The sequence below is a fragment of the Coregonus clupeaformis genome, unplaced genomic scaffold (assembly GCF_020615455.1).
Source record: "Coregonus clupeaformis isolate EN_2021a unplaced genomic scaffold, ASM2061545v1 scaf1546, whole genome shotgun sequence".
In the NCBI taxonomy this organism is placed as follows: Eukaryota; Metazoa; Chordata; class Actinopteri; order Salmoniformes; family Salmonidae; genus Coregonus; species Coregonus clupeaformis.
In genome coordinates, this window is record NW_025535000.1 from 70543 (window position 1) to 129697 (window position 59155).

Consider the following 59155-nt stretch of genomic DNA (forward strand, 5'->3'; position numbering starts at 1 on the left):
CCATAAGGCAGGGTTCTTCAATTCCGGTCCTGGAGGGCCGAAACACCTCTGTTTTTCATCCTCTCCTTCTAATCAGGGGCTAATTCAGACCTGGGACACCAGGTGAGTGCAATTAACTACCAGGTAGAAATAAAAAACAGAAGTGTTTCGGCCCTCCAGGACCGGAATTGAAGAACCCTGCCATAAGGCAAAAGTGATAACTAAGTGGCTCGGGGAACAAAACATCGACATTTTGGGTCCATGGCCAGGAAACTCCCCAGACCTTAATCCCATTGAGAACTTGTGGTCAATCCTCAAGAGGCGGGTGGACAAACAAAAACCCACAAATTCTGACAAACTCCAAGCATTGATTATGCAAGAATGGGATGCCATCAGTCAGGATGGGGCCCAGAAGTTAATTGACAGCATGCCAGGGCGGATTGCAGAGGTCTTGAAAAAGAAGGGTCAACACTGCAAATATTGACTCTTAATATATTGACGCATAAACTTAATGTAATTGTCAATAACAGCCTTTGACACTTATGGAATGCTTGTAATTATACTTCAGTATACCATAGTAACATCTGACAAAAATATCTAAAAACACTGAAGCAGCAAACTTTGTGAAGACCAATAGTTGTGTCATTCTCAAAACTTTTGACCACGACTGTACATGTGATGTTAAAGCTATTGGCCGATAGCTTGTTGGCCTCGTTGGATCCTTCCCGGGCTTCCGGATTGGTACCACTACTGCCTCCTTCCAACTGCCTGGTAGTTTCCCCTCCTCCCACACTCGGTTGTACAACACCAATACCTTATCCAGTGCCTCATCACTAAAATGGGCCAACATAACATAGCACACCTCATCTTTCCCAGGTGAAGTTAACCCAGCCTTACCTACTGCTCTTTTCACCTCTGCCATGGTAAATGGTGCATTCTGGCTTTCGCTTGATGTTCCTTTGATAACTTTGTTCTAAGATCAGTTGTATTTTGGAGTTTGACAGTAGAATATCCCGCTATGCTTGAAGACTAATCTAGTTAGCTAGCTTCTCCTTTGCTTGCTTCCAACTTCGCCTGTCTGCACCTTGATCACACACAGACCAGACCAATCGAGTATTGCTATATCAATGATTATTTATTTTTTTTATCTATGGCTGATGCTTCGTGTAATCTCTCACGCCAGGAAACATTTGCTGCATTTAATTTGTTCTTAGCCAAAAGTGAAGTGTGAAAAAAGCTTTTTATGTGATTTTATTAACATTACGAGGCTTACTTATAAATATATAATATATATAATATAATAATATAATAATATATATAATATATAAATAATAATATATAAATGCCATTTAGCAGACGCTTTTATCCAAAGCGACTTACAGTCATGCGTGCATACATTTTTTTGTGTACGTGTGGTCCCGGGGATCGAACCCACTACCTTGGCGTTACAAGCGCCGTGCTCTACCAGCTGAGCTACAGAGGACCCTACTTGTCAAAAGGCTTACTTAATTCTAAACAGATTTATACAGAGCGTGCATAGGTTAAAAAATATAAATATATACACTGAACAAAAATATAAACGCAACATGTAAAGTGTTGGTCCCATGTTTCATGAGCTGAAATAAAAGATCCCAGAAATGATCCATATGCACAAAAAGCGTATTTCTCTCAAATTTTGTGCACAAATTTGTTTACATCCCTGTTAGTGAGAATTTCTCATTTGCCAAGATAATCCATCCACCTGACAGGTGTGGCATATCAAGAAGCTGATTAAACAGCATGATCATTACGCAGGTGCACCTTGTGCTGGGGACAATAAAAGGCCACTCTAAAATGTAGATTTGTCACACATCACAATGCCACAGATATTTTTGAGGGAATGTTCATTTCTCTACCATAAACCGCCTCCAACGTCGTTTAAGAGAATTTGGCAGTATGTCCAACCGGCCTCACAACAGCAGACCACGTGTAACCACGCCAGCCCCTCCACATCCGGCTTCTTCACCTGCGGGATCGTCTGAGAACAGCCACCCGGACAGCTGATGAAACTGAGGAGTATTTCTGTCTGTAATAAAGCTCTTTTGTGGGGGAAAACTCATTCTGATTGGTTGGGCCTGGCTCCACAATGTGTGAGCCTGGCTCCCAAGTGGGTGGGCCTATGCCCTCCCAGTCCCACCCATGGCTGCGCCCCTAGATTAGGTCCTAATGAATTTATTTCAATTGACTGATTTCCTTACATGAACTGTAACTCAGTAAAATAGTTGAAATTGTTGCATGTTGAGTTTACATTTTTGTTAAGTATACTTGGAACACAAAGTTCTCTTTGAGAGTCCAGATGTTTTAATTGGGTGAAGATTCAACATGCATAGAGCTTGACCTTATGTACAGTTGAAGTCAGAAGTTTACATACACTTAGGTTGGAGTCATTAAAACTATTTTTAACCACTCCACAAATTTCTTGTTAACAAACTATAGTTTTGGCAAGTTGGTTAGGACATCTACATTGTGCATGACACAAGTAATTTTTCCAACAATTGTTTACAGACAGATTATTTCACTTATAATTCACTGTATCACAATTCCAGTGGGTCAGAAGTTTACATACACTAAGTTGACTGTGCCTTTAAACAGCTTGGAAAATTCCAGAAAATTATGTCATGGCTTTAGAAGCTTCTGATAGGCTAATTGATATCATTTGAGTCAATTGGAGGTGTACCTGTGGATGTATTTCAAGGCCTACCTTCAAACTCAGTGCCTCTTTGCTTGACATCATGGGAAAATCAAAAGAAATAAGCCAAGACCTCAGGAAAAAAATTGTAGACCTCCACAAATCTGGTTCATCCTTGGGAGCAATTTCCAAACGCCTGAAGGTACCACGTTCATCTGTACAAACAATAGTATGCAAGTAAACACCAAGGGACCACGCAGCCGTCATACCGCTCAGGAAGGAGACGCGTTCTGTCTCCTAGAGATGAACATACTTTGGTGCGAAAAGTGCAAATCAATCCCAGAACAACAGCAAAGGACCTTGTGAAGATGCTGGAGGAAACAGGTACGAAAGTATCCATATCCACAGTAAAACGAGTCATATATCGACATAACCTGAAAGGCCGCTCAGCAAGGAAGAAGCCACTGCTTCAAAACGCCATAAAAAAGCCAGACTACGGTTTGCAACTGCACATGGGGACAAAGATAGTACTTTTTGGAGAAATGTCCTCTGGTCTGATGAAACAATAATAGAACTGTTTGGCCATAATGACCATTGTTATGCTTGGAGGAAAAAGGGGGTTGCTTGCAAGCCGAAGAACACCATCCCAACCGTGAAGCACGGGGGTGGCAGCATCATGCTGTGGGGGTGCTTTGCTGCAGGAGGGACTGGTGCACTTCACAAAATATATGGCATCGTGAGGAAGGAAAATTACGTGGATATATTGAAGCAACATCTCAAGACATCAGTCAGGAAGTTAAAGCTTGGTCGCAAATGGGTCTTCCAAATGGACAATGACCCCAAGCATACTTCCAAAGTTGTGGCAAAATGGCTTAAGGACAACAAAGTCAAGGTATTGGAGTGGCCATCCTATAGAACATTTGTGGGCAGAACTGAAAAAGCATGTGCGAGCAAGGAGGCCTACAAACCTGACTCAGTTACACCAGCTCTGTCAGGAGGAATGGGCCAAAATTCACCCAACTTATTGTGGGAAGCTTGTTGTAGGCTACCCGAAACTTTGACCCAAGTTAAACAATTTAAAGGCAATGCTACCAAATACTAATTGAGTGTATGTAAACTTCTGACCCACTGGGAATGTGATGAAAGAAATAAACGCTGAAATAAATCACTCTCTACTATTATTCTGACATTTCACATTCTTAAAATAAAGTGGTGATCCTAACTGACCTAAAACAGGGATTTTTACAAGGATTAAATGTCAGGAATTGTGAAAAACTGAGTTTAAATGTATTTGGCTAAGGTGTATGTGAACTTCCGACTTCAACTGTATATTTAATATGTAATGTATGATTTGTCCCCTGTAGCTCAGTTGGTAGAGCATGGCTCTTGCAACGCCAGGGTTGTGGGTTCATTTTTTTCCACCACTGATTCCAATACAAGAATTCTATAGAAAAATGCTATCAGATTTTTAGGATAGAATCCCAAAGGAGTCCAATTGGATAGTTTCAAAATCTGATAGCATTTTTCTATTGAATTCTTGTATTGGAATCAGTTGTGGAAAAAGTACTCAATTGTCATAAAAGTATTTGGTTTTAAATTTACTTAAGTATTAAAAATAAATGGAATTGCTAAAATGCACTTAAGTATCAAAAGTAAAAGTATAAATCATTTCATATACCGTATATTAAGCAAACCAGATGGCACACATTTTTATTTTTATTGAAGGATAGCCAGGGGCACACTCCAACACTCAGACATAATTTTCAAACGAAGCATTTCTGTTTAGTGAGTGCCAGATCAGAGGCAGTAGGGATGACCAGGGATGTTCTCTTGATAAGTGTGTGAATTGGACCATTTTCCTGTCAAAATGTAATGAGTACTTTTGGGTGTCAGGGAAAATGTATGGAGTAAAAAGTACATTATTTTCTTTAGGAATGTAGTGAATTAAAAGTAAAATTGCCAAAAATATAAATAGTAAAGTACAGATACCCCAAAAAACTACTTAAGTAGTAGTACTTTACACTATTTTTACTTAAGTACTTTACACCACTGATTGGAATCCTATAAGATAAAATCCTATATGACAGAATCCCATAGGAGTCCAATGTGTTTCTTTTTCCATTTTGGCAATCCCCAAATCAAAATGCATCACTCCAAAATGTAGCTGATTGTCTTCAGCAGGTTGACCTCTAACGAGTGATGTCACAATATTTCCAGTTTCCATGTGGTTTTTGAGTTGTGTTAGTTTCAACAGCGCATACAACCTGATTTACCCCTAATCAATATGAGTGATTAATTGCCACTTGTCAAAACAACAGGGGTTTGATAAAAAAATTAAAAAAAGTAATATGATTACTATTGTAGCACATGTATATGAAGGTAGTACATTTTATGTTTTCAATATATCACAAACTGTTTATTGATTATTGATTTGGACACATCAAAACTGTGTTATTGTCAATGGGAAGCACAGACAGCGTAATTTTCAACGTATGTTTTAGGAATATAAATGGAACTTAACATTAATTTCCAATAGTATTCTACTTGATTAGGTAAAAACTGCTAAATGAGTCCAGAAACGTGATGTGATTTATTTATTTTGATGATCTATCAGGAATCATGAAAACAGGTTTCATTTACCTATAATAAAAGGCAGATATATTTAGCAATAACAAATAAGATAAACATTTATCATCTGCTATAACAACAGTGACTAAAAAACTAGACAGAAATGGCTACAACTTAGCTAGCTAGCTAGTCAGCTGACAGGCAAAATATGTCTAACAGTAGTTTCTTAGCTAGCATAAAATGGTGTATGTACAATGACGAAAATATGACTAAACATTGATAACTTCGTCAGGAAACATAAGGAAACAAATACTGTACTCATAGTTCTTGCATTCACGCACAGTGAAGGATAAAGCACTTATAAAACCAGAGATTCTCTGTACAGCCACAGGTGGCTAGCTGAACTTGGGCGTTAATTAACACTGCAAGCCTGTGCTAGCTGTGACTCTTAAAAGGGACAGGCTTTTTTTTTTTTTTACAGGTAAATAAAACAAAAATTAATATAGAACTGTTGTTTCCGATCAACAAAAATGTTGTAATTCATGTTGTTGTATTGTACTGGAATTTATGACTAAAATATATAATTGAATGGGTTCAATTAAGAAACAATAGTTATAGGATTCTGATTGGGGTGACAAAATCCTACAAGACTTATCAAAAACCTAGGATCCAATTGAATTACTTTTGATTCCCAATAGGAAAAAAGTAGTCTACTAGGATTCCAAAAGGATTGTGAAAGAGGTGACCAAATCCTATATAGGATTGTGAAAATCCAATAGAATTCAATTGGAAAAATCACTAATCCTATAGGATATTTGGACTAAGGCAATTTAATACATGAATACATACCTGCTATTGTTAAAACATAATATACATTAACCCTATTTTATTAATAATAGGAGTATATGAAAGAAGATAAGACTTGAACTTGCCTAAATTGTTACAGTAATTTTCCATCACGTTGTGTGCCAGACCAGACAATGACCCTCACACGGGAGCGAATATGCAGCTTCTTACACAGGAAACAAGGCAGAGAACATAACAGATTGACCATATAAGGCGGACAACTGAGCTCCTGTAACAAGAAGCTCATGTTTTATGACAGAAAGACTGCTACACCACCCCAGGTCATAGAGATCGAGGAAACTTCACTTTGTACTAGTTTTGCATCCTAATGTGACGGTTTGTACCCACCGTGAACGCACCTTGGATCCTTAACAGCTTCTATCCCCAAGCCGTTAGACTGCTAAACAGTTAATCAAATGGCTACCCGGACTATTTGCATTGACCCCCTTTTTTACGCTGCTGCTACTTGCTGTTTATTATCTATACAGTCACTTTACCCCTACCTACATGTACATATTACCCCAATAACCTTGACTAACCTGTACCCCCGCACATTGACTCGGTACCGGTACCCCCAGTATAGCCTCGTTATTGTTATTTTATTGTGTTCCTTTAGTTTAGTTTATTTGTATAAAAATGTTTTGCAAATATTTTCTTACTTACTTTTTTTTCTGCATTGTTGGTTAAGGGCTTGTAAGTAAGCATTTCACTATAAGATCTACATCTGTTGTATTTAGAGCATGTGACAAATAACATTTGATTGATTCACGTCCCCTCCTTTAGTCAAAGTCAACTGGAAAATTGTGGTCTTCAGGTAAGCTATGCAGTGAAAATTGGTGCTCGATTACTCCGGACTGAAGGACAATACTGTACCCAATCCACAGAAGAGACAAAACTTTAGTACTATTAGGCAACTTCATCTGAACACAGCAGAGCAGTAGCCTCTAACGGAGGAGTGCCATATCTTCTGTCACACGAACACAGCAGAGCAGTAGCCTCTAACGGAGGAGTGTGATATCTTCTGTCACACGAACACAGCAGAGCAGTAGCCTCTAACGGAGGAGTGCCATATCTTCTGTCACACGAACACAGCAGAGCAGCAGCCTCTAACGGAGGAGTGCCATATCTTCTGTCACACGAACACAGCAGAGCAGTAGCCTCTAACGGAGGAGTGCCATATCTTCTGTCACACGAACACAGCAGAGCAGCAGCCTCTAACGGAGGAGTGCGATATCTTCTGTCACACGAACACAGCAGAGCAGCAGCCTCTAACGGAGGAGTGCCATATCTTCTGTCACACGAACACAGCAGAGCAGTAGCCTCTAACGAGGAGTGCCATATCTTCTGTCACACGAACACAGCAGAGCAGTAGCCTCTAACGGAGGAGTGCGATATCTTTTGGTACACCGTTGGAGAAAGTTGGAAATAAAGAACAACGGACCAGAAATGGGTCAGATGAGTTTGGGTACTTTCTAACAACTGCTCATTGTGTTTTTATCGATAGCAAATGTAATATTTATATTAATTTTATTTATTTATTTCTCCCCTCTTTTCTGTCACACACATACAGACAGACACAGACACGCACACACACACTTTTGTGTGTCTCTCTCTCTAGGGGTGAGATTGTAAGCAACACGACAAATCTCGTCTTCTCCAAGTCAAAACAATAATCTTCTTCTTCTTCTTCTTCTTTTTCTTCTTCTTCTTCCTTCTTCTCCTCTATTGGGTAAATCCATTTGAATTCAATCACTTTTTGACAGCACCCCTTTTGATTTGAACGAAACCTTCCATACATATTTGCCCATTGTAGAAGTGCTCAGAAAGTGACTTTTTTGAGTTCAATGCCAAAACATTAAAGAGATAAAGGTGCTCAAAGTTAACCTGTTTTGTATATTTAAAAAAAGTCACTTTCTGACCACTTCTTCCATGGGCAAACATGTATGGAAAGTCTTGCTTACATCAAAAGGGATGCAGTCAAAAAGTGATTGAATTCAAATGGATTTACCCTATTCATAGGCAGAGCTAGAATTGTTCTGAGGCCATTCAGCACACAGTACGTCACCTGCAGGATGTCCATGTACTTTCTTATGTTTCAACATGCCTACTAAATAGGTGAACCTCTCCCCACATATATCACAACTGTAAGGCTTCTCTCCGGTGTGGGTGCGCTTGTGTACAGCCAGTGCATCGGTTCGGGAAAACCTCTTCCCACACTGATCACAGGCGTGAGGCTTCTCTCCAGTATGAGTTCTCTTGTGTGCAGCCAGGTTTTGTGACCGACTGAAGCTCATCCCACAGACAGAGCATGGGTAAGGTTTCTCCCCGGTGTGTGTTCGTTGGTGTGTCACCAAAGAATGGGACTGAGAAAACCTCCTCCCACATTGATCACAGACGTAAGGCATCTCTCCGGTATGCACACGCTGGTGTGTTGCTAAACCTTGGCGGAATATGAAGCTCCTGCCACAGTCAGGGCAGTGGTACGGTTTCACTCCTCGGTGTATCTTCATGTGAGTTCTGAAGTTGCTTGGATGGTTGAAAGTCTTCCCGCACAGGTCGCAGACAATGGACTTGTCTTTACTGTGCCTTTTCTGGTGTTTCTTCAGATATATTGGATGAGAGAAACAATGTCCACACTCAAGGCAGCGGTAAGGTCTCTCTCCCGGGTTGTGCATCAGCTGGTGAAATTTTAGACTACCTTTCGTGGCAAAACCCGCATCACATTCTGAGCAGCGGAAGGGCCTTTCGTCAGCAGGCTTGTGTTTAAACTCGTGTAATTTCAGTAAGTAGGCTTGAATGAACTGCATTCCGCAGTCGGAACATTGGAATGGTTTCTCTTCAGTATGCATTCTCATATGCAAATTAAAGGATGCCGAAATACAAAACCTCTTCTTGCAGTAGGCACATTGGTAAGGCCTTTCTGTGGCAGGCATGTGTGTTTGCTTGTGTGCTTTTAGAGTGGATTTTTGAGCAAAACTTTTCTCGCACTTGGAGCATTGGAATGGTTTCTCTCCTGTGTGTTTCCTTTGATGGTTTTTGAAGGTTGATAAAAAACTGTAGCTCTTCCCGCAGTCAGAGCAGTGGTAAGACCTTTCTGCGGGAGGCTCGTGTACCGTTTTCTCATGTATTTTTCGATAGTGGTTGTTTGCAAAACCTTTCCCACACTTGGAGCACTGGAATGGTTTATATTCGGTGTGGGTGCTTTGATGGATTTTCAACCTTGATAAAACACTGAAACTCTTTCCGCAGTCAGAGCAGTGGTGAGGTTTCTTCCCAGTGTGCATTTGCTGGTGCATCTTAAGAGTCAATTTTTGACTGAACGTCTCCCCACGCTGTGAGCAGCGGTAAGGTTTCTCTCTTGTATGGATTCTTTGGTGCATTTTGAGTGTCGCTGGACCACCGAAAGTCTTCCCACGGTCAGAGCAGCAGTGGTGTGGTTTCTTCCCTGTATGTCTCTGCGATTGTTTGCTTAGGTGTTTTGATGTGGGAAGACTCCAGTCTGGGTCGTCAGCATGATGATGTTGTTGTTGAGGCTCCCCAGAAGATCCACGGTTGCCACGTCTCTCTCCTATGTGAAAGAAACAATCAAACAAACAGTGAATACAGTTTGTCCTACAGAAGTATTTATTTTATTTACTTTTTATTTAACCAGGTAAGCCAGTTGAGAACAAGTTCTCATTTACAACTACGACCTGGCCAAGACAAAGCAAAGCAGTGCGATAAAAACAACAACACAGAGTTACATATGGGATAAACAAAACGTACAGTCAAAAACACAATAGAAAATCTATATACAGTGTGTGCAAATGTAGTAAGTTATGGAGGTAAGGTAATAAATAGGCCATAGTGCAAAATAGTTACAATTTAGTATTAACACTGGAGTGATAGATGTGCAGAAGATGATGTGCAAATAGAGATTCTGGGGTGCAAATGAGCAAAATAAATAACAATATGGGGATAAGGTAGTTGGGTGGGCTAATTACAGATGGGCTGTGTACAGGTGCAAGCGATCGGTAAGCTGCTCTGACAACTGATGCTTAAAGTTAGTGAGGGAGATAAGAGTCTCCAGTTGCAGAGATTTTTGCAGTTCGTTCTAGTCATTGGCAGCAGAGAACTGGAAGGAATGGCGGCCAAATGAGGTGTTGGCTTTGGGGATGACCAGTGAGATATACCTGCTGGAGCGCATACTACGGGTGGGTGTTGCTATGGTGACCAACGAGCTAAGATAAGGCGGGGATTTGCCTAGCAGTGATTTATAGATGACCTGGAGCCAGTGGGTTTGGCGATTAATATGTAGTGAGGGCCAGCCAATGAGAGCATACAGGTCACAATGGTGGGTAGTATATGGGGCTTTGGTGACAAAACGGATGGCACTGTGATAGACTACATCCAATTTGCTGAGTAGAGTGTTGGAAGCTATTTTGTAAATGACATTGCCGAAGTCAAGGATCGGTAGGATAGTCAGTTTTACCACGGCATGTTTAGAAGCATGAGTGAAGGAGGCTTTGTTGCGAAATAGGAAGCCGATTCTAGATTTAACTTTGGATTGGAGATGCTTAATGTGAGTCTGGAAGGAGAGTTTACGGTCTAACCAGACACCTAGGTATTTGTAGTTGTCCAAATATTCTAAGTCAGACCCGCCGAGAGTAGTGATTCTAGTTGGGCGGGCGGGTGCAAGCAGCATTCGATTGAAGAGCATGCATTTAGTTTTACTAGCATTTAAGAGCAGTTGGAGGCTACGGAAGGAGTGTTGTATGGCATTGAAGCTCGTTTGGAGGTTTGTTAACATAGTGTCCAATGAAGGGCCAGATGTATACAAAATGGTGTCGTCTGCGTAGAGGTGGATCTGAGAGTCACCAGCAGCAAGAGCGACATCATTGATATACACAGAGAATAGATTTGGTCCGAGAATTGAACCCTGTGGCACCCCCATAGAGACTGCCAGAGGTCCAGACAACAGGCCCTCCGATTTGACACATTGAACTCTATCTGAGAAGTAGTTGGTGAACCAGGCGAGGCAGTCATTTGAGAAACCAAGGCTATTTAGTCTGCCAATAAGAATGCGGTGATTGACAGAGTCGAAAGCCTTGGCCAGGTCGATGAAGACGGCTGCACAGTACTGTCTTTTATCGATTGCGGTTATAATATCGTTTAGACCTTGAGCGTGGCTGAGGTGCACCCATGACCAGCTTGGAAACCAGATTGCATAGCGGAGAAGGTACGGTGGGATTCAAAATGGTCGGTGATCTGTTTGTTAACTTGGCTTTCAAATCCTTTGGAAAGGCAGGGCAGGATGGATATAGGTCTGTAACAGTTTATATCACATTGAGGTATTACAGTGCCTTCATAAAGTATTCACAGCCCTTGACTTTTTCCACATTTTGTTACGTTACAACTTTATTATAAAAAAATATATATAATAATTCCTCAGCAATTTACACACAATACCTCATAATGACAAAGCGAAAACAGGTTAAAAAAAAGAATTTAAAAAATAACTTATTTAACTAAGTATTCAGACCCTTTGCTATGAGACTCGAAATTGAGCTCAGGTGCATCCTGTTTCCATTGATCATCCTTGAGATGTTTCTACAACTTGATTGGAGTCCACCTGTGGTAAATTCAATTGATTGGACATGATTTGGAAAGGCACACACCTGTCTATATAAGGTCCCACAGTTGACAGTGCATGTCAGAGCAAAAACTAAATCTGCATAGAAGAATGGGAGAATCTCCCCAAATACAGCTGTGACAAGCTGGTAGCGTCATACCCAAGAAGATTTGAGGATGTAATCGCTGGCAAAGGTGTTTCAACAAAGTACTAAGTAAAGAGTGTTATTTCATTTTTTTTAAATATATATATATAGATATATATATATAAGCAAACATTTCTAATAACCTGTTTTTGCTGAGGGAAAACAACTATTTAATCAATTTCAGAATAAGGCTGTAACCTAACAAAATGTGGAAAAAGTAAAGGGGTCTGAAAACCTTCAGAAAGTATTCACACCCCTTATCTTTTTCCAAAAATGTTTGTGTTACAGCCTGAATTTACACACAATACCCCATAATGTCAAAGAGGAATTTTTTTTTTTTTGAGATTTTTACAAATGAATTAAAAATGAAAAAATGAAATGTATTCAACCCATTTGTTATGGCAAGCCTAAATAAGTTCAGGAGTAGAAAAGGGTAAAATACAAAAAAGCAGACATTGAATTACCCTTTGAGCAAGGTGAAGTTATTAATTACACTTTGGATGGTGTATCAATACACCCAGTCACTACAAATATACAGGCGTCCTTCCTAACGCGGTTGCCGGAGAGGAAGGAAACCTCTCAGAGATTTCACCATGAGGCCAATGGGGACTTTAAAACGAAGACTTTAATGGCTGTGATAGGAAAAAACTGAGGAGTACATTGTAGTTACTCCATAATACTAACCTAAATGACAGAGTGAAAAGAAGGAAGCCTTTACAAGGCTCTGCATCTGTCATAGTGCTCCTAGACCTTACTGCCGCTTTTGACACCATCGATCACCAAATTCTTTTGGAGAGATTGGAAACCCTAATTGGTCTACATGGACAAGTTCTTGCTTGGTTGTCGGAAAGATATCATTTTGTCTCTGTGGATTGTTTGTCCTCTGACAAATTAATTGTACGTTTCGGTGTTCCTCAAGGTTCCATTTTAGGACCACTATATATATTCTACTTCTTGCGGAAAACACAATGTCAATTTTCACTGCTATGCGGACGACACATAGCTGTACATTTCAATGAAACACGTTGAAGCCCCCAAAATTGCCAACCCTGGAAGCGGATGACAGCAAATGTTTAACTTTTAAACACGGACAAAACGGAGATGCTAGTTCTAGGTCCCAAGAAACAAAGAGATCTGCTGTTTGATCTGACAATTAATCTTGATGGTTGTACAGTCGTTTTAAATAAAGCTATGAAGGACCTCAACGTTACTCTGGACCCTGATCTTTCTTTTGACGAACATATAAAAAGGGCAGCTTTTTTTTCATCTTCATAACATTGCAAAAAATCTGAAACTTTTTTTCAAAAGATTATTCAGAAAAGCTAATCCATGCTTTTGTGTCAGACTACAGCAATGCTCTACTCTCCTGCTACCCAGATAAAGCACTAAATACACTTCAGTTAGTGCTAACCACAGCTGCTAGAATGTTGACTAGAACCCAAAAAATAACTAGCCTCTCTACACTGGCTTCCTGTTAAGGCTAGGGCTGATTCCAAGGTTTTCTATTACATTTTGTATTTATTAGTGATCCACGTTGGCTACTCTTCCTGGTGTCCAAACACATTAATGCACTTACATCACACATAAGAACAAAAGATAAAACAAAGCTGTCATCAAAGCAAAGTGTGGCTATTTGAAGAATCTCAAATATAAAATAGATTTGTTTTATAATAGATTTGTTTAACCCTTTTTGGTTACTACATGATTCCATATGTGTTATTTCATAGTTTTGATGTCTTCACTATTATTCTACAATGTAGAAAATAGTTTTAAAAAATAAAGAAAAACCCTTGAATGAGTAGGTGCTCTAAAACTTTTGACCGGTAGTGTACATCACACATATCTACAATAAAGAAATGTATAAAACCACCATACTACAATATTACAATGTACGTGTGTGCTAGCGTGTTTGTGCGTATGCGTGTCTGTTCCTGTGTGTGTGTGTGTGTGTGTATATATCTCTTCACAGTCCCCGCTGTTCCAGAAGCTGTATTTTCATCAGTTTTTTTAATCTGATTCTACTGCTTGCATCAGTTACCTGATGTGGAATAGAGTTCCATGTAGTCATGGCTCTATGTAGTACTGTGCGCCTCCCATAGTCTTTTCTGGACTTTGGGATTGTGAAAAGACCTCTGGTGGCATGTCTTGTGGGGTATGCATGGGTGTCCGAGCTGTGTGCTACTAGTTTAAAACAGACACCTCGGTGCCTTCAGCATGTCAACACTTCTTACAGAAAGGGAGGGCAGAGTCACGGTAGAGATATAAAAAGTGGGAGACAATGGAGCAAAAGTGAGGGAGGAGAGACAGAGAGATGGGGCAGAGACAAAGAGAGAGAGGAAATGGAGTGATGCGAGAGAGGGAGGAGAGAGAGAGATGGGGCAGAGACAAAGAGAGAGAGGAAATGGAGTGATGCGAGAGAGGGAGGATAGATAGAGAGATGGGGCAGAGACAAAGAGAGAGAGGAAATGGAGTGATGCGAGAGAGGGAGGATAGATAGAGAGATGGGGCAGAGACAAAGAGAGAGAGGAAATGGAGTGATGCGAGAGAGGGAGGAGAGAGAGAGATGGGGCAGAGACAAAGAGAGAGAGGAAATGGAGTGATGCGAGAGAGGGAGGATAGATAGATAGATGGGGCAGAGGCAATGAGAGAGAGGAAATGGAGTGATGCGAGAGAGGGAGGATAGATAGAGAGATGGGGCAGAGACAAAGAGAGAGAGGAAATGGAGTGATGCGAGAGAGGGAGGAGAGAGAGAGATGGGGCAGAGACAAAGAGAGAGAGGAAATGGAGTGATGCGAGAGAGGGAGGATAGATAGAGAGATGGGGCAGAGACAAAGAGAGAGAGGAAATGGAGTGATGCGAGAGAGGGAGGATAGATAGAGAGATGGGGCAGAGACAAAGAGAGAGAGGAAATGGAGTGATGCGAGAGAGGGAGGATAGATAGAGAGATGGGGCAGAGGCAAAGAGAGAGAGGAAATGGAGTGATGCGAGAGAGGGAGGATAGATAGAGAGATGGGGCAGAGGCAAAGAGAGAGAGGAAATGGAGTGATGCGAGAGAGGGAGGATAGATAGAGAGATGGGGCAGAGACAAAGAGAGAGAGGAAATGGAGTGATGCGAGAGAGGGAGGAGAGAGAGAGATGGGGCAGAGACAAAGAGAGAGAGGAAATGGAGTGATGCGAGAGAGGGAGGATAGATAGAGAGATGGGGCAGAGACAAAGAGAGAGGAAATGGAGTGATGCGAGAGAGGGAGGATAGATAGAGAGATGGGGCAGAGACAAAGAGAGAGAGGAAATGGAGTGATGCGAGAGAGGGAGGATAGATAGAGAGATGGGGCAGAGGCAAAGAGAGAGAGGAAATGGAGTGATGCGAGAGAGGGACGATAGATAGAGAGATGGGGCAGAGACAAAGAGAGAGAGGAAATGGAGTGATGCGAGAGAGGGAGGATAGATAGAGAGATGGGGCAGAGACAAAGAGAGAGAGGAAATGGAGTGATGCGAGAGAGGGAGGAGAGAGAGAGAGATGGGGCAGAGACAAAGAGAGAGAGGAAATGGAGTGATGCGAGAGAGGGAGGATAGATAGAGAGATGGGGCAGAGGCAACGAGAGAGAGGAAATGGAGTGATGTGAGAGAGGGCATGGGGACTGATTACATGTCGCTGTCCTCTATGTTCCACGATTCTACAACGAAGGCGTTAAATGTGAAACCAAATTTTAAGTAAGCATTTCACAGTAGTCTTCACCTGTTGTATTCGGCGCATGTGAAAAATACATTTGATTGGAGATTTGACATGTCGCTGTCCTCTATTTAACGATTCTACAATGTTACACACAAAGGTGTTGATATCAGAGGCCCCTCGACTGCACTGTAATGTTAGACAACAATTAAACTTTGCAATTTTACGAAACAAAACGTATCCTGCTGCACTTACTTTGATGAATCACATCTCCTTCCTCCTCCACGTCTCCTCCTCCAGCAGTTCCTCTCAACCCCGGTGTTTTCCTGCAGTCGACCAGCCGCACAGACACCCTCTTCAGACCCAGCAGTAAGGCATTACCAGGAGGGGACAGACAGGGGAAACAAATAACTCTCTTCTCCCTCTGCTCTGGTTTGTGACTCTCTGGAGCTGGCTCCGCCTCCTGCCCTTTGCTAGGCAACCAATCCCTGTCATCCTCATCCCATTCTTCATCGCAGTCTGCATCATCATTGGATTGGCTGGGACTCATGGTCTCCGCCTCCAGCCTTTTGCAAGGTAACCAATCCATGTCCTTCTGGTTCCCTTCTTCATCACAGTCTACAGCATCATCATCATCAATGGATTGGCTGGGACTCAAAGGTGCACATCTACCATCCTCCTGTATCTTTCTGATGTCCTCTTTCAGTTGGTTTAACCAAGACATTCCCTGCTCCTCCGATTCCATTGAATCTGCATGTTCCCAAAGTTCCTCCAGGATGTTACGGCGCAATGAGTGATGGTGATTCTTTCCTTGAACATTGGAGCCATCCTTGCCACCTATTGCAATGCGTTCACACAGGCAGCGTAAATTGTACTTGGTTAAAGTGTATAAACTCTGTTCGATTTCATCCATCAACGTTTCCCTCTCTCCACTCATATTGACCTGCTCACGTGGCAACAACAGCAATGCAGTCAATGACCTGCAATGAAAATTAAAGATTAGAACACATTAACGATTGCATCTGTCATTTCACTCTAAGATTTTGTTTCTTTTTAGTGTTAAATTGGTTTAGGAATATTCAGGCATGTTTAAAATTAAATATTAATGTTGGTATATTCATAAAATGTCATGAAAAGGCTATATATGTCAAGATGACATGTAATAATAATAATATGCCATTTAGCAGACGCTTTTATCCAAAGCGACTTACAGTCATGTGTGCATACATTTTTACGTATGTAAATCTATTGTGTTTTGCCTTAGTTTCACTAATACCTAGGAACTAAGATGACATCATATAGGGAGATCTGTGGAAGGGAGCCATTTCAATGTTGGCGGGCATGGGGTCCCTACTTGCAGATCTTCACAGAGGAACACAGGCAGTGGGAGAGCAGGGTTTGGGATACATGTTCCCTGGTTTCAGATACACCAGGGGAGGTGGCTGTCTGATAGAGCTTCGGTCTTCTCTGCTGAGGTGTGGGCACTAGTGTGGCATTGGGGTGGGTGGAAGAAGTGGGGCCTAAAAGGGTTACTTTGTGTTCAGACTGCAGCTGCCCTGGTCGCGCTGAGAGAAGGGAAGTCTAGAGCACAACCAGACTAGTTAATCGAGCTGTTGATGGAGCTACATAGGGTGGAAGGCTTCTCTGTGAAAAATGGCACATCCTCCTCTCTTTATAGGGTGGAAGGCTTCTCTGTGAAATGGCACATCCTCCTCTCTGCTACCACAGATATTTGAAAGATCCATTGGATTTACTCATATTTTCATAATGGACAATATGCAACGTGTAGCTACAGCTTTCAATACCAGTGTTGTCCTGAAAACAGCTGCTGGTATCGACCCAGCTCTCTCTTCTGTGGCAAAAGCAGTCTGGACTGGTTGAAGCCGAGCAGTCTGCCGTGAATCATCATAATCCATACACAGGTAAGAGTCTACAGTTAAAATGCCAAGATAGTTACATGTACATACGTTATTGTCTCAACTTGTTGAAAGTTGTTTTCATTGCTAGCTATTGATAGTTGCATGTTCAACTAGCTAGCTACCGAAAATACCCACTGTGGTGCGAATGCTAATCGATTAGCAAGCTAATCAAACCCCATTTTAAGTGATTAGGGACACATGCTAAGTTGGCTAGCTAGCAAACCACAATGAAATGATAGCTAAATAGCTAGCTAGCTATTGGATTATAGATTTCAAGGTCGGTTTTTTTGCATGTTCAACTAGCTGGCTAGCTAGATGAATACCACTTACATCTAGCCAGCTGGTAATTATGAAGCTAAATGTTTGCTAAATCTAGCTAGTAATCTTGTGTCTGCGCTGCCATTCTTGGACTGGAAGCAGGTTAAGTGTGTACAGGGCGTTTTAGTACAGCTGTAGCGGTCAACAGGAAATAACAATCTATAAAGAAATGATTTAATTATTGTTTGAACCCATTTTTCTGGAATTTGTCTTTCAGCATAAACCTGCACTCCGCCATCAGTACAAGGAGATGATCGAGGGTGAACAAGCAACACTTCAGGTATTTTGTCTTTGTACTTTGAGCTTATTGCTTGGACTTGGGGGTCAATGAATGTTATTTCTGGTATGCAAGGTTTTACTGTCTTGTCTATTTTAGTCTGCTTTCCTCTTTTTACAGCTTTAATTGTCTGGAGCCTGGTGTTGTTGTGGCCAAGCAGCTTTCACTCAGATGGAACCAGGTTTTAGCTGCTGTGCGATGTTGACGTCCTTCCTCCCAGAGATGTGAAAGCATCCCCCGGACTGGACACAACCCGGCAAACATATATTTTTGAGAAGATCAGGACAGTTAGGACTCCTAAAAAGCATTATTCTGATAAAGAGCTACAAATTGCCATATTAGACAAGGATAAGGTAATTTGGTCAAACTTGTGAGGCTCACCATGCTCAATAGTTGTTCATTCAACATAATCTCTGCTACTTCACTCAATCCCGTTTTAAACGTCTCCCATCCTAACTGTTTTACATTCCCTGACACCAACCAGAAATGTTTCCTTGGCCAAATATTCCCAGATTTTCATAAAATCAGCCACACCTGGTCTCGTTTCTGCTTCACCAAATTTTGCGCAAGGCTAAATAAATGGCTACACTTCAATTGCTCGTTCAGTGCTGCAGGCCAGCGCAAACTGGAGCACGTTCCGCAACTTCTCACTATGGTGCTCGTTTAGTAAAGTTAGATAACAGTGCGCGCCACTAGGCAGAATGTGCTTTGATTGAAACAAAATACAGGAAGGCTATATAGTTTAACACCATCTGTTCTAATTTGCTCACAAAACCGTAATTCAAGAAGATCTAAATGCATATGCAAATGCTGCCAAATGGTTTTATTCATATAACTACACTGTCCCGCAAAATCATACAGTTGTCGTGGTGTGACATTGTAGCTGTTCAATGTGAAAGGTTCTTTATTATACAACAATAGACAATGTAATACTGTTAATGGTTTGCCTAATGGGGGAACTTGACGAGATAATGTTAAGAGAATCCATTTTGGCAATTTGGTGTAAATTTTCCTTTTCTAAATATATGTTCCCCAAGGATTAATGTAGAGCAAATGTGAATATCACAGCAAAATGTTTGAATGCCTTTCTCCTAAATGGAATTTAGTTTATCAAATTTCAAAGCTTTTTAATCCAATGTAATAAAAAAAACTTTTCGGAAAATAAGACCAAAAAAAGATGGAGATTCTCCATGTCTGCACCTCACAAACCGGGAATTAAAAGTGGAACTGACAGCGTTTTAGCAACATGAAATTATATTCATATATACCCCCAGGAAGAATACGACACCTTATTATTATTATTATATATATATTTTACATTTTCTGACAAGCGAGCTCTTAGATATGGTCATTTTCATAAACTGTTTAGGAATGACGTAGAGTAAGGCATTTGTGAAAATTCTATAGCAATATATTCAGCTGGTGTTGCGCGTCGGTAAATTCATCAGTTATTCTGCGCTCTGGCACACTCGGAAATCGGAGCAGATTTTTTTTTTTGATGTATTATTTTTTGGGGTGTATTTTACACCCCTTTTTCGATCTTGTCTCATCGCTGCAACTCGGAGTAGATAGCCAGAGTGACTTTACGAACGCAAAGAGATATGCTAACTGGATAACAGTCGTTCAGCATCGCTAGCTAGCAAAGCGATTCACATTTCTTGCTAGCTAACCAAATGACACCTGCATCTAGTTGTAGCTACCGAAAAACGACGAGGGGGAAAAAGTCGGTCACTCACCCACTCCTCCAATGACATGACATCCTCCCAGCAGCTAGCTAATGTTAGGCTCTGTGTTTTTAGCTTGTTGAATAAATAGCTAGCTACATTTACTTCACTTAGCAGACGCTCTTATCCAGAGCGACTTACAAATTGTTGCATTCACCTTATAGCCAGTGGGAAAACAGTGCAAAAATAATAATAATAATAATTGAAACAGTGCATTCCCAATGGGTGGAGGAAGCAAGCAATGTACCAGGCCAGCTGTGACTTACAACCTGATAGCAATATTTTTTGGACTACCAAGACATTTATTGGTGAATAATATTAATCATGCATTGAACTGCACCCATCTGTTCTGTCAACAATGCCTTACTGTACGTAATGGAATGTTGAGTCAAATCAAACCTATTCATAAAACCTCAAAGTTGGTTTTGTAGCATAAACTGGGAATTTGATATTTTGGACTGATATGATTGTCTGTTTGTTTCATATCTGCAAAGTAAAGCGCTGTCAGTTCCACATTAAGGTTAAGCAAGTTCTTATCAAACCAAAGCCCTAAACATTAGCTAATCGTTGATAGGGTTGGTGGTGTAAAAAAACCCCCACCAAACTGGCCCCAGTAGAAGTGCCCGTAACCTTTGCTACCTACCAGCTACAGTAGAAAGGCTAACAGGCTAGCACGTCTCTGTCCAACCTGACCACGTGGGAAAGAAGTATACCTCGTGAATTTCTCTTGATGATCCTTCGATAAAGTTGTTCTAAGATCAGTTTTACGCTGTATTTTGGAGATTGAAAGTAGAATATCCCACTATGATGGAAGACTAATCTAGTTAGCTTGCTAGCTCCTGGTTCTTTGCTTGGTTCCGACTTCTGCTAAGCCCGTCATCACACACAGACCAGACCAATCGAGTATCGATATATCAATGGTCAACTCCATGGCTCGAGCCGTTATGTCTGATGATGCTTCTTGAATCTCACTTCAGGAGAAATTTGCTGCATTTAGAATGTTCTCATGGCAAATGTAAAGTGTGAAAAAATGTTCTTTGAAGTTCAGAGGAGCTTTTTCTGTGATTTTATTAACATTACGAGGCTTAGTTGTCTTAAGCTTACTTACTACCTACTTCTTACCATGAAAAAAGGCGTGCATAGGTAAAACATTAAATCAAAACACAAACATATATTACTACAATCTACCTTGTAGCATACATCAATTGATACAGAAAAAGTATACATTGTAGTAATAAAATTGAATATAAATACATAAAATATATGTATATGCACCAACCCTCTTAAACTTGTCCTGTTAACCAGTGCATTCAATCTTTATTTGGGGATCTGGAACCTCTTCACTAGATTTTTTTCTACTTAACCTTTATTTAGGGATCTGGAACCTCTTCACTAGATGTTTTTCTATTTAACCTTTATTTGGGATCTGGACCTCTCGGTCTGGACTGGCCGTGTTATTTTGGTGCGGTCCGGACCGGCCTTGATTTGGCCCAAACATAGACGTATGTCAATGTTTCACAAGTTTGGACAGCACAGTCCAGTAGAGAGCAGCACAGTACAGTACAGGAAAGTAATAGTATAGTTCAGTACAGTAGAGGAAAGTATAGTATAGTTCAGTACATTACAGTAGAGGAAAGTAATAGTATAGTTCAGTACATTACAGTAGAGGAAAGTAATAGTATAGTTCAGTATAGTTCAGTACAGTAGAGGAAAGTAAAGTATAGTTCAGTACATTACAGTAGAGGAAAGTAATAGTATAGTTCAGTACAGTAGAGGAAAGTAATAGTATAGTTCAGTACAGTAGAGGAAAGTAATAGTATAGTTCAGTACATTACAGTAGAGGAAAGTAATAGTATAGTTCAGTACAGTAGAGGAAAGTAATAGTATAGTTCAGTACAGTAGAGGAAAGTGTAGTATAGTTCAGTACATTACAGTAGAGGAAAGTAATAGTATAGTTCAGTACAGTAGAGGAAAGTAAAGTATAGTTCAGTACATTACATTTCAGTAGAGGAAAGTAATAGTATAGTTCAGTACAGTAGAGGAAAGTAATAGTATAGTTCAGTACATTACATTACAGTAGAGGAAAGTAATAGTATAGTTCAGTACATTACAGTAGAGGAAAGTAATAGTATAGTTCAGTACAGTAGAGGAAAGTAAAGTATAGTTCAGTACATTACATTTCAGTAGAGGAAAGTAATAGTATAGTTCAGTACATTACAGTAGAGGAAAGTATAGTATAGTTCAGTACAGTAGAGGAAAGTAAAGTATAGTTCAGTACATTACAGTAGAGGAAAGTAAAGTATAGTTCAGTACATTAAACATGTATATCTTGCTACGACTGTGACTTGTTGTTTATCTACATTAGTCACTCTGGGTAAGAGCTCCTGCTGAATGACCATAATGTAAAAGTAAAAACAAACACGTTCAAAGCATGCTGGGTATTATTCCCCAAACAACTAAAACATGTGGTAGATCTGGACCAGACCAAATCTGAACGAATCATAAACGTCTAGGCTATGTTTCACAAGTTTGAACGGCACAGTTTAGTACGGTACAGTACAGTAGTAGCTTACAGTATAATTCAGTAGAGTACAGTTTAGTTCATTAGAGTAAAGTAGGTTACAATACAGTACATTATACTGGACTATACTCTACTGTGCTGTGCTGTACTTAACTATACTATACTTTCCTCTACCGTAATGTAATGTACTGAACTATAATATACTTTCCTCTACTGTACTGAACTTTACTTTAATTTCCTCTACTGTAATGTACTGAACTATACTTTACTTTCCTCTACTGTAATGATACTTTCCTCTACTGTACTGAACTATACTTTCCTCTACCGTAATGTAATGTACTGAACTATACTTTACTTTCCTATACTGTACTGAACTGTACTGAACTATACTATACTAATGTAGATAAACAACATATCACAGTCGTAGCAAGATAAAAAATATTTATGTAAGAGTTACTGAGAATGTTATTGTATACTGAAGAAAAATATAAAACGCAACAAGCAACAATTTCAATGATTTTACTGAGTTACAGTTCAAATAAGGAAATCAGTCAATTTAAATATATTCAGCCCTAATCTATGGATTTCACATGACTAGGCAGAGGCGCAGCCATAGGTGGAAGCCAGGCCCACCCACTGGGGAGCCAGGCCCAGCCAATCAGAATTCGTTTTTTTATTTTTATTACAGACAGAAATACTCCTCAGTTTCATCAGCTGTCCGCGTGGCTGGTCTCAGACAATCCCGCAGGTGAAGAAGCCGGATGTGGAGGTCCTGGGCTGGCATGGTTACACGTGGTCTATGGTTGTGAGGCCGGTTTGACACACTGCCAAATTCTCTAAAACGATGTTGGAGGTGGCTTATGGTAGTGAAATGAACATTCAATTCTCTGGCAACAGCTCTGGTGGACATTCCCGCAGTCAGCATGCCAATTGCATGCACTCTCAAAACATGAGCCATCTGTGGCATTGTGTTGCATGTGAAAACTGCACATTGTAGAGTGGCCTTTTATTGTCCCCAGCACAAGGTGCACGTGTTTAATGATCAGGCTGTTTAAAACCTCTACTGGATCAGTTTCCTGAAATCGGGACAGTTGTTGCTCAATATGCGATATTTGACTAGAATGGCGTCCGGGACACAGACATGTCTTATATGGTCAGAAAGCTTAAATGATGGTTAATCTATAACTGCAGTGCCCAATTTACAGTAGCTATTACAGCGAAAAAATACCATGCTATTGTTTGATGATAGTGCACAACAACAAAACACTTTTATCACGGCAACTGGTTTGATACGTTCACCTCTGAAGGTAAATAATGTACTTACATTCAGTAATCTTGCGCTGATGTGTCATGCTGAGGGTCCCAGAGATAAAATGTAGCGTTGTTTTGTTTGATAAAATCCATTTTTATATCCTAACACGAACCATGTTGTATACAGCGTTTCGCATGAATTCTGACTTTTTCAACTTGCAACAAAACAATTTATGAAATCTAATCTGCTAAACCTTGTCTAACCCGGTCAAATTCGGTTTCTGTGCAATCCTCAGACACTCTAGAAGGCAACCAAAATTGTCTCATCATTCTACATTACGTATTAGCTACACAACACGTCAATTAGCCCATGTAGGTCAGCCATCATTACGCACCAATGAGACGGGCGGTGTTCACTTGATTGACAGTGTCTTGGTCCAATGACCACCTACCATTTGAAACATAGCTAGCTAGATAGCCAATGAGCTGGGCTTTCCATGAGTATGTGATCGCCCTTTGTATGACAAACGGCTGTTATGCTGGAGCTCTGTATAACACGCTTCGTTCTCAATTGAAAATCGACAGGACACAGAGACGTTAACGTTACACAGCGGTTCGCTTTCTTCTACAAACTTTTTCTAAAAACTGAAAAAGTACAACATGGCTACTAAGAGTGGATAAGCTAAATCGATGTCTAAGTATACACATTTGGATGAAATTATTGATCGGGAGAGTGACACAGAAAGAATAGATGAGGTGTTTTGATTCCAGTGTGCAAGAAAGGTTTTTGGAAGGAAATATACTTTTAGATCAGTCAGTAAAATATGTTTTTGCTTTTCATGCAGTTGCATGTGTTACAGTATGTTCAAATCAAATCAAATCAAATTTTATTTGTCTCATACACGTGTTTAGCAGATGTTATTGCGGGTGTAGCGAAATGCTTGTGTTTCTAGCTCCGACAGTGCAGTAGTATCTAACAAGTAATATCTGACAATTTCACAACATATACCCAATACACACAAATCTAGTAAGGAATGGAATGTAAGAATATATACATATATGGACAAGCAATGACAGAGCGGCATGGACTAAGATACAGTAGAATATTATAGAATAGAATACAGTATATACATATGAGATGAGTAGTGCAAGATATGTAAACATTATTAAAGTGACTAGTGTTCCATTTATTAAAGTGGCCAGTGATTTCAATAGGCAGCAGCAGCCTCTAATGTGCTAGTGATGGCTGTTTAACAGTCTGATGGCCTTGAGATAGAAGCTGTTTTTCAGTCTCTCGGTCCCAGCTTTGATGCACCTGTACTGACCTCGCCTTCTGGATGATAGCGGGATGAACAGGCAGTGGCTCGGATGGTTGATGTCCTTGATGATCTTTTTGGCCTTCCTGTGACATCGGGTGCTGTAGGTGTCTTCGAGGGCGGGTAGTTTGCCCCCGGAAATGCGTTCGGCAGACCGCACCACCCTCTGGAGAGCCCTGCGGTTGCGGACGGTGCAGTTACCGTACCAGGCGGTGATACAGCCCGACAGGATGTTCTCAATTGTGCATCTGTAAAAGTTTGTGAGGGTTTTAGGTGCCAAACCAAATTTATTCAGCCTCCTGAGGTTGAAGAGGCTCTGTTGCGCTTTCTTCACCACACTGTCTGCATGGGTGGATCATTTCAGTTTGTCAGTGATGTGTACGCCAAGGAACTTGAAGCTTTCCACCTTCTCCACTGCTGTCCCGTCAATGTGGATAGGGGGGTGCACCCTCTGCTGTTTCCTGAAGTCCACGATCATCTCCTTTGTTTTGTTGACGTTGAGTGAGAGGTTATTTTCCTGGCACCACACTCCCAGAGCCCTCACCTCCTCCATGTAGGCGGTCTCGTCATTGTTGGTAATCAAGCCTACTACTGTTGTGTAGTCTGCATACTTGATGATTGAGTTGGAGGCGTGCTTGGCCACGCAGTCATGGGTGAACAGGGAGTACAGGAGGGGGCTGAGCACGCACCCTTGTGGGGCCCCAGTGTTGAGGATCAGCGAAGTGGAGATGTTGTTTCCTACCTTCACCACCTTGGCGTGGCCCGTCAGGAAGTCCAGGACCCAGTTGCACAGACCCAGGGCCTCGAGCTTAATGATGAGCTTGGAGGGTACTATGGTGTTGAATGCTGAGCTATAGTCAATGAACAGCATTCTTACATAGGTATTCCTCTTGTCCAGATGGGATATGGCAGTGTGCAGTGTGATGGCGATTGCATCGTCTATGGATCTATTGGGGCGGTAAGCAAATTGAAGTGGGTCTAGGGTGATAGCTAAGGTAGAGGCTATGTTGGCTATGACATGCTGTGGCTGTGGTTTTTGAGTGTCTTATTGCCTATTGGTCCACATATTTCATTATATTGATTGTGTTCCCCATACTCTATATAATATATATGTTTATAGATATGTGTTGTGTATTTGATGTATTGATGCAGTGCTAATCCATAAAAGTAATGATGCAGGGCTCACCCCCTGCTAAAATAAAGGTTAAATAAAATAAGTAATAGTACATTACTTACTGTATTTAAAAAAAAAATCCTCAATAGTGGTAGAGCCAGATGACCTCTGGGAGCAAACACCAAAGAGACTATATTCAAGTCCTCCATCCTCCACTCATTCAAACGGAGGAACTGATTCCTCCAGTCTGACCCCTCTGCCGTCTCTGGCTCCACCCCCCGACATCTAAATGATCCCCAGCTTCTTATCTCAATGTATGGCCTTTCTGTTGCATTTCAAAGATGATGCAACAAAAATAAAAATAGAAAACGCATATTTTTTTGTTTTGTTTTATCTTTTACCAGATCGAATGTGTTATATTCTCCTACATTAATTTCACATCTCCACAAACTTCAAAGTGTTTCCTTTCAAATGGTATCAATAATATGCATATCCTTGCTTCAGGTCCTGAGCTACAGGCAGTTAGATTAGGGTACAGTGAGGGGGAAAAAGTATTTGATCCCCTGCTGATTTTGTACGTTTGCCCACTGACAAAGAAATGATCAGTCTATAATTTTAATGGTAGGTTTATTTGAACAGTGAGAGACAAAATAACAACAAAACAATCCAGAAAAACGAATGTCAAAAATTTTATAAATTGATTTGCATTTTAATTAGGGAAATAAGTATTTGACCCCCTCTCAATCAGAAAGATTTCTGGCTCCCAGGTGTCTTTTATACAGGTAACGAGCTGAGATTAGGAGCACACTCTTAAAGGGAGTGCTCCTAATGTCAGTTTGTTACCTGTATAAAAGACACCTGTCCACAGAAGCAATCAATCAATCAGATTCCAAACTCTCCACCATGGCCAAGACCAAAGAGCTCTCCAAGGATGTCAAGGGCAAGATTGTAGACCTACACAAGTCTGAAATGGGCTACAAGACCATCGCCAAGCAGCTTGGTGAGAAGGTGACAACAGTTGGTGCAATTATTCGCAAATGGAAGAAACACATTATTACAAAAGAACTGTCAATCTCCTTCCTGCCTGGGGCTCCATGCAAGAGCTCACCTCGTGGAGTTGCAATGATCATGACAACGGTGAGGAATCAGCCCAGAACTACACAGGAGGATCTTGTCAATGATCTCAAGGCAGCTGGGACAATAGTCACCAAGAAAACAATTGGTAACACACTACGCCGTGAAGGACTGAAATCCTGCAGCGCACGCAAGGTCCCCCTGCTCAAGAAAGCACATATACAGGGCTGTCTGAAGTTTGCCAATGAACATCTGAATGATTCAGAGGAGAACTGGGTGAAAGTGTTGTGGTCAGATGAGACCAAAATCAAGCTCTTTGGCATCAACTCAACTCGCCGTGTTTGGAGGAGGAGGAATGCTGACCCCAAGAACACCATCCCCACTGTCAAACATGGAGGTGGAAACATTATGCTTTGGGGGTGTTTTTCTGCTAAGGGGACAGGACAACTTCACCGCATCAAAGGGACGATGGACGGGGCCATGTACCGTCAAATCTTGGGTGAGAACCTCCTTCCCTCAGCCAGGGCATTGAAAATGGGTCGTGGATGGGTATTCCAGCATGACAATGACCCAAAACACACGGCCAAGGCAACAAAGGAGTGGCTCAAGAAGAAGCACATTAAGGTCCTGGAGTGGCCTAGCCAGTCTCCAGACCTTAATCCCATAGAAAATCTGTGGAGGGAGCTGAAGGTTCGAGTTGCCAAACGTCAGGCTCGAAACCTTAATGACTTGGAGAAGATCTGCAAAGAGGAGTGGGACAAAATCCCTCCTGAGATGTGTGCAAACCTGGTGGCCAACTACAAGAAACGTCTGACCTCTGTGATTGCCAACAAGGGTTTTGCCACCAAGTACTAAGTCATGTTTTGCAGAGGTGTCAAATACTTATTTCCCTCATTAAAATGCAAATCAATTTATAACATTTTTGACATTCATTTTTCTGGATTATTTTGTTGTTTTCTGTCTCTCACTGTTCAAATAAACCTACCATTAAAATTATAGACTGGTCATGTCTTTGTCAGTGGGCAAACGTACAAAATCAGCAGGGGATCAAATAATTTTTTCCCTCACTCTATGTCATTTTAGGCGGAAATTGAGATGAAGGGTCTGATCCTTAAGAGCTTCTTGATATGCCACACCTTTCAGGTGGATGGATTATCTTGGCAAATGAGAAATGCTCACTGACAGTGATGTAAACAAATTTGTGCACAAAATTTTAGAAAATTCGCTTTTTTTGCATATGGAAAAAGTCTGGGATATTTTATTTCAGCTCATGAAAATGAGACCAACACTTTACATGTTGCATTTATATTTTTGTTCGGTATAGTTGTCTGTTGGTTTATTCAGTAGGTTGGACTATTTTGAACATCATCGCTGCCAGTTTTAAAGCTTTTGCAAAAGCGAACAGAAATGCATGTGACAGATTGGAGCTATGATAAATATTTTATATTGCAATCTTCAGTTTGCTCCTCTTTCCTATATTATATGGATTTAAATATAATTATTGTGAAATAATGCTTACTTCATTGAGAATGTATGTGCAGTTGAAATTTGACTATAGAATCAATGACAAAAAAATATATATTTTCAACGTCTGTAAATTACAAACCTGATTTCAATGTCTGGAAAATACGTATTTTAAATGTCTGGAAGACATGTCTTTTCAACTTTCATTCAGAACCCTAAATTGAACCTAACTTCAACGTTATGGGAAATACGTATTTTCAACGTCATTTTGCATACCGGGATGCGACAATTGTGGTTTAAAAGCTTTTATGCCGCAAAATATTGACATAGTAACCATCATGTTGAAGTAAACTTGCAGTCACATGATGCTATGTTGTGTGGTCCTCACACTGCGACTTGGAAAGCATAGTTTACTAGGCTACAGATTAAATGTATTTTCAGTTTAGTCTTGAATCTGGGGGTTCCCTTTTCTCTTCATACTGTTTTTGATGTATCCATTTTGTTTAAGTGTGTTAACTGATGTCTTGTATGTTCATGTCATTTAGGTACAAAATTCAGCTCACAACAAAATGTACATTTGTATCACAGGAGGTTGGTGGCACCTTAGTTGGGGAGGACGGGCTCGTGGTAGTGACTGGAGCGGAATAGGTGGAATGGTATCAAATACATCAAACTCATGGTTTCCAGGTGTTTGATGCCATTACATTTGCTTCGTTCTGGCCATTATCATTTGTATGCATTTTTCCTCTGCTCTACAATAAAACATATTTGAAACAACATGTTATACAGCACAGCAGACCTAGGCTGTTAAAAAGCATACAAACTCACCTGATCCATCGTGGAAGATATTGTTTCTTCAGAGTTTCTTCACATGACAAGAAATAAGTAGGCCAGTTGCTTTGTTAGTCACAGCCTTTAGATACAGATCAGGGGGTTGCTGGGAAACAGTTCCAGGATCTCAAGTCTGATGCACTCTTATACCAGAGCAATTAAACATTGATTTAGATATAAAAACTTTGATTTAAGTAGTGACAAATAAGCGTCTCATGTAGGCTAATCTTACTTTGGAAAGATCCTGGATAAGATTTTACCTGATCTATAAGTCAAGCAAACGTTCAAAGACAGCCCCTTCTCTAAGAATCCTGTTGTCTGCTATCGTCTACTTTTACCTGACACCCACTTGGAAACACAAAGGTCTCAGAGTCCAGATGTTTTTATCGGGTGAAGACTCAACATGAAAAGGGCTTGACCTTCTTTATTACTATGAGCTTTATCCTTTATTTTTTTATAATAATGATCATTCGTAGAGCACATTTCCCACACTCAATGCGCATACATTAAAACAGATAACAACACTTAAAATATATACAAGGTGATAAGCAGACGTTGTTGTTGAGCAGATAATGGATTGAATTTATTGATCAATTGAATACATGAACACATACCTACAATTGTTAAAACATTCTACATTATAACATTATTTAATTGGTAATAGGAGTACATGAAATAAGATACAACTCTCAACATCCCACCCAAACATCCCCCACTCCACACACACACGGTTGACTATTACATTTTCTATGACATTGAAACAAGTCAGTATGACGTTGTTTAGCCCATAGGGCCAGTTTCTGAGACAAAGCTTAATACCAGCGTAGGGCAGCCCCCCCGAAGTGACTATTTTTATCAACAGTATGCCAGAATGTCCTCTCTGTCGTCTTCTGTGTGTTATTCTCCAACCCCATTGTCTCACCTCTGAGAAGCAGAGGTTCTGTTGTCTTTACAGGTCTGATATCTGATTGGAGGTTAACTTGACAGTAATGCTATTGGTCAAAAACTCAGATTTTGAAAGGTCATAGATTCATTGCCTCGCTCTTTTTTTGGTTCCTGAACTGCTGTGGTGAGATACTCTCTCCATTTCTTTCTTTCTTTCTCTCTCCCATGAGCCACAGCTTCGTTGTCTCCCTCTTACTCTCTCTGACCATGCCAACGATGCCTTGTAATGCTAACTATAGTCTCTTGCATTTTGCCATTTATCTTATTGAGTCAGATAAATAATTTAATGGGCATTTTTGTTGTTGTCTTATTACGAGTTGCATGTGAGGTATATGTAATACACTGCTCAAAAAAATAAAGGGAACACTTAAACAACACAATGTAACTCCAAGTCAATCACACTTCTGTGAAATCAAACTGTCCACTTAGGAAGCAACACTGATTGACAAATTTCACATGCTGTTGTGCAAATGGAATAGACAACAGGTGGAAATTATAGGCAATTAGCAAGACACCCCCAATAAAGGACTGGTTTTGCAGGTGGTGACCACAGACCACTTCTCAGTTCCTATGCTTCCTGGCTGATGTTTTGGTCACTTTTGGATGCTGGCGGTGCTTTCACTCTAGTGGTAGCATGAGACGGAGTCTACAACCCACACTAGTGGCTCAGGTAGTGCAGCTCATCCAGGATGGCACATCAATGCGAGCTGTGGCAAGAAGGTTTGCTGTGTCTGTCAGCGTAGTGTCCAGAGCATGGAGGCGCTACCAGGAGACAGGCCAGTACATCAGGAGACGTGGAGGAGGCCGTAGGAGGGCAACAACCCAGCAGCAGGACTGCTACCTCCGCCTTTGTGCAAGGAGGAGCAGGAGGAGCACTGCCAGAGCCTGCAAAATGTCCTCCAGCAGGCCACAAATGTGCATGTGTCTGCTCAAACGGTCAGAAACAGACTCCATGAGGGTGGTATGAGGGCCCGACGTCCAGAGGTGGGGGTTGTGCTTACAGCCCAACACCGTGCAGGACGTTTGGCATTTGCCAGAGAACACCAAGATTGGCAAATTCGCCACTGGCGCCCTGTGCTCTTCACAGATGAAAGCAGGTTCACACTGAGCACGTGACAGACATGACAGAGTCTGGAGACGCCGTGGAGAACGTTCTGCTGCCTGCAACATCCTCCAGCATGACCGGTTTGGCGGTGGGTCAGTCATAGTGTGGGGTGGCATTTCTTTGGGGGGCCGCACAGCCCTCCATGTGCTCGCCAGAGGTAGCCTGACTGCCATTAGGTACCGAGATGAGATCCTCAGACCCCTTGTGAGACCATATGCTGGTGCGGTTGGCCCTGGGTTCCTCCTAATGCAAGACAATGCTAGACCTCATGTGGCTGGAGTGTGTCAGCAGTTCCTGCAAGAGGAAGGCATTGATGCTATGGACTGGCCCGCCCGTTCCCCAGACCTGAATCCAATTGAGCACATCTGGGACATCATGTCTCGCTCCATCCACCAACGCCACGTTGCACCACAGACTGTCCAGGAGTTGGCGGATGCTTTAGTCCAGGTCTGGGAGGAGATCCCTCAGGAGACCATCCGCCACCTCATCAGGAGCATGCCCAGGCATTGTAGGGAGGTCATACAGGCACGTGGAGGCCACACACACTACTGAGCCTCATTTTGACTTGTTTTAAGGACATTACATCAAAGTTGGATCAGCCTGTAGTGTGGTTTTCCACTTAAATTTTGAGGGTGACTCCAAATCCAGACCTCCATGGGTTGATACATTTGATTTCCATTGATCATTTTTGTGTGATTTTGTTGTCAGCACATTCAACTATGTAAAGAAAAAAGTATTTAATAAGATTATTTAATTCATTCAGATCTAGGATGTGTTATTTTAGTGTTCCCTTTATTTTTTTGAGCAGTGTATATGCATATATGATCAATATTACCCCACTACACTAGCCCTAAACTAAAAACACAAGCTCAATGGAGAATCTCTATTGTAAATTATTTTTATTCCAGTACTAGGGTTAATCTGTGTCCGGGAAACCACCCCATAGTGTCCACAGTGTTGAGCAGTGTTTTTCAAACCTCTCCTCTGGGACCCCCAGACGTTTCACAACTTTGTTGTAGCCCTGAACTAGCTCACCTGATTAACCTAGTCAAGGGCTTGATGATGAGTTGACCAGTTGAATCAGGTGTGCTTGTTCTGAAATAGATCAAATCCATGAAATGACTGGGTGTCCCTGAGGAGAGGTTTGAGAACCACTGGTGTAGAAAACAGGTCAGTAAGGGGGTTTGGTAGTAGAAGGTGCTGTGTGTAGCGGGTAGCCAGTGTTCACATAGAAAACTGGTGATGTGGTTCCAGAACTTGGTGTGGCTGAGGAGTCCGGCAGCTGAGTTTTGGACCATTTGGAACTTACCGAGGGTACCGGAACAGCCGCCGGAGAGGAGAGGGTTGGAAGAGGACACATTCCTCCTCTGGCGTGGGCTTTCTGGTGACTTTTTAGGTGCCCTGATTGAGCGAAGCTCTTCTCGCATAGATTACAACCGTAGGGCTTCTCTCCCGTGTGTGTTCGTTGATGATTGGCCAGGGTGGCTGATTGAGTGAATCTTTCACCACACTGATCGCAGCTGTACGGCTTGGCTCCTGTGTGTGTGCGCTGGTGGCTTGTCAGTTGCCCAGACTGAACAAAACTCTTCCCACACAGATCACAGCTGTAGGGTTTCTCTCCCGTGTGTGTTTTGCGGTGGCTCGCCAGGGCTCCGGCCCGCGTGAAGCTCTTGCCACATTCATCACAGAGGTGAGGCTTTTCTCCAGTGTGAGTCCTCTGGTGGCGTCTCAGGTGGCTAGAGGTAATGAATCTCTTCTCACACTGATCGCAGGCGTACGGCTTCTCTCCCGTGTGTGTCCTCTGGTGGATCGTCAGGGATCCTGACTGAGCGAACCTCTCCCCACACTGATCACAGCTGTAAGGCTTCTCCCCAGTATGGGTTCTCTGATGATTCGACAGAGTGCCGGATTCAGAGAAACACTTGCCACACTGCTCGCAGCAGTAAGGCTTCTCACCGGTGTGGGATCTTTGATGGGAGTTTAAGTGGGCCCAGTTAATGAAGCTCTTCCCACATTCACAGATGAAAGGTTTCTCTCCGCTGTGGGTTTTCTGGTGGAGTCTCAGGGCGCTCGAGTGGGAGAAATTCTTCCCACAGGCCGAGCAGTGGTAGGGCTTCTCTCCCGTGTGGACTCTCTGGTGGGATTTCAAGTGTGCCGACGTGACGAAACGTTTCGGACACTCCAAACAAGAGAATGGCAGCTCACCGGTGTGTCTTCGCATGCGGTGTAGCTTCAGTGCGTTCGATTGGCCGAACCTCTTCCCACAGTCAGAGCAGCGGTAGGGCTTTTCACCGGTGTGCGTTCGCATGTGTGATATCAGATAAGACGAGCAGTAGAAACTGTTCTCGCACTGCGTACAGTGGTAAGGCTTCTCTCCGGTGTGCGTGAGCTGGTGGACAGTCAGATGACTTTTGTGACTGAAGCTCTTGCCACACTCTGAGCAGCAGTGGGGTTTCTTCACTGTGCGTTTCGGCTGGCGTTTTTTAACACTCTTCTCTGCTGCCTCAATCAAATCTTCTCCTTCCTCCTCCTCTTCTCCTCCTTTCACTGTTCCACTCAGCCCTGGTGTTTTCCTGCAGTCGAGCCCCAGTGAAGCACTACCCAGGGACTCTGGGAAGGGGGGCAGGCGAGGGTTGTCCTGGTAACCATAAAGAGTCCCTCCACCCTCGTTACATTCTGCATCGCAGCTTCCTTCTGCTCTGTCGTCCACATGCGCTGACGCTGATTGGCTGGAGGCCACGCCCCCAGGATCATCCTGTATCCTTTTGATGTCCTCTTTCAGTTGGAGTAACCATGACATTCCCCGATCCTCAGATTTCATTAAATCCTCATTTTCCCATGTTTCCTCCATGATTTTACGCCGCAGTGCTCGTTGATTCTTTCCTTTAATTTCGGATCCATCCTTGCCACCTATTCCACAGCGTTCACACAGGTAGCGTAAATTGTCCTCGGTTAAAGTCCATAAACTCTCTTCGATTTCATCCATCAACGTTTCTCTGTCACGATTCATATTGTCCTGCTCACGCAGCATCAGTTGTTGAAAACCTGAACTTTTCTCGGTGCTCTCTAGAAAGCTACTCCAAGGTCTTTCACTCGTTGTCTGCTGTTCCTGAAGAAGAAAATAATTAGCTACTACTTTAGTTACCATTAAATAAATACTTTGTCAAGGGCACAACTGCAGGTGATTGTTAGATAAGATACCCCTTAGACGTGTGTTGATCTGATAGTGTTGATAAGTGTTCGGCTCTAGTTTAGCAATATAGCCTACAGTAGCTCTACTACTGTCCTCCATCTTGCCCTTTGATAGGCCAGGCTGGTGGAATTATTGCTGTATTGCTAACAGACGCCAATCTAATCCTCTCAGTTCTAGCTACATAGCTAAGTGCATAACGGGCTAGGGGTTAATTCGGGATTCAATGTAGGGTTAGAGCTAGTTATGGGTTATAAACGTTGGTAGCTGTAGCTACCCGGACCCATTGTTGGTAGTTATAGCTAGCTGGCTAACGTTAGCTAGATAACTAGCCTGCCTGCTAGCAATTCTCTCTACGACTATATTGCGTGGGATTAAAATATTATCACCTTATTTTTCGCTTAATGGTTCTTCTGTGCGTTCAGTTAAAGTTGTCTTGTTGCTCAAGTTTTTGCGATTTACATTGTATATTGAGAGAAAAATACAGTTGCAGTCTTTGGCAATCGACGATAAGGCAACAACTTCCGGTTTGACTGCGCGCAGGCCAGAGCAATCGAATGTCGACGTAGATCTCCAGTTATAACATCCGCTAGAGAAGTCGAGGTGAGTAGCAGCTAGCTGGCTAGATAACCAAGTTTGTTTTAACGGGGAATAAAACGTACCCAGCTATATTGACAAGGTGCTCACCCAAGCTAGCACTATACCAGAACGGTAGGTGGCTAATGCTAACACTACGAAAAGGACGGGTCAGTTTCTGCGAGAGCTAGCTAATATATTGTGTAGCATCACCACTATCCATCTTGTTTAACGACTCTTCACTCCTTTGTGTCTATGATAATACAATCACCGGTAATCTAGTGTGTGACGGTCAAAAACTGCATTTGTAGCACTATGAATGTTTGTAGCTAGCCGATGTCTAAATACAACAATACTAAGCAAAGGCAAAACAGGTTCTTAAACATCAGGGGTGGAGCATGAGAATTCAAAGATATGCTGCAACAACAATTTATTTTCGTTTCTCAATTGCACATTAATCAACAATAAGCAGGTTATAAGGGCTCAATTGTTGTAGTATGCCTATAAGACAATGATCAAGGTTAGAGACAGTAGCTGACAATGTAAATTCGCTCCAATCAACAAACAAGACATAACATTTGTTTTTGTCACCTGCCTCTTAACAGTGAAATGCTTACTTAGTCCTTTTCCAACAAGTATAAAAAATAGTAGCGACACGAAGAATAAACAGTGAATAACGAGTAAAAAATAACATGTCTATATACAGGGAGTACCAGTACCGAGTCGATGTGCAGGGGTACAAGGTAATTTAGGTAGCTATAGGTAAGGATAACGTGACTAGGCAACAGGATAGATAAGACTGGAGCAGCTGCTTATGTGATGAGTGTGTGTGGCGTCAGTATGCATGTGTTTGTGGGTAGAGTCCAGTGTGTCCGTAGTCAGTGAAAGAGCGTTAGTTTAAAAAAAAACAGTCAATGCAAGTAGTGCCTATTAGCTATTTAGCAGCCTTGACAGTGTCCAGGGCATGCCCACGGAAGAACGGTTCTAGGTGGAATAAGAGCATTGCTATAAAACAACTTGGATTTTAATAAAACATTAAAGCCATCACCACTGCCATCCTTCCAGGGCACACCAACCTACACAAGCAAGGTGATCCCCCTGACTGAACTGATGGCCAAACATTTATACCTGATGCCACGCCCTTAATGAACAATAAGGGACACCTGTGTTAACAGGCCATGAGACTGTGGTCAAGAGTGCATGCCTGTTAAACCAGGGTTCCCCAAAGTCGGTCCTGGGGCCCCCCCCCCTGGGTGCAGGTTTTGGTTTTTGCCCTAGCACTACATAACTAATTCAAATAATCAACTCCTCATCAAGCTTTGATTATTTGAATCAGCTGTGTAGTGCCAGGGCAAAAACCAAAACGTGGCCCCATGATCCACCTAGGGAAACCCTGTGTTAAATAACCTCACATCATTGTGTACGTGCTTGTTTGTGTCATTGAACCCACAGATAATCATGGATCATGGATCTACACTAGAATACACAATTACAAGCCCAAAAGCAGAGCAGGATTCAGAAATGGATTTCGGAGAGAACCCCGAGTCTGAGTCGGAACCAGACTACCTTCCCAGTCCCACTGCCCCAGAACCTGAGCCCAATGTGACTGTGAAGGAAGAGGGGGAGGGAGAGAGCGACATGGCTGACCCAGGTGAGTCCATGTTGGGTGAAGTTGGCCCTTGACGCTGATCTTGGGTGAGTTTGGCATTTCTCCCACCAATGGGAGAGGCTTGGGGGAGATTAGGCTGATCCTAGATCTGTACCTATGGGGAGAGAGAGGTTAGTAGTGTAAAAAATATAAAGTGGTGAACAAAATGATTATGTATGGGATACTTGTGTGAAAAAAAGAGTTGGATCAGGGACTGATCAAAGATGACAGTAGAGGCAACAAGAGTTAGACCTAACCAGAGTATTATGTAAGTAAGCTTCAGTGGAGTAAATGTACAGACCAGATCTACAAAAAGAGCCAACAGAGACTGCACTTTCTAAAAAAGTTGGGTTCTTTTAATATAGACTGTACTATATTGACTCTGTTTTACAAATCCTTTATTGAGAGTATTTTAACTTTTTGTATTGTTTGTTGGTTTGGCAATGCCACTGTCAGTCAGAGAAACATGCTGAGAAGGATTATTACCACAGCAAGTAAGGTACTTGGAGTCAAACAGACAGGCCTGGATGAGATCTTTAAGGTCAGGGCCCTCCGTAAGGCTCACAAAATCATTTTAGACCCAAGTCACCCCCTGTACCTGGACTTTGAATTACTCCCCTCTGGGCGTAGGTATAGGGCACCCCTCAGCAGGAAAAATAGAACGAGACAATCATTTGTGCCAGGTGTGATATCCCTCTTAAATAGCTCGGGCAAATGTTCCCATTGACCCCGTAAGGCCAGCAGGCTAGTCTTTGTTTTAAATGTTTTAAATGTTTTATTTCTTATTTCTTACTTTTATTGGTGCGTGACTGTTATTGAAAGTTGTATTGTCAATCTTGTTTTGTATTTAACGCCACTTTAAATGTGTACATGACACTGCAACAAAATTTCCCCATGGGGACAATAAAGTAAGTAAGTATGTTGACTTAAGGAGAATCTCAACTAGAGGTAGGCCTAACCAGAGCGTTATGTTGACTTAGGGAGAATCTCAATTGCATTTCCTTGATTCCTCGCATCCTCTCTCCTCGCCTCCTTCTGAAAAATTATCACATGAAAAGGTCAGAGGGGAGGGACATCTGACCTCATTCAATTGGGTTTGAGGAAGAAGCGATGAGAGAGGACACAAGGAATCAAGGAAATTGAGATTCTCCCTTAACTATTCCCTTCAGTTCCTAGTGGAGCCTAGGGCCCCAACGGTGCAGCTCCAGCATTACAGTTCCTAGTGGAGCCTAGGGCCCCAGCGGTGCAGCTCCAGCATTACAGTTCCTAGTGGAGCCTAGGGCCCCAACGGTGCAGCTCCAGCATTACAGTTCCTAGTGGAGCCTAGGGCCCCAGCGGTGCAGCTCCAGCATTACAGTTCCTAGTGGAGCCTAGGGCCCCAACGGTGCAGCTCCAGCATTACAGTTCCTAGTGGAGCCTAGGGCCCCAACGGTGCAGCTCCAGCATTACAGTTCCTAGTGGAGCCTAGGGCCCCAGCGGTGCAGCTCCAGCATTACAGTTCCTAGTGGAGCCTAGGGCCCCAGCGGTGCAGCTCCAGCATTACAGTTCCTAGTGGAGCCTAGGGCCCCAACGGTGCAGCTCCAGCATTACAGTTCCTAGTGGAGCCTAGGGCCCCAACGGTGCAGCTCCAGCATTACAGTTCCTAGTGGAGCCTAGGGTCCCAACGGTGCAGCTCCAGCATTACAGTTCCTAGTGGAGCCTAGGGCCCCAGCGGTGCAGCTCCAGCATTACAGTTCCTAGTGGAGCCTAGGGCCCCAACGGTGCAGCTCCAGCATTACAGTTCCTAGTGGAGCCTAGGGCCCCAACGGTGCAGCTCCAGCATTACAGTTCCTAGTGGAGCCTAGGGCCCCAACGGTGCAGCTCCAGCATTACAGTATTAGCTGGCAATTTAATTATATTTGTTTGGTTATTTCAGACCACCTCCCAGGTCTCACCGTGGCAGAAGGACCCAGATTTAATATGATTATCAAAGAGGAGGAGGAGGAGGAGGAAGATGAGGAAGAGGAAGATGACATGGTTTACCCAGGTAAGTCCAGAGGCCTGTTCAGAGGATGTAAATTCGGATCAGATAGAAATGTATGGTGCGGAACAGAAATGATTGCCTGTCCGATAGCTAGAATAGAGCAGGGGTATTCAACTCTGACCCTACGAGGTCTGCTGCTTTTCTGTTCTACCTGATCATTAATGGCACCCACCTGGTGTCCCAGGTCTAAATCAGCCCTGGTTAGAGGGGGACATGAAAACAAGCAGTGGAACTGGTTTCCAGGTCCAGAGTTGAGTTTGAGGGGAAGAGGGAATCGCGTCAGCTCCTTTCATTCTATTTCTATCTGCAACTTTCAGATTGTTTCATGTCACTGAATACACCCTTGGTAGGTGGGCCTGTGGGGTGTCGGGAGAAAGTTAGTGTCATAATAATGTTGATAGCACAACAACATCATGCTCTGCCCGATAGTGTGATTTGTGAAAAAGGAAGGAAGGGAAGGGTTGCTAGATCTTTGTAGATGGGTGCTCTTTGGTAAAGCTGCTAGGATACACAATAGTAGGTCTTTGTAGATGGGTGCTCTTTAATAAAACTCTTAATTGGTCATCAGAGAAACAGGAAGGACCCAGACACTCTTCATATAATAAGATAAAGCCAGTTTTTCAGACTGCGCCGTATATGCCACTTCACAGAGGACCGTCTAGAAAAAGCAGCGGAGATGCACAATAGGTTTCTAAGAAGAGGCTACTCTCCACAATGTGTGGATGAAGCTCTTCATTTGGAATTGGGGAAAACACGAGATGAACAGCTACAATAAAGACCTACTACAGCTGAAGGACACTGTAATGTTCACCACCACATTATACTTTGAACTCGCGCAAAGTGGGAGATGCTGTCAAGAAACACTGGCATGTTTTATCATCGGACCCAGCTCTGCCAGCTGAATTCAAGAACCCACCACTTATCGTATATATAGGAGAGGTCGCAATTTACGCGACAAATTGGTCCATGCCAACTGCCAGCCACAAAATATATTTTTGTATGCCCTCTTCCGAATGGTAGCTATAAATGCAAAGGTTGCGCCCAGTGCAACAACATGATGAAGTGTGAATATTTCTGCCACCCACATACAGGAAAACGGTTCCAAATAAATGACATTATTACATGCTCCACCACCCATGTTATCTACATGTTTAAATGTCCATGTGGGCTGTGTCATGTAGATAAAACCTCTAATTCTCTCAGACAGAGAATTAATGAACATAAAAGTTAAATCAGGAGAAACCTACAGGGATTATCCAGTCGCAGTACATTTTAATGACCAAAAACATGACATTTCTACCTTTTTTTAGATTTTGTGGCATAGAGAACGTTAAGATATCAGACAGGGGAAGTGATATAAATAATACTCAGAGCAAAAGAGAATGTTTTTGGTATTTTCACCCTCCAGACATTATTCCCTAAAGGTCTTAATGATGAAATGTCCATGAATGTTATGTTGTAAATGTGAACATGAACTAATGCCGCCACTTCAGATTACTCTGACGTTTTTTCTTGCGCTGTACCCAATGATTAATGAAAACTTACTTGATAGGTCGATGTCCTCATTGTGGTTTTACATACGTGTTTAATAGGTTTTATGTACACACTTTATTAGAATACTTATGAAATGCACATTGTTATGTTTGGTAACACTTGCTTATTTTCCCTCGACTCCAACCCCATTCGATGCATTGAACGGATGTGGGTGGAGCAACGTATACATAAGGGTGCAAATTATAAACACTCACAAAAGCTCTGACGAAGGCCCTGAGGCTGATACGTAAAGCTTAATAAAGAGCAGTGATATTAGCAAGAGCAGTGATACTAGCAAGAGCAGTGATACTAGCAAGAGCAGTGATACTAGCAAGAGCAGTGATACTAACAGGAGCAGTGATACTAACAGGAGCAGTCAAAGCTATTCGCTGCTCTGGCACCCCAATGGTGGAACAAGCTCCCCCACAACGCCAGGACAGCAGAGTCACTGACCACCTTCCGGAGACACTTGAAACCCTACCTCTTTAAGGAATACCTGGAATAGTATAACAGTAATCCTTCTACTCCCCCACCCCCCCCATTAAAAAAAAAAGGGGGTGGTTGTCCCACTGGCTATCCTAAGTTGAATGTACCAATTTGTAAGTCGCTCTGGATAAGAGCGTCTGCTAAATGACTTAAATGTAAACGTTAAATGTAAATGCAGTGATACTAACAGGAGCAGTGTACAGGTATTTATTGTTACAGCATGTTCAATAGAACAAATATTTAAAACTTTAAAGCGTTTCGGCGGCATGGCCATCTTCAGGGAGTACAAAGATACAATGACAGTGTGATTTGTCATTTTTTATGCAATGTTCGTCGAAATACAAACAGGATGGTGGTGTCTGCAATTTACCCTGGGCCCGTATTCAAAAACTGTTTTAGCGTAAGAGTGTTGATCTAGGGCCAGGTGCCTCCGGTCCACATAATCTTATTCATTATGATCTAAAAGGCTAAATGATTCTAGATCAGCACTCGTACACTGGTCTGTGATTATCAGGCAGTTTTATGGGTTTGGTTTTGGGGTGGAATCCTAACTGGATGCCTGGCCGTTAACTAAAACTAGCTCACAAATTATCTAGCTAGCTCCTTGAGCGACATATTACTGTCATAGCTAAGTTATTAGTGCATTGGCGGGTGATATAATATACTAGCCGAAACAATATAATACTGACAAAAGCACATCTCAGAGCATGCTACAGGTTGCGGTGGGACCTACAATTTTTGGGGGAATGACTGTGGGAAGGTCCGTCCTGGTTACTTTTTAAAAGGACATTCTACTCCAAAATGAATGAAAATAAGATGAAGCCGACATCTAAAATAAAATTAGGCCAATAACATATTGGTCCATATTATCAGTCAGGTGTGCTATTTAGCAATAAGAATTATCACTTGCTGTAGCCCACCTGATGCAGCATAGTGGCTATAAATAAATAGGCTGAGGGTTGCCTATCTGCAATTACCCCATTGGGCTAATCATTAGCTAGATCACAAACTCTAAAGTCTGAACATTGGGGTATCTTGTTGCTACATATGGATGACTTGAATGTTCCTCCCGAGTGGCGCAGTGGTCTAAGGCACTGCATCGCAGTGCTAGCTGTGCCACTAGAGATCCTGGTTCGAATCCAGGCTCTGTCGTAGCCGGCCGCGACCGGGAGACCCATGGGGCGGCGCACAATTGGCCCAGCGTCGTCCAGGGTAGGGGAGGGAATGGCCGGCAGGGGATGTAGCTCAGTTGGTAGAGCATGGCGTTTGCAACGCCAGGGTTGTGGGTTCGATAAAATAATGTATGCGCTAACTGTAAGTCGCTCTGGATAAGAGCGTCTGCTAAATGACTAAAATGTAATGTAATGTAAAATTCCACTGGCACTCAGCCAACCAAGGATAGTGAATATAATGTGGGCCTACCTGTTACACCTGACTCTAGTTACATTTAGCCCCGGTCTTCCCTATGGATTCAACTCCATTGGCGAGTGCTAACGTGCACAAACCATGCCACTGCAAAACATTCTGGTTCTAAAAACTCTGGTTCTAAAATGGTGCATTTTAGGCCTACTCATTTCTTCGATTTGATAAGTAATTGTAGCCTTGTAACACTAGAAAGCTCCATGATCCTCCTCTTTTAACAGTGGCCATCAAACCTGCTTTCAAAGGTGTTTTCCCGCGACTGCATTAAGAATGTTCTACACTAACCACGTTTCCATCCACATTTTTTATGCGAGGAAAGTCATACCTTATGAAAGTAAATCACAACAGCTCTGATGGAAACAGAAAGTTTTGGTACAATTTTATAAATGCAGACAGATCATTTGTTCGTTCGACATGGTGGGATCTTTTTGTGTCGGTAAAGTTAATTATGCGAGTAATGGCAGTGGAAACGCATTTATGCGCAAATATTGATATAATAACCATCATATTTAAGTAAACTTGGAGTCACATGATATGGTGTGGTGTCCTCTCACTATGACTCGGGAAACCATGCAGTTTATTAGGCTAGGTAAGTTATGAACAAGGTAACGTGCACGGTGATGAGCTTGATGCTCCTTTCCTATAAATATCGAGGGTCTTATTCTGGTGAATACTGACTGCCATTTGACAAATAAAAATATACTCGCTCTTATCCATAATAATGTAATCATGTTGACTACCCTACCCACACAGTTTACCCGCACTGTATCTGGGAGCTGTTGGCTAGAGCGCACTTGCCAAGACCAGAGTATCCACATTTGCTATTTAACGCAACAGTTTTTGTGACAAAACTGTCAGTAGAGTTGAAAATGCGATGGAAACAAATTAAAATGTAGGTTTTTATTCGGAACATAAACTTTTTTAAAAAGTACATTTTGTGTGCACTACGTCATCACGCACTGACTTTTATCTGCAACAAGTTAGTTTGGTGGAAACACCACTGGTGGAAAAATGTGCACATTTTCTTTATGCTGATTTTAGAATATTCGCATGAAAATCTGTTGCCAATTGGATGGAAATCTAGCTAATGACTGTGCATGCATATGTATCTCCCTGTGCGGCACTCGCAATTTGAATGCGCCTCGAGAGGAATGTTATTTTCTCTCGTAGAATGCCACAGGCTGAACAATTGAATAGGTAAGCTATTCTACTATGGAGTTGTCTGATTTTGCTGTTGTTTATTTGTGTTGTGGAAAATTAAATGTGGACAACAATTTTTCGTTAGATAATTAAAATAACCAAAAGTAGGGTACTAGGGGGAACAATGTCTAATTGCTGACACAAAAAAGCAACGTTTGGGGGGATGCTATGTGGATGAAAATCATGCTTAGGCAAATAAACTATAAAGGGAAATAAATGGCTACAGTTTACACTTTTTTAGTTATTTAATTAAATGTCGTTTTTCCTAAAAAGGGCCGGGTTTTTTTTTTTTTTAAGTACCGGGGTAACTGATTTCTCTCTAAACAAGTGCATAATTTATCTTAAGGCTTTCCTACTTGTATATTTAAAAAACAATTATAGATATATCGTTAGAATATATATATACATTGGAATATATCTACAACTTTTCTTTTAAATAGCACAATTGTTTTGTTGAAATATCTCAAAGTTGTGATGACACAGAGGACATTTTATTGTTGAGCAAGAGCAGTGGGGAAAATAATTTGGTGACCTCTTGTGGTCTTAATGTGAAATACAGGGGCGGGGCCAGTTACCCCAGGGGGCCAGTTACCCCCTAGTACCCTACCGGTCTCAGCCCAATTGAACCCCTGGTCGTTTTGTAACTAAACCTCCCTTGCACTGCACTGCTTTGTAACACCTTTAGCTTTAGTTGTTTCATTGGGCTGGCCCTCATCTGCTCTGTAAACAAAGTATTCTCATAGTTCGAGTCTGGAGCCAGTTTTGTCAACAAGCTGCGGGCGTGGAGATACCGGTATGATGTTTTTGTTAGAAGAAGCCATGCTGTCGGTATTCTCTCTCTCCCTCCGCTTCTCAAAAGTGGCTTGCGCTGTGTCAGATGCCTCACCATCGCATGCGCTTTGTAGCCCTAGCTAGCTGCTGCGGCCGCGAGAAGACTCAGACAAATTACTAGACTCAACCCTCTCAATCAGTTCACACGTGAGACACATGACAGAAGTACCGAACCGTTTTTCATATAGTACATTAGTTTCTGTATACCCTGCAACATTACCCCCCTCTAGGATCAATAAAGTAGTAATCTGTACAGGGCCGTGATTGAGTGGGAACACTCCCGGCAGGTCACATGCAAGACTCCCCACTGGAGACCAGGGTTGAATCCCCTCTCACTGTTCTCCCCAATGGAGACCAGGGTTGAATTCGCTTTCACTGCTCTCCCCACTGGAGAACAGGGTTTAGTCCCCTTTCACTGTTCTCCCCACTGGAGACCAGGGTTGAATCCCCTCTCAAAATTCTCCCCAATGGAGACCAGGGTTTAATACCTGCCCACGACAATTCTTTCCCACTGTTCTGCCCAGGTGCCTGTCTGTCTCCCCTTGCTGAACGGTATTCAATAAAAATAAAGTATTTATCTATTTGTCTGTCTTATCCAATCTGTCTAGGAGAGAGGATAAAGTCGGACCCAGACTATCTTCCAGAAGTGACCGTGGCAACGGGGCAACCACAACACCAGAAGAAGAAGAAGAAGGCCGCGAAGAAGCTTCATCCATGTCCTGACTGTGGGAAGACATTTGACAGACCATCACACCTAGAGAGACATGAGAATACCCACACCAGAATCAAGAAGCTGGCCCCTGACTACACTTGTTCTTACTGTGGCAAGATCTTCACTAAACCGTCAAAGCTGGCTCGGCACGAGCGAGGACACACTGGAGAGAAACCGTACTCTTGCTGCAAGTGCGGGAAATGCTTCGCCGAGCCGGGGCACCGGAAGAGCCACGAGCTGACTCACAACGAAGAGAGGCCGTACACCTGCGCCGACTGCGGGATAGGCTTCTTCAACCAGTCCAAGCTGCAACGGCACCAACGCACACACACAGGTGAGAAACCGTACTGCTGCACCGAATGTGGGAAGACCTTTGCTCGGTCAGGAGGCCTAAAGACTCACTGGCTAAGCCACACGGGAGAAAGACCATACCTCTGCTCTGACTGTGGGAAAAGCTTTTTAAGCTCGGGGGACCTGAAAGTCCACCATTTGACCCATACTGGCGAGAAACCGCACTGCTGCTCCGTGTGCGGGAAGGGTTTCGCGCAGAGGGGGAACATGAGGGCTCACGAACGGTCTCACTCGGGGGAAAGGCCTTACAGCTGTGCCGACTGCGGGGCAAACTTCGCCCATTCTAACTATTTAAAGATACACCAGCGCATTCACACGGGAGAGAGACCCTTCCCTTGCCCCGTCTGCGGCAAGAGGTTTATTCTATCCGGGCACCTCGGAAGACACCAGAAAACACACGTACCGAAAAAGGACAATTAGGAGAACACGCATATCAAACACACACGGGACACACTCATGAGCTCACTGAAGTATAGTTCATTTGCATATATTATCATGAACTACAATGAAAGGGGTGAAGAACAAAAATAAAAGACACATGATAAAAGTCCTGAGAGACGCGTAAGGGATGCTCCCCGTGAAGCTCCGCCCTCCACCCTCCTCTAAGGGATGCTCCCCGTGAAGCTCCGCCCTCCACCCTCCTCCTTCCATCCTGTGTTGTGTCCCAAATGACACCCTGTTCCCTGTATGGTGCACTACCAGGGCCCATGTGCCTCAGGTCAACAGTAGTGCACTATACAGAGTAGAGGCCCGTTTTTACTGTTTTCAATCTAGACATTGTATAGAATTTATTTGGCAGGTTGTTGTATGTAAGCGGATGTAATATGTTGTGTGTCTTTTTGTCCTGAACTTTTTTTTGGTGGTTTTAATAATGTAAGAGCTCTGGTTAACTGTAAACCACGGTTTCACGACACAGTGAATACAGACCCCTTGACTTTTTCACATTTAGTTACGTTACAGCCTTATTCTAAAATTGATTAAATTGTTCCCCCCATCAATCTACACACAATACTCCATAATGACAAAGCAAAAACAGGTTTTTAGACATGTTTGCACATTTATTACAAATAAAAAAACTGAAATTACATTTACATAAGTATTCAGACCCTTTACTCAGTACTTTGTTGAAGCACCTTTGGCAGCGATTACAGCCTCGAGTCTTCTTGGGTATGATGCTACACGCTTGGCACACCTGTATTTGGGGAGTTTCTCCCATTCTTCTCTGCAGATCCTCTCAAGCTCTGTCAGTTTGGATGGGGAGCGTTGCTGCACAGCTATTTTCAGGTCTCTCCAGAGATGTTCGATCGGGTTCAAATCTGTGCTCTGGATGGGCCACTCAAGGACATTCAGAGACATGTCCCGAAGCCACTCCTGTGTTGTCTTGGCTGTGTGCTTAGGGTCGTTGTCCTGTTGGAAGGTGAACCTTCGCCCCAGTCTGAGGTCCTGAGCACTCTGGAGCAGGTTTTCATTAAGGATCTCTCTGTACTTTGCTCCGTTCATCTTTCCCTCGATCCTGACTACTCTCCCAGTCCCTGCCGTTGAAAAACATCCCCACAGCATGATGCTGCCACCATGCTTCACCGTAGGGATGGTGCCAGGTTTCCTCCAGACATGACGCTTGACATTCAGGCCAAAGAGTTCAATCTTGGTTTCATCAGACCAGAGAATCTTGTTTCTCATGGTCTGAGAGTCCTTAAGGTGCCTTTTGGCAAACTCCAAGCAGTCTATCATGTGCCTTTTACTGAGGAGTGGCTTCCATCTGGCAACTCTACTATAAAGGCCTTATTGGTGGAGTGCTGCAGAGATGGTTGAACCTTCTGGAAGGTTCTCCTATCTCCACAGAGGAACTCTGAAGCTCTGTCAGCGTGACCATCGGGTTCTTGGTCACCTCCCTGACCAAGACCCTTCTCCCGCGATTTCTCAGTTTGGCCGGGCGGCCAGCTCTAGGAAGAATCTTGGGTACAAACTTCTTCCATTTAAGAATGATGGAGGCCACTGTGTTCTTGGGGACCTTCAATGCTGCAGACCTTTTTTGGTACCCTTCCCCAGATCTGTGCCTCGACACAATCCTGTCTCGGAGCTCTACGGACAATTCCTTTGACCTCATGGCTTGGTTTTTGCTCTGACATGCACTATCAACTGTGGGACCTTATATAGACGTGTGCCTTTCCAAATCATGTCCAATCAATTGAGTTACCACAGGTGGACTCCAATCAAGTTGTAGAAACATCTCAAGGATGATCAATGGAAACAGGATGCACCTGTGCTCAATTTCGAGTCTCATAGCAAAGGGTCGGAATACTTGTGTAAATAAGTTATTTCTGTTTTTTATTTTTAATATATATAAGTATAAGTATTTGATACACTGACGATTTTTGCAGGTTTTCCTACTTACAAAGCATGTAGAGGTCTGTAATTTTTATCATAGGTACACTTCAACTGTGAGAGACGGAATCTAAAACAAAAATCCAGAAAATCACATTCTATGATTTTTTAATAATTAATTTGCATTTAATTGCATGACATACGTATTTGATCACCTACCAACCAGTAAGAATTCCGGCTCTCACAGACCTGTTAGTTTTTCTTTAAGATGCCCTCCTGTTCTCCACTCATTACCTGTATTAACTGCACCTGTTTGAACTCGTTACCTGTATAAAATACACCTGTCCACACACTCAATCAAACAGACTCCAACCTCTCCACAATGGCCAAGACCAGAGAGCTGTGTAAGGACATCAGGGATAAAATTGTAGACCTGCACAAGGCTGGGATGGGCTACAGGACAATATGCAAGCAGCTTGGTGAGAAAGCAACAACTGTTGGCGCAATTATTAGAAAATGGAAGAAGTTCAAGATGACGGTCAATCACCCTCGGTCTGGGGCGCCATGCAAGATCTCACCTCATGGGGCATCAATGATCATGAGGAAGGTGAGGGATCAGCCCAGAACTACACGGCAGGACCTGGTCAATGACCTGAAGAGAGCTGGGACCACAGTCTCAAAGAAAACCATTAGTAACACACTACGCCGTCATGGATTAAAATCCTGCAGCGCACGCAAGGTCCCCCTGCTCAAGCCAGCGCATGTCCAGGCCCGTCTGAAATTTGCCAATGACCATCTGGATGATCCAGAGGAGGAATGGGAGAAGGTCATGTGGTCTGATGAGACAAAAATAGAGCTTTTTGGTCTAAACTCCACTCGCCATATTTGGAGGAAGAAGAAGGATGAGTACAACCCCAAGAACACCATCCCAACCGTGAAGCATGGAGGTGGAAACATCATTCTTTGGGGATGCTTTTCTGCAAAGGGGACAGGACGACTGCACCGTATTTAGGGGAGGATGGATGGGGCCATGTATCGCGAGATCTTGGCCAACAACCTCCTTCACTCAGTAAGAGCATTGAAGATGGGTCGTGGCTGGGTCTTCCAGCATGACAACGACCCGAAACACACAGCCAGGGCAACTATGGAGTGGCTCCGTAAGAAGCATCTCAAGGTCCTGGAGTGGCCTAGCCAATCTCCAGACCTGAACCCAATAGAAAATCTTTGGAGGGAGCTGAAAGTCCGTATTGCCCAGCGACAGCCCCGAAACCTGAAGGATCTGGAGAAGGTCTGTATGGAGGAGTGGGCCAAAATCCCTGCTGCAGTGTGTGCAAACCTGGTCAAGACCTTCAGGAAACGTATGATCTCTGTAATTGCAAACAAAGGTTTCTGTACCAAATATTAAGTTCTGCTTTTCTGATGTATCAAATACTTATGTCATGCAATAAAATGCAAATTTATTACTTTAAAATCATACAATGTGATTTTCTGGATTTTTGTTTTAGATTCCGTCTCACAGTTGAAGTGTACCTATGATAAAAATTACAGACCTCTACATGCTTTGTAAGTAGGAAAACCTGCAAAATCGGCAGTGTATCAAATACTTGTTCTCCCCACTGTGTATATATATATATATATATATATATATTATATATATATATATATATATATATATATATATATATTATTTATTTTTTTACTGTTTTTGCTTGTCATTATGGGGTATTGTGTGTTGATTGATGAGTAACAAAATGTGGATAAAGGAAAGGGGTCTGAATACTTTCCGAATGCACTGTATATTCTGAAAGTAACGCATTGCTAACTATAGTTATTATTACTCAAATTCAAAGTGTAATTAGTTATGTTACTTTGTTACTGATTTAAAGTAATAATATTATTGTAACACATATGTTACTGACATTTTAACCCACAACACTGGTGAAATGACATCAATGTGCACAAATAAAACGTTTCCAAGAGGAGCGTGTCTGGCTGGTTAAATTGCGACAATGGAAGTTTGGTTTTCGAAAGTATTTATTTATGCAGATGGCAAAGTGAATGGATTTCTGGAGGATATGACAATTTAATTCAAATGTGACCCTCGTCATAATTCATACTCTTTAGTACATTTTCATATTAGAATATAAAAAAATGTGCTTCAGGTTTCATAAAGCAAGGGGTAAAAATTGTCTGTCAGCGTTAGTTAGATCCGTATGTAATTGACCAGCTTGGCAACAAACACCATTATGAGACCAGGGCCCTATCCACAAAGCATCTCAGAAAATCAAATCAAATCAAATTTTATTGGCCACATGCGCCGAATATAACAGGTGCAGACATTACAGTGAAATGCTTACTTACAGCTCTTAACCAACAGTGCATTTATTTTTAATAAAAAAAGTAAAATAAAACAACAACAAGGTGTTGAGAAAAAAAGAGCAGAAGTAAAATAAAATAACAGTAGGGAGGCTATATATACAGCGGGGTACCGGTGCAGAGTCAATGTGCGGGGGCACCGGCTAGTTGAGGTAGTTGAAGTAATATGTACATGTGGGTAGAGTTAAAGTGACTATGCATAAATAATTAACAGAGTAGCAGCAGCGTAAAAAGATGGGGTAGGAATCCTTTTAAAACCTGTTTTTAAGACAAAAAAAACTCCCAGCTCAGAGTAAGTTTTAGGATGATGCTTAGACACTGTCCGGACAAACTGAGCCAAGAGTAAAATCAACTCATACATTTCTGCATATTGCACCTTTAACATAAGCCCTAGATGCCTTCAATTGCCCAATTTATAAGCATGCCCAATTTAGGCATGTTTTTTAACAATGTGATGTTGCGCTCCAAAGGGATAACTTGGAATAAATAACATGATGTAAGTAATTCTATAATCGAAAGAAAAAACATGTTTAATTAGCCTAGTGGTTATAATAATTTAGGCATATCATGTGAAATTTAGAAAATAAATAAATAGGCCTCGTGAAATCATTGTAAAAAGAGCAAGAAATACTACTGTTGCATGTAGGTCTAGATTATTTCTGGATTGATCATATAGAAATATCAAAACATTATTTTAACAACTCTAAAGCAATGTCATGTGGCGCAGGAACAACTGACTGCATTGTTCTATTATCAAGACACCTGCTGGTAACTCAACTGGTTAGGACAGCTCATGAGGCCTCCTAAATACCTGTCGACTAGATGGAACTCATGACTAAAGAGGCTTCATGCGTAGATTTGATTTTTACCCATAAGAGTAGGAGTAAAATGTATCTATTCTCAGCACTTACAACCAATTTTCTACTCTGATACACATTGTGGATACGGTCCCAGTATCTGGCACTGTACTGTGCATTGCCTTTTGATATTCTGTCAGGCATTTAAAACTCTCCCCACACTAAGAGCAGTTGTAAAGCTTCTCTGCTGAGTTAGCTGATGTTTCTTTAGGTCTTCTGTCTGACTGAAGCGCTCCCCACACTGGGAGCAGTGGAAAGGTTTCTCTCCTTTGTGAGTTCTCTGGTGAGCCGTTAAAGACGTGCTCCGGAACTTTGGCGACAACATAAGTATTTGGGCTGGATGTCTCAATGTGTAGTTCATACATTTTTCATACATGCACAATCTATGCATAATCTATGAGCAGAATTACTGTCCTAGTTTGAAAGCAACCGTTTTCTGGAAGCTGTGCTGCGCCATTTTCTCTACAGTTCCCCCACGTGGGCCAGCCCCCCTAGCAATTCGAGTTCCAGCCGATGCGCTTCAGCCCCTCGCTATTTGAGTGACAGCTAGCAAGATGCACACACAGCAAAGAGAGAGCGAAATGACTTGGTGCACATATCTGCACATATGTGACGTAGTATGCGATTTTTGGGGACCATTTATTGGCTCTTGAGAGCTACTTTCATAACTACTGGCTAAAAAGTATACAAAAGTTCTGGAACATCTCTAAGTTTCATACATCACTGAAACTTCCCACACTCAGAGCAATGGTAAGGCTTGTCTCCTGTGTGAGTTAGCTGTTGAGTCTTTAGGTTATGTAACAGGCTGAAGCTCTTCCAACACTGTCAGCAGTGGTATGGCTTCTTTGTGAGTAAGCTGGTGTCTATTTAAGGTCTGTAAAATAGAAACTCATCCCACAAACAGAGCAGTGGAAAGGCTTCTCTCCTGTAAAAGTAAGCTTGTGTCTATTTATTTGTGTCTATTTTCTTGGGGTCTGAAAACTCTTCCCACATTGTCCACACGGGTGTCTTCTTTCTTATGAGACTGTTTTTGTGTGAATCACTGACATTGGATGTCATGCCTTTGGTCACGCTAACAAATAGTTAAAGAGACCATAAACTCACCTTTAAAAGTTGAAGATAAAAGTCCTTATCGTAAGTTATTTGACTGCGTAAGGATACGCCAGGAAAACCATCAGTAATATAAACTTCCACCCGCGTTCTAAAACCGGAAGTGACATATTATTTGTGCGGCCATCAGTGAGCTAGTAACACAACGTTTTACCAATAAATAAAATATATAAAGCAATTGGGAATTATATATTCTTGATACATTGTTCACCCAAGCATTACTGCCACTACCAGAATGCTAGATAACGAAATAGCTTTACTCTATGAAAAGGACAGGCCAGTCGCTGACAGAGCTAAACTATCAGTTTTAGCATCGCTAGCATAGGTGTGGTGCTTTTGTTTTGCTTGCTGGGGTGCTAAGCTAGTCTCGGAAATCCCAGACCTAGGCCAACAGCATGAACAATGAGGGGATTTGATTAATGCCCAGGGTGAACCAGGTTAGCGTTGATTGCATTCGTTTTGGAACCGGGCTGTCTCCCGGGAGTGATCGGGGTGCCCTGTTTTGGCCGAGGGCGAAATCGGCTCAAAACAAAAGTGACGTACTGTAGGTTAAGCAAGTGGAGTAATGAGTAGGATTCTGTGTTTACACATGCAAAAGTGATTGCTTTTGATAAAAATACTTTACTGCCTTCCCAATGAAAACTAGTTTGAAAATGCAAACTGTTTGATTGAGAAGGGTACTCCTCTCATACCGCTTTTGTCCATTCACGTCACGGGTCATGCCATAGCTGTGCCAACTTTATTTAAATAAACAACATTCAAACACAACTCCAGAGCATGGCTTTGACTCTTCTTTCACCACCATCATTTTTATTTCATAATATAGCTACAGTGTTTATAACATGATACCAAGGTTTAAAAGATTGTCACCCTATTCAATATACAATATTTAAACGGAAATTATTATTTCACTACTAGTATTTGTTACCAGACATCCAGGGTTTATTACAGGATACTCTAGGGTTATAACATGTTACTCTTGCATCTTGAAAGTGTTTGGGGCTCTTTTTTGTGAGTTCCCTGGTGTTTCTTCAGAGCTGATGACTGCCTGAAACTCTTCCCACACTGAGAGAATTGGAAAGGCTTCTCTCCTGTGTGAGATAGCTGGTGTTGCTTAAGGTTTTCTGTCTGACTGAAACCCTTCCCACACTGGGAGCAGTGGTAAGGCTTATTTTCTGTGTGAGTAAGCTGGTGTGTCCATAGGTGATAAAGGCCTGAAACTCTTCCCACATTGAGAGCAGTGGTAAGGCTTCCATTCTGTGTGAATTAGCTGGTGTTTCTTTAGGAAATACAAACTGGTGAAACTCTCCCCACATTGGGAGCAGTGGAAATGCTTCTCTCCTGTGTGAGATAGCTGATGTATCTTCAGAGTTTATAACTGACTAAAAGCATTCCCACACTGTTAGTTTGTTGTAATTCTCCATTTAAGAAAACAACCCCTTCCTACAATGACACCACATTCAGGAAGTGTCATAATTTCTTTGGTGGGAAAACAATGGTGCAAAGCTAAATAAATACAAACACTCTGTTTGATCTATTTTTTCCATGTTCCATGTTGTTAGTCTGTATATCCAACTCATACATTTCCACCCTGTTAGGCAACATTATAGAGAAAATTAACCAAATTTCAAAATGTTAAAATATGTTTGATTAAAATCCTGTTCAAGTATTCACTATTATGCTATCTCAATCTTGCTCACTCACAGAACAATTGCTAATTTGGGCTCCAATTTTCCACCCTGTTGCAAAAAAAAGCAACAAAACAAGTGCCTGAGTTTGACCAGTTTTTCTGAAAATCAAACATGTCCTTTTTCAGATAGAATATATATACAGTTATGAGGTACAAAAGGCAGGAATTACCCGATTATTGATTTTAACAGATGAAGCAAGGAACATGTTGATGAGTGATATTTGGGTAGTCAGTATGATTTACATTTTATTCATTTAGCAGATGCTCTTATCCAGAGCGACTTACAGGAGCAATTAGGGTTAAGTGCCTTGCTCAAGGGCATATCGACAGATTTTTCACCTAGTCGGCTCGGGGATTAGAACCAGCGACCTTTCGGTTACTGGCACAACGCTCTTAACCACTAAGCTACCTGCCGCCATATCAAATTTGTCTTTTGGGATCAGTTATTTTCATCCAGTTTGTGGCAACAACAATACACCTTTTTGCGTGTAGTTCGTCAGAAAACCCAAAGAAGAAAGGTTTTAATCATGTTTATAGCTATCGATACTCGACTGCTCTGGTATGTGTGTGAGATGAAGTTGGAAGCAAGTAATGTTAGACAAGGAAGAGCTAGCTATCTAGATTAGTCTTCAAGCATAGACGGATATTCTACTTTACTTTAAAACTACAAAATACAGCGTAAAACTGACATTAGAACAACGTTGTCGAAGGAACAGCAAGCGAAAGTCAGGAGATACTTCTTTCCCACGTGGACAGAGACGTGCTGCTAGCCTGTTAGCTAGCTACTGTAGCCTTTCTATTTTATCAGGTAGGTAGCAAAGGTTACGGTCACAGTTATACTGGAGCCGAGTTGATGTTTTTGTACACCACGAACCACATTATTAACCCCATTTACGATTAGATAATGTTCAGGGCTTTGATTTGATAATAACTTGTTTAATTCCCGGTTTGTGAGGTGCAGACAGGGCGACAATCACCCGAAATCACACCTGCATCGCAATGCTAGCTGTGCCACTAGAGATCCTGGTTCGAATCCAGGCTCTGTCGTAGCCGGCCGCGACCGGGAGACCCATGGGGCAGCGTGCAATTCGTCCAGGGTAGGGGAGGAAATGGCCGGCAGGGCGTTTGCAACGCCAGGGTTGTGCGTTCGATTCCCACAGGGGGTGTGAAAAAATAAATGATGTATGCACTAAGTAACTGTAAGTCGCTCTGGATAAGAGCGTCTGCTAAATGACTCAAATGTCTTAATATAATATTGCAGTTTAGGCGCAATTTAGATTTTGGCCGCTAGATGGCAGCAGTGTGTGTAAAGTTTCAGATTGATCCAGTGAAGCGTTGCAATACTGGACTATTTTGTATCAAGTCTGCCCAAATGTGCCGAATTGGTCAATTGATACATTTTCAAGTACATAACTATAGAGAACTTACAAAAAGGATATGCTAACACAAAATGTAAGTTTACACACTCCCAGGAATGTCATACATGGATCATTAGCTTATACACTAACTTTCACACATCTAGATGGCCGGGCGCGGTGGGTGTGGAGGCAGAGAGAGCAGGGGTTCAAACTGTAGAACCCAGTTCATACATTTGAATATAAAAATGGATTTTATCAAACAAAACTATGCTACATTTTATCTCTGGGACCCTCAGCCTGACAAATCAGAGCAAGATTACTGAATGTAAGTACATTATTTACCTTCAGAGGTGAATGTATCAAACCAGTTGCCGTGATACGTTTATTTGTTGTTGTGCACTCTCCTCAAACAATAGCATGGTATTTTTTCACTGTAATAGTTACTGTAAATTGGACAATTTTTAAATTTTATTTCACCTTTATTTAACCAGGTAAGCTAGTTGAGAACAAGTTCTCATTTACAACTGCGACCTGGCCAAGATAAAGCAAAGCAGTGCGATAAAAACAACAACACAGAGTTACATATGGGGTAAACAAAACATAAAGTCAAAAATACAACAGAAAATATATATACAGTGTGTGCGAATGTAGTAGGTTATGGAGGTAAGCCAATAAATAAATAGGTCATAGTGCAAAAAACATACACCACTGCCTTTCTTCTTCCCGGAGAGTTCTTTATTCCTGTCTACGCAATGAAGTGAGAACCCAGAGGGCTGTAGGGACGGGGACAGTATATCCTGAGAGAGTCATGATTCTGTGAAACGGAGTATGTTACAGTCCCTGATGTCTCTCTGAAAGGAGATCCTCGCCCTGAGCTCGTCTACTTTATTTTCCAGAGACTGAACATTAGCGAGTAATATACTTGGAAGCGGTGGATGGTGTGCACGCCTCCTGAGTCAGACTAGAAGTCCACTCCGAGTGCCTCTTCTCCGCCGGCGGCGTCTTGGAGCAGCGTCTGGGATAAGTTCAGTTGCCCTAGGGGGTACGAACAAAGGATCCAATTCGGGAAAGTCGTATTCTTGGTCGTAATGCTGGTGAGTTACCGCCGCGCTGATATCCAAGAGTTCTTTCCGGCTGTATATAATAACACAAACGTTCTGGGCTAATATTGTAAGAAATAACACACAAAAAAAACAAAATACTGCAATGTTGCTTTGGAGCTAGAAGCAGAGCTGCAATGTCTGTCGGTGCCATCTTACTCTCCTCACATTCATTACTATGGGACAGCTGGAGATTGAATTTGACTATTGAAACAATGTTGCAAATGTCAAAGAGACAGACAGCAAGGTTTATACAAATCTCCACTGTTGAAAACTAAATGTTAGTCTAAAAGAAATGTGAGATAATGTCTAGATGCTTTTTATAGTGGATCAAGTTCATAAATTGTCTGGCTGGGCTGATGAGACAGTGGATTGCGCAGTCAGATGGAATGTATTTATTGTTTACGCTAATTATTCAAGGTTCGCTTTATTTTATTTTCTAACTAAAATGCTTGATTGCATTTCAAATCATGAATGACTCGAATGCTGTGGGATGACATGAACAAATGATTGAATGATTGATTGATACAGTAGCCTATATAAGTATTAAAATATAGGCCTAAGTAAGTTACGGTATTAACACTAAACAGGATGTGCTCTTAGGCCTACAGCTCGATGGTGGTTATACAAGGCTGCTATACTAAGACTACTAATGATGATGACATTACTTATTATAATGATGATCATAATTATAATAATAATAATAATAACAATAAGAAGGGAAAAAGGAGGGTTTTATTGTTTCGGACAATTTGGAACAATGTAAATAACACCAAATAAATTATAAGAAATACCAGAGGCTGTTCTTATGAAAAAAAGTGTAAAGCCTTTATTACAGCATAGCAAAGATTTAAAAACAGCCGAATTTGTGAAATTGTTTTTCCGACATTGCATGAGACGTGGTGCTCACAGAATCAGTAGGCTATTAAACAAACACCCAAACAGGCAACAGAAGCAGGATATGTCTTATTTCTGTAGATGTATATGGATGATTTATAAAGACAGGCACATTTAACGGTTACACTATTGATTATACACTGCATTCGGAAAGTATTCAGACCCCTTCACCTTTTCCACATTTTGTTACGTTACAGCATTATTCTAAAATGGATTTAAAAAAAGAATCCCACATCACTCTACGCACAATACCCCATAATGACAAAGCAAAAACAGGTTTTTAGATTTTTATTGCAAATGTATTGTGTTGCTTCCTAAGTGGACAGTTTGATTTCACAGAAGTGTGATTGACTTGGAGTTACATTGTGTTGTTTAAGTGTAACCTTAATTTTTTTGAGCAGTGTATAATGCTAGCTATCTAGTACAACAGCCTATTGGAAATGTGTGTCTTAAAATAAATACATATATACAGTACCAGTCAAAGGTTTGGACACACCTACTCATTGTAGAATAATAGTGAAGACATCAAAACTATGAAATAACACATATGTAATCATGTAGTATCCAAAAAAGTGTTAAACAAATCTAAATATATTTTAGATTTTAGATTATTCAAAGTAGCCACCCTTTGCCTTGATGACAGCTTTGCACACTCTTGGCATTCTTTCAACCAGCTTCATGAGGTAGTCACCTGGAATGCATGTCAATTAACAGGTGTGCCTTGTTAAAAGTTAATTTGTGGAATTTCTTTCCTTCTTAATGCGTTTGAGCCAATCAGTTGTGTTGTGACAAGGTAGGGGTGGTATACAGAAGATAGTCCTATTTGGTAAAAGACCAAGTCCATATTATGGCAAGAACAGCTCAAGTAAGCAAAGAGAAACGACAGTCCATTACTTTAAGACATGAAGGTCAGTCAATCCGGGAAATTTCAAGAACTTTGAAAGTTTCTTCAAGTGCAGTCGCAAAAACCATCAAGCGCTATGATGAAACTGGCTCTCATGAGGACCGCCACAGGAAAGGAAGATCCAGAGTTACCTCTTCTGCAGAGGATAAGTTCATTAGAATAACTGCACTTCAGATTGCAGCCCAAATAAATGCTTCACAGTGTTCAAGTAACAGACACATCTCAACATCAACTGTTCAGAGGAGACTGCGTGAATCAGGCCTTCATGGTCGAAACCACTACTAAAGGACACCAATAAGAAGAAGAGACTTGCTTGGGCCAAGAAACACGAGCAATGGACATTAGACCGGTGGAAATCTGTCCTTTGGTCTGATGAGTCCAAATTTGAGAGTTTTGGATCCAACCATCGTGCCTTTGTGAGACGCAGAGTAGGTGAACGGATGATCTTCGCATGTGTGGTTCCCACCGTGAAGCATGGAGGAGGAGGTGTTAGGGTGTGGGGGTGCTTTGCTGGTGACACTGTCTGTGATTTATTTAGAATTCAAGGCACACTTAACCAGCATGTCTACCACAGCATTCTGCAGCGATACGCCATCCCATCTGGTTTGCGCTTAGTGGGATTATCATTTGTTTTTCAACAGGACAATGACCCAAAATACACCTCCAGGCTGTGTAAGGGCTATTTGACCAAGAATGAGATTGATGGAGTGCTGCATCAGATGACCTGGCCTCCACAATCACTCGACCGCAACCCAATTGAGATGGTTTGGGATGAGTTGGACCGCAGAGTAAAGGAAAAGCAGCCAACAAGTGCTCAGCATATGTGGGAACTTCTTCAAGACTGTTGGAAAAGCATTCCAGGTGAAGCTGGTTGAGCGAATGCCAAGAGTGTGCAAAGCTGTCATCAAGGCAAAGGGTGGCTACTTTGAAGAATCTAAAATATGTTTTGATTTGTTCAACACTTTGTGGTTACTACATGATGCTGTATGTGTTATTTCATAGTTTTATGTCTTCACTATTATTCTACAATGTAGAAAATAGTAAAAATAAAGGAAAACCCTTGAATGAGTAGGTGTGTTCAAACTTTTGACTGGTTCTGTATATAAATTATATGTTTGTTTTGCTATTTAAACTGTTATTACCGTAACCGCAGTCCTTTAGCTGGCCAATAACCCTCATCCAAAATTCCATGACCTAATTTATTTGATACCAATACTTCT

At 42.0% G+C, this 59155-nt stretch overlaps 3 protein-coding genes across 9 annotated transcripts; 1 reads left to right on the forward strand and 2 right to left on the reverse strand.

Annotated features, from left to right (window-relative positions):
* Positions 1 to 7998: 7998 nt before the first annotated feature.
* Positions 7999 to 23824, reverse strand: LOC121560207 (zinc finger protein 2 homolog). 4 transcript variants are annotated; one of them, XM_045218400.1, is made up of 3 exons: positions 23571 to 23824; positions 15743 to 16467; positions 7999 to 9629 (listed from the first exon to the last, which is right to left on the reverse strand). In XM_045218400.1, coding segments are annotated over exons 1-3 (2286 nt in total). In that variant the 5' UTR covers positions 23573 to 23824; the 3' UTR covers positions 7999 to 8070. The 4 variants fall into 4 exon arrangements, with proteins under 4 accessions (XP_045074335.1, XP_045074336.1, XP_045074337.1 ...); XM_045218401.1 differs by lacking the exon at positions 23571 to 23824 and adding an exon at positions 20439 to 20597; XM_045218402.1 differs by lacking the exon at positions 23571 to 23824 and adding an exon at positions 20369 to 20597.
* An 8263-nt stretch (positions 23825 to 32087) lies between these two features.
* Positions 32088 to 35068, reverse strand: LOC121561927 (zinc finger protein 883). Of its 3 annotated transcripts, none has more exons than XM_041874350.2 (2): positions 34926 to 35068; positions 32088 to 34446 (listed from the first exon to the last, which is right to left on the reverse strand). In XM_041874350.2, exon 2 carries the CDS (start codon positions 34375 to 34377, stop codon positions 32518 to 32520), a length of 1860 nt encoding a protein of 619 aa, XP_041730284.1. In that variant the 5' UTR covers positions 34378 to 34446; positions 34926 to 35068; the 3' UTR covers positions 32088 to 32517. The 3 variants fall into 3 exon arrangements, with proteins under 3 accessions (XP_041730284.1, XP_041730285.1, XP_041730283.1); XM_041874351.2 differs by having other exon boundaries at positions 32088 to 34449; XM_041874349.2 differs by having other exon boundaries at positions 32088 to 34455.
* On the forward strand, positions 35062 to 46304 carry LOC121560196 (gastrula zinc finger protein XlCGF17.1-like). Of its 2 annotated transcripts, none has more exons than XM_041873232.2 (4): positions 35062 to 35139; positions 36565 to 36763; positions 38676 to 38786; positions 44864 to 46304. In XM_041873232.2, the coding sequence occupies exons 2-4, from the start codon at positions 36571 to 36573 to the stop codon at positions 45736 to 45738; spliced, it is 1179 nt and encodes a 392-aa protein (XP_041729166.1). In that variant the 5' UTR covers positions 35062 to 35139; positions 36565 to 36570; the 3' UTR covers positions 45739 to 46304. The 2 variants fall into 2 exon arrangements, with proteins under 2 accessions (XP_041729166.1, XP_041729165.1); XM_041873231.2 differs by lacking the exon at positions 35062 to 35139 and adding an exon at positions 35157 to 35247.
* Positions 46305 to 59155: the final 12851 nt, after the last annotated feature.

Coding starts and splice junctions, on each gene's coding strand:
- LOC121560207 (XM_045218400.1), bottom strand. Junction 9,630..15,742: donor AGGAGATGTGATTCATCAAA/GTAAGTGCAGCA, acceptor TCTTTCACATAG/GAGAGAGACGTGGCAACCGT.
- LOC121561927 (XM_041874350.2), bottom strand. CDS start 34,377: ATGCTGCGTGAGCAGGACAATATGAATCGTGACAGAGAAACGTTGATG.
- LOC121560196 (XM_041873232.2), top strand. CDS start 36,571: ATGGATCATGGATCTACACTAGAATACACAATTACAAGCCCAAAAGCA. Junction 36,764..38,675: donor GAGCGACATGGCTGACCCAG/GTGAGTCCATGT, acceptor TGGTTATTTCAG/ACCACCTCCCAGGTCTCACC. Junction 38,787..44,863: donor AGATGACATGGTTTACCCAG/GTAAGTCCAGAG, acceptor CAATCTGTCTAG/GAGAGAGGATAAAGTCGGAC.